The sequence below is a fragment of the Oncorhynchus mykiss genome, chromosome 26 (genome assembly GCF_057628025.1).
Source record: "Oncorhynchus mykiss isolate SJ-2025 chromosome 26, ASM5762802v1, whole genome shotgun sequence".
Lineage (NCBI taxonomy): Eukaryota > Metazoa > Chordata > Actinopteri > Salmoniformes > Salmonidae > Oncorhynchus > Oncorhynchus mykiss.
Window position 1 is genome coordinate 2,486,248 of NC_143047.1, and position 72,089 is coordinate 2,558,336.

Below are 72,089 nucleotides of genomic sequence, written 5' to 3' on the forward strand. Positions count from 1 at the left end.
ATAGAACACACTCTGAAGTTTCTAAAACTGTTTGAATCATGTCTGTAAGTATAACAGAATTTATTTAGCAGGCGGAACCCCGAGGACAAACCATTCAGATTTTTTTTTTTTAAGTCACTGTCTTTTCAATATTTTTTCATGGGGAATCCAGAATTCTAATTGACTTTCCTGCAGTTCCTACCGCTTCCACTGGATGTCACCAGTTGGTAAAAATTGGTTGAGATTTTTCCTTTGTGTAATGAAGAAGTACCATAGCTCAGAACGAACGTCACTTCATATGTACCTTTTGAAAGAGGCGTGTAACCAGAAAAGTAGCATCGGTTTGTTTTGCTCCTGTATTGAACACAGATGGTCCCGTCTTCATTTGATCGATTATATACGTTTAGAAATACCTAAAGTTGTATTACAAAAGTCGTTTGAAATGTTCTGTCAAAGTTTACAGGGCGTTTGATTAAGAAAAACACCGGTTCCAATTCACGCAACATGACTACAAAATATCAAATAAATTACCTGTAATCTTGGTCCAAAACTTTTCAAACAACTTTCCTAATACAACTTTAGGTATTTTTTAACCTGTCTACGATACTGGTTCCCAATTGGGGATCAACCCTCCCACGTTCAGCTGAAACGGTGGCGCATGGAACGCAAAAATATTCTTAAAAATATTTAACCTCCACACATTAACAAGTCCAATAGTTCAAATGAAAGATAAACACCTTGTTCATCTAGCCAGCGAGTCAGATTTCTAAAATGTTTTACGGCGAAAACATAGCACATATATATGTAAAACCACCACCAGACACAGCTCATTTCAATAGCCAAAACATGCAATCAACAAACGCAGGAAAATCGCTCACTAACCTTTTGAAAATCTTCATCAGATGACAGTAATATGACATATTACACAGTACATATTTTTTTTTTTCAATAATATGCCATTTATATCCATAAATGTCCATTTACAGTGAGTTCACCTTCAGAAATTACTCAAAAATGCCCGCAGGAAATCTATGTAGCGCGGCAAGATAACGTAAATAGACATCATAAACTTTGACTAAATATACATGTTCTACATATAGTTAGAAAGATACACTGCTTCTTTATGCAACCGCTGTGTTAGATTTATTTTTAACGTTACAGAAATCGCACACTATTCCATATGCTGAGACAGCGCTCAGTTCCAAGCTACATTTCCACGTAATGTTGGAGTCAACAGAAACACAGATTTAAGCATAAATATTCCCTTACCTTCGATGGTCTTCGTTCAGAATGTTCTGGAAGGCTTCATACTTACCCAATACATCGTTTGGTTTCAAGTCTTGCGTCTTTGTATTAGCTACTGCTAATAACATCAGCTGAAATGCACCCAAAACGTCCTCTGGTCCGGATAAGTTGCGCATCAAAACTTCAAAATTACACATTATATGTCGACTAAACAGGTCAAACTAAGTGCAGAAGCAAGCTTTATGATGTTTTAGACGTGCAAAACAAACTTCAATTCAATCGGCCATCGTCTGCCCTTCTCTTGAGTGCTGGAAACAAAGGAATGGCTGGGACCAATTCGCGCCCATACGCACAGCCTATTCTCTCGTGGCACGCACTAATTTCACTCCCATAGGGTCAATTCTCGCGGGATTTGAACGATTTGAAGCTCTAATGAAAGAGGACATCTAGCGGAAGAGAAAGAAAGTGTCCCCAGAATCATAGCTCGTTGGGAAGGGTGGGGGCCATGACGTCAAAGTTGCTCCAACTTTCATGGCCACAAAAACTAGTTTGGAAGAATGCCTGCCCTGTGAGTTCTGCTATACTTACAGACATAATTCCAACGGTTTTAGAATCTTTAGTGTTTTCTATCCAATAATAATTTTTGCATATATATATATTTGCATATATTAGCAATTTTTGACAGATTTTTTTTCCAGTTTACTAGGGGTACCCAATCTCTCCAAAGGGGGCGTATGTCTGCCATATCCTTAACAGGTTTTAACATAAATAATTGATAAAATTTAAGACGAGATAAACTGAGTTCAATAGCAGATAAAAACAAAGTGGAGTGAGCTTTCAGGTCGCGCGCCCCAAACACAACACTACACTTGGCTATCCACCCAGATAGGAAATGGTTACTTCTTCATTTTTCAAAGGAAAAACATCAACCAATTTCTAAAGACTGTTGACATACAGTGGAAGCGATAGGAACTGCAAGCAAGTGCCTTAGAAATCTAGATCTACATAGAAAACTCATTGAAAACACTGTAACCTAAAAAAAACAACTCCTGGATGGTTTGTCCTCGGGTTTTCGCCTGCCAAATAAGTTCTGTTATACTCACAGACATAATTTTAACGGGTTTAGAAACTTTAGAGTGTTTTGCATATACTAGCTTCTGGGCCTGAGTAGCAGGCAGTTTACTTTGGGCACGCTTTTCATCCGGACGTGAAAATACCGTCCCCTAGCCCGAAGAGGTTTAAACAAAACAACAACGTCACATACCAGTGAAGAAATGCTGGATAAGTTACTAAAACATACTATAAAAATTATTCATAGACAAGCTACTCACAACCAAATTATGCTTTAACAGTGTGTGAAATCAAACTTTATTTGTCACATGCGCCGAACAACTCAGATCTTTCCTGTCTTCTCTCTGCTGTCCTCTGTTAAATAAAAAAACAACTATGAATGGGACTGCCCAGCTCCTGTTTAAAAAAGACACACAAAAGCAGTAGATCTACATTTACATGTCCCCACATGCTTCAAGATATCCACCACTGTTCCCGTACACAAGAAAGCAAAGGTAACTGAAATAAATGACCATCGCCCAGTAGCACTCACTTCTGTCATCATGATGTGCTTTGAGAGACTAGTCAAGGATCACATCACACTGCCCTATCTTATCTGGACAAGAGGAACACCTACAGTATGTAAGAATGTTGTTCATTGACTATAGCTCAGCATTCAACACCATAGTACCCTCCAAGCTCATCATTAAGCTCGAGGCCCTGGGTCTTAACCCCACCCTGTTCAACTGGGTCCTGGACTTCCTGACGGGCCGCCTCAAGGGGGTGAAGGTAGGAAACAACACCTCCACTTTGCTGATCCTCAACACTTGGGCCCCACAAGGATGCCTGCTCAGCCCTCTCCTGTACTCCCTGTTCACCCATGACCGTGTGCCCATGCACGCCTCTAACTCAATCATCAAGTTTGCAGACGACACAATGGTAGTAGGCCTGATTACCAACAATGACGAGACAGCCTATAGGGAGGAGGTGAGGGCCCTGAGAGTGCGATGCCAGGAAAATAACCACTCACCCAACGTCAACAAAACAAAAGAGCTGATCGTGGACTTCGGGAAACAGCAGAGTGAGCACACCCCAATCTACATCGACAGGACTGCAGTGGGGCAGGTGAAAAGCTTCCCTCGGCGTACACATCGCTGAAGAAGTGAAATGGTCCACCAATACAGACAGTGTGTTGGAGAAGGTGCAACAGCACCTCTTCAACCTCAGGAGCCTGAAGAAATTTGACTTGGCACCTAAGACCCTCACAAACTTTTACAGATGCACAATTGAGAGCTTCCTGTCGTGCTGTATCAAAACCTGGTACGGCAACTGCACCGAGGGTGGGGCTGTCTGCCCAACGCATCACCGGGGACAAACTACCTGCCCTCCAGGACACCTACAGCACCCGATGTCACAGGAAGGACAAAAATAAGATCAAGGACAACAACCACCCGAGCCACTGCCTGTTCACCACACTATCTTCCAGAAGGCATGGTCAGTAGAGTTGCATCAAAGCTGGGACCGAGAGACTGAAAAACAGCTTCCATCTCAAGGCCATCAGACTGTTAAATAGCCATCACTAGCACATTAGAGGCTGCCCTGTATACATAGACTTGAATGCCGCTCACATGCCGCTCTGACATTACTTTACTTTAGATTTGTGTGTATTGTTGGATATTACTTGTTAGATATTACTTCACTGTTGGGTCTAGAAACAAAAGCATTTCACTACACCCGCAATAACATCTGCTAAACATGTGTATGTGACAAATAGAATGTGATTTTATTTGAACATAAAGTAGTCATAGTCAGGTATTAGCATTCTGGTGTTGGGGGTCTCAGATGTAGCATGAGTTAACTGTTTCCATGGGCAGGCATTGAGCCAAGGCTGATCTAAATTTACTAGCGTTTCTGTGGCCCGCTCCCCTGCCCCAGTGCAGGTAAAGCCACTTCTAATTGGGCTAATGATTGTAGCTACTCCAGGTGCCCAGGGAAGAGATGTAGCTGCCAGTGACCATCCCTAATGAGAAAAGGAGGTGGGGAGGGGGGAGAGAAGGGGTGCGTAGAGCGTGGGGAACAGAGATTGAAACCAGTCACCCCTTTAAGAAGCCACCCTCGCTGATGCCGAATGACCCCTGCACACAGGTGTCCCTATACTCATACACAAACACACACACTTGTTCTCCCTCATTCACAAGCAATCACATATACTGCTCACATAGCACTCAAGTACCAGCCATACTACAGTAAAGACTTTACTGGACACTATAAAAAGTAACCATCCTGTCAATCTAGAAGACAGACAAAACCCTGGGTGTGTTCATTGGGAGCCAAACAGAAGAAGCTGGGCGGAAACAGGGAACTACAGAGACTGTTCATTTTCGTCTTTCTGTTGAAAAATGTTTTCCGTTGCATGCCTTAATAAACATAACCCTGGACTCTTTAAAAACAAATATGTTCAGCACAGTTGCAGTATATGATGCTACGCTGACCTCCTCTCAGTGTGACTGGTGCTCCAACTGTTAATGCATCTGGTGTTTATTTGTGCCAGTGGAGAGACTGTGAGGAGTCTGTGAAAAAGAAATTATGAGAGTGAGAGTAAAAAGAATGAAAGGAAAAAGAAAATGTGAACAAACACATCAGCGACGCCATCCATTGGTGTTGCCCTGTTGACACTTCCCGCAAAATTATTGAGCCATATGTGTACCAATAGGACTTCTTTACTTCCACTGACTAAATGTAACAAGATAGAGACAATTAACACCACAGTGTAAAACAGCAAAGAGAATGCTGTAAGTGGTAGGGAGAGAAGTGCAGGGTAGGAGCGGCTAATGGCTTAATGGATAGATCTGTCTTTGTTCAGTTGTGTACCGAGAAACTTAATTCTCCAGAAGGGTTTATTCAGTCATGTATTTGTTTCTGTATCCTTTTGGCGGGGGTGTAACATGCTACTCTTACTAACATGTTACTTCACACATACAGTATACACACCAAACAGAACGAAGAACATGGCTGAAGTTTTACATTCTCCCAACCAATTGTGTTATTTTGTTGTTATTTTTTTGCATAACATATTTTTTACTTCTTGTGTTCATAATGTTGCTGCTACCGTCTCTTAAGACTGAAAATAACTTCTGGACATCAGAACAGCGATTACTCAACGCGGACTAGAATAAACTTTTTCCTTTAACAAGTCCGATGAGAAGGATATCATGCTTTCACTGGAACAGGCCCAGATCCACGCATGAAGAAAAGACGCAGGAAAAGAGGCTGCAGATCAGGCATCCTTCTGAGAATCTGTAGGTGAGCGAGTAAACTCCCACTGCCTTCCATCCTTCTTGCTAACATGTAATCATTGGAAAATAAAATTGAAGACCTACTACTAAGATTATCCTACCAACAGGACATTAAAAACTGTAACATATCTGCACTCTGACATCTTTATGCACATCTGCCAATAGCTATAGAAATAATAAAGAGTATTATAATTAACAATAAAATTATCAATCCAAACTCAAATAGACATGAATAAGTGAAGAAATGGAAAGTGTGGGAGAAAAAAAGATGGATGGGGAGGAAAGTCAGAGAGGCAGCCGGCTTGATGGAGGGAGGAAGGAAGCTGAGTGTGAAATTGATATATGACAAAACAGATTGTAGCTGCACCCAAATACATCTGAATTGGGTCCTGACAGAACCCATAGAGTGCAAGATGCGCTGCAGTTTAGCCACTGTTTAGTTTTGGACAGGTTACTTTTTGGCGCTTTGTGTGTGAGAGAGACGGTGTTGACGCAACGCACTTCCTCGTTGTCTCCATACTGATGAACTGTTTTTTATGTTGTTTTTTAATATACTGTTTGTTGCTACTTGGCTACCTGCTAAACTGTTTGCTTTTTCCTCTTAAAAACCATGTAATACAACAAGTTTACCAATGTCTTAGTTTTGTCCTCAAACAACTTTTTAATTCAACTTTTTCACCCGGACACTTAATCTGGACATAGATCTGCAGGACCTCCGGACAAAAAAAAAGCTAAGTAACATGCCTTCTCATTGCATACAAAATGACAATCTCCTCATGTTGAGGATAGCAGAGTTGCAAGCTCGACTTCAGAAGAAATCATTAGACAAGGGCAATTTATGTGTCATAAAGGATGATACAGCGTCTGTGCCACCAGTAAATACAGGTAGCACTGTTAATTCCCCAGCACAGTACCCGCAGCCGGACAATTTTCACATGGAATCTGGGAGGAAATGCCTTCAGCGAGCTCCACTGGTGTCGCACATTCAGCTGACAGAAACTTTCAACTGGTTTTCCCCACTAAGCAAGGAGTCAGTCAGAGCCCGAGCCTTCTCAGGTCTCATCAGACCAAAGGACAGATTTCCACTGGTCTAATGTCCATTGCTTGTGTTTCTTAGCCCAAATCAAATCAAATTTTATTTGTCACATACACATGGTTAGCAGATGTTAATGCGAGTGTAGCGAAATGCTTGTGCTTCTAGTTCCGACAATGCAGTAATAACCAACAAGTAATCTAGCTAACAATTCCAAAACTACTACCTTATACACACAAGTGTAAGGGGATAAAGAGTATGTACATAAAGATATATGAATGAGTGATGGTACAGAGCGGCATAGGCAAGATACAGTAGATGGTATTGAGTGCAGTATATACATATGAGATGAGTATGTAAACAAAGTGGCATAGTTAAAGTGACTAGTGATACATGTATTACATAAAGATGCAGTAGATGATATAGAGTACAGTATATACTTATACATATGAGATGAATAATGTAGGATATGTAAACATTATATTAGGTAGCATTGTTTAAAGTGGCTAGTGATATATTTTACATCATTTCCCATCAATTCCCATTATTAAAGTGGCTGGTGTTGAGTCAGTGTGTTGGCAGCAGCCACTCAATGTTAGTGGTGGCTGTTTAACAGTCTGATGGCCTTGAGATAGAAGCTGTTTTTCAGTCTCTCGGTCCCAGCTTTGATGCACCTGTACTGACCTCGCCTTCTGGATGATAGCGGGGTGAACAGGCAGTGGCTCGGGTGGTTGATGTCCTTGATGATCTTTATGGCCTTCCTGTGACATCGGGTGGTGTAGGTGTCCTGGAGGGCAGGTAGTTTGCCCCCGGTGATGCGTTGTGCAGACCTCACTACCCTCTGGAGAGCCTTACGGTTGTGGGCGGAGCAGTTGACGTACCAGGCGGTGATACAGCCCGACAGGATGCTCTCGATTGTGCATCTGTAGAAGTTTGTGAGTGCTTTTGGAGACAAGCCGAATTTCTTCAGCCTCCTGAGGTTGAAGAGGCGCTGCTGCGCCTTCTTCACGATGCTGTCTGTGTGGGTGGACCAATTCAGTTTGTCTGTGATGTGTACGCCGAGGAACTTAAAACTTACTACCCTCTCCACTACTTTTCCATCGATGTGGATAGGGTGTTCCCTCTGCTGTTTCCAAAAGTCCACAATCATCTCTTTGGTTTTGTTGACGTTGAGTGTGAGGTTATTTTCCTGACACCACACTCCGAGGGCCCTCACCTCCTCCCTGTAGGCCGTCTCATCGTTGTTGGTAATCAAGCCTACCACTGTTGTGTCGTCCGCAAACTTGATGATTGAGTTGGAGGCGTGCGTGGCCACGCAGTCGTGGGTGAACAGGGAGTACAGGAGAGGGCTCAGAACGCACTCTTGTGGGGCCCCAGTGTTGAGGATCAGCGGGGTGGAATTGTTGTTGCCTACCCTCACCACCTGGGGGCGGCCCGACAGGAAGTCCAGTACCCAGTTGCACAGGGCGGGGTCGAGACCCAGGGTCTCGAGCTTGATGACGAGCTTGGAGGGTACTATGGTGTTAAATGCCGAGCTGTAGTCGATGAACAGCATTCTCACATAGGTATTCCTCTTGTCCAGATGGGTTAGGGCAGTGTGCAGTGTGGTTGAGATTGCATCGTCTGTGGACCTATTTGGGCGGTAAGCAAATTGGAGTGGGTCTAGGGTGTCAGGTAGGGTGGAGGTGATATGGTCCTTGACTAGTCTCTCAAAGCACTTCATGATGACGGAAGTGAGTGCTACGGGGCGGTAGCCGTTTAGCTCAGTTACCTTAGCTTTCTTGGGAACAGGAACAATGGTGGCCCTCTTGAAGCATGTGGGAACAACAGACTGGGATAGGGATTGATTGAATATGTCCGTAAACACACCAGCCAGCTGGTCTGTGCATGCTCCGAGGGCGCGGCTGGGGTTGCCGTCTGGGCCTGAAGCCTTGCGAGGGTTGACACGTTTAAATGTTTTCCTCAAGTCGGCTGCAGTGAAGGAGAGTCCGCATGTTTTAGTTGTGGGCCGTGCCAATGGCACTGTATTGTCCTCAAAGCGGGCAAAAAAGTTATTTAGTCTGCCTGGGAGCAAGACATCCTGGTCCGTGACGGGGATGGTTTTCTTTTTGTAATCCGTGATTGACTGTAGACCCTGCCACATACCTCTTGTGTCTGTGCCGTTGAATTGAGATTCTACTTTGTATCTATACTGACGCTTAGCTTGTTTGATTGCCTTGCGGAGGGAATAGTTACACTGTTTGTATTCGGTCATGTTTCCGGTCACCTTGCCCTGATTAAAAGCAGTGGTTCGGGCTTTCAGTTTCACGCGAATGCTGCCATCAATCCACGGTTTCTGGTTTGGGAATGTTTTAATCGTTGCTATGGGAACGACATCTTCAACGCACGTTCTAATGAACTCGCTCACCGAATCAGCGCATTCGTCAATGTTGTTGTCTGAAGCAATACGAAACATATCCCAGTCCACGTGATGGAAGCAGTCTTGGAGTGTGGAATCAGATTGGTCGGACCAGCGTTGAACAGACCTCAGCGCGGTAGCTTCTTGTTTTAGTTTCTGTCTGTAGGCAGGGATCAACAAAATGGAGTCGTGGTCAGCTTTTCTGAATGGAGGGCGGGGCAGGGCCTTATATGCGTCGCAGAAGTTAGAATAGCAGTGATCCAAGGTTTTTCCAGCCCTGGTTGCGCAATCGATATGCTGATAAAATTTAGGGAGTCTTGTTTTCAGATTAGCCTTGTTAAAATCCCCAGCTACAATGAATGCAGCCTCCGGATAAATGGATCGATGTGTCTGCTTGGGGGGAATATATACGGCTGTGATTATAATTGAAGAGAATTCCCTTGGTAGATAATGCGGTCGACATTTGATTGTGAGGAATTCTAAATCAGGTGAACAGAAGGACTTGAGTTCCTGTATGTTGTTATGATCACACCACGTCACGTTAACCTTGAAGCATACGCCCCCGCCCCTCTTCTTACCAGAAAGATGTTTGTTTCTGTCTGCGCGATGCGTGGAGAAACCAGCTGGCTGCACTGACTCCGATAGCGTCTCTCCAGTGAGCCATGTTTCCGTGAAGCAAAGAACGTTACAGTCTCTGATGTCCCTCTGGGATGCTACCCTTGCTCGGATTTCATCAACCTTGTTGTCAAGAGACTGGACATTGGCGAGAAGAATGCTAGGGAGTGGTGCACGATGTGCCCGTCTCCGGAGTCTGACCAGAAGACCGCTCCGTTTCCCCCTTTTACGAAGTCGTTTTTTTGGGTCGCCGGCTGGGATCCATTCCGTTGTCCTGGGTGAAAGGCAGGACACCGGATCCGGTTCGCGAAAGTCATATTCTTGGTCGTAATGATGGACTGATGGACTCTTCTCGACTGTATGTAATGAAACCTAAGATGACCTGGGGTACCAATGTAAGAAATAACACTGCATAGTTTCCTAGGAACGTGAAGCGAGGCGGCCATCTCTGTTGGCGTCGGAAATCCAAGTCTCAAAGACTCCAGTCACCCAAGTCGTAGACTGTTTTCTCTGATACCACACGACAAGTGGTACCGGAGAGCCAAAATGCTTCTTAACCTCTTTCAGCTAGGTGGCACTATTTTTATGTTTGGAAAAATAACGTCAGTAACTGTCAAAATATTGCCTGTGAGTATAACAGAACTGATATTGCCTGCGGAACCTGAGGAAAATCACACCAGGGAGTGGCTTCTATTTTGAAAGCTTCATGTTCCATAGGCTGTCTTCGCTCCATTTAAAGGGATATCAACCAGATTCCTTTTCCTATCGCTTCCTCAAGGTGTCAACAGCCTTTAGACATAGTTTCAGGCTTTTATTTTGAAAAATTAGCGAGAAAGATAACATTGCGTCGGTGAATAGCTGAGTGTTCCCATGAGTTTTGCTTGCGTAACACAGTGGGGCAACCATTGACTCTTCCTCTCCTACTGAAAAAGCGACAGTGCCGGTTGATATATTATCGATTATATATATTTAAAACAACCTGAGGATTGATTATAAAAATGTTTGACATGTTTCTGTGGACATTACGGATACAATTTGGATTTTTGTCTGCGTTGTCGTGATCGCTCGAGCCTGTGGATTTCTTAACTTAACGCGCCAAACAAACTGAGATATTTTGGATATAAAAATAATCTCTATGGAACAAAAGGAACATTTATTGTGAAACTGGGAGTGAGTCTCGTGAGTGAAAACATCCGAAGATCATCAAAGGTAAGCGATTCATTTGATAGCTTTTCTGATTTTCATGACCAAGCTACTTTGATGCTAAGTGTTCATAATGTTTTGTCTAGTGATCGATAAACTTACACAAACGCTTGGATTGCTTTCGCTGTAAAGCATATTTTCAAAATCTGACACGACAGGTGAATTAACAAAATGCTAAGCTTTGTTTTGCTATATTGCACATATGATTTCATGAATATAAATATTTTTAGTAATATTATTTGAATGTGGCGCTCTGCAATTCAGCGGTTGTTGATGGCAATTATCCCGCTAAAGGGATGGGTAGCGTCAAGAAGTTTTAACAGCTTCTATCCCCAAGCCTTAATACTGCTGAACAATTAATCAAATGGCCACCCAGACTGTTTACATTGACACCCCCCCCCCCATTTGTTTTTACACTGACGCTACTCGCTGTTTATTATCTATGCATAGTCACTTTACCCCTATGTACATGGACAAATTACCTTGACTAACCTGTACCCCCACAATGTGACTCGGTTTTCTGCCCCTCTCAAAAGATCAATTATTTGTAGTTAACTGGCCCTCTTTCTGGGACTCCCCCACAAACAGGACCAAGCATGGCCTGCTGAGGAGTGACAGGGTGCTCTCATCTTATCTATCAACATAGACAGTTCTAATTGCTCTAGCTTCCCAAGGAGAAAGGGTGCAGGCTAGGAAGCCACCTACCAGTTTAGCACTAGCACAGTCAACTTAGTCAGCTCAGATTTCCCCATTGAGACCGTGTCTGGGTCGGTCAAAACTAAACATGGAGGCGTTCGCCTTACCAATCTCACTGGAATAAAAACCTCCTCCATTCGTGTCATTATTAAAAGAGATTGCGATAATAATTTATATAATATCTTCTAAAAATAGGACTATGTCAGGTCTTTAGTATCATATTGTGATGACATGCTATTTTATCAAAAAAAGATCTTGATTGAATTAAATCATGCAACAATTAACTCATTAATACAGTGCCTTGCGAAAGTATTCGGCCCCCTTGAACATAAAGCAAAATTTTTAATGGAATGGTTCAAAAATAAACATATCCAGGTGTTAGAATGGCTAAGTCAAAGTCCAGACCTGAATCCAATCGAGAATCTGTGGAAAGAACTGAAAACTGCTGTTCACAAATGCTCTCCATCCAACCTCACTGAGCTCGAGCTGTTTTGCAAGGAGGAATGGGAAAAAATGTCAGTCTCTCAATGTGCAAAACTGATAGAGACATACCCCAAGCAACTTACAGCTGTAATCGCAGCAAAAATTGGCGCTACAAAGTATTAACTTAAGGGGGCTGAATAATTTTGCACGCCCAATTTTTCAGTTTTTGATTTGTTAAAAAAGTTTTAAATATCCAATAAATGTCGTTCCACTTCATGATTGTGTCCCACTTGTTGTTGATTCTTCACAAAAAAAATACTGTTTTATATCTTTATGTTTGAAGCCTGAAATGTGGCAAAAGGTCGCAAAGTTCAAGGGGGCCGAATACTTTCGCAAGGCACTGTAAAATAAACATCCGAAGATCATCAAAGGTAAACGGTTAATTTGATTGCTTTTCTGATTTTACAAAAGGCTAAACTGTGTTTTGCAATATTGCACTTGTGATTTCATGAATATGAATATTTTTTAGTAATATTATTTGACTGTTGCGCTATGCTATTCAGCGGTTGCTGACGAAAATGAACCCGCGACAGGGATGGTTAGCGTCAAGAAGTTAAGACACTAACAGCTTACAGACGGTAGGCAATTAAGGTCACAGTTATGAAAACTTAGGACACTAAAGAGGCCTTTCTACTGACTCTGAAAAACACCAAAAGAAAGATGCCCATGGTCCCTGCTCATCTGCGTGAACGTGCCTTAGGCATGCTGCAAGGAGGCATGAGGACGGCAGATGTGGCCAAGGCAATGAATTGCTATGTGCGTACTGTGAGACACCCAAGACACGCTACAGGGAGACAGGACGGACAGCTGATCATCCTCGCAGTGGCAGACCACGTGTAACAACACCTGCACAGGATCGGTACATCCGAATATCACACCTGCGGGATAGTTACAGGAAGGCAACAACAACTGTCCGAGTTACACCAGGAACGCACAATCAGTGCTACCAAGGGAATTCTCTTCGATTATAATCACAGCCGTATATATTCCCCCCCAAGCAGACACATCGATGGCTCTGAATGAACTTTATTTGACTTTGCAAACTGGAATCCATATATCCGGAGGCTGCATTCATTGTAGCTGGGGATTTTAACAAGGCTAATCTGAAAACAAGACTCCCTAAATTGTATCAGCATATCGATTGCGCAACCAGGGCTGGAAAAACCTTGGATCATTGCTATTCTAACTTCCGCGACGCATATAAGGCCCTGCCCCGCTCTCCTTTCGGAAAAGCTGACCACAACTCCATTTTGTTGATCCCTGCCTACAGACAGAAACTAAAACAAGAAGCTCCCGCGCTGAGGTCTGTTCAACGCTGGTCCGACCAATCTGATTCCACACTCCAAGACTGCTTCCATTACGTGGACTGGGATATGTTTCGTATTGCGTCAGACAACAACATTGACGAATACGCTGATTCGGTGAGCGAGTTCATTAGAACGTGCGTTGAATATGTCGTTCCCATAGCAACAATTAAAACATTCCCAAACCAGAAACCGTGGATTGATGGCAGCATTCGCGTGAAACTGAAAGCGCGAACCACTGCTTTTAATCAGGGCAAGGTGACCGGAAACATGACCGAATACAAACAGTGTAACTATTCCCTCCGCAAGGCAATCAAACAAGCTAAGCGTCAGTATAGAGACAAAGTAGAATCTCAATTCAACGGCTCAGACACAAGAGGTATTTTGCAGGGTCTACAGTCAATCACGGATTACAAAAAGAAAACCAACCCCGTCACGGACCAGGATGCCTTGCTCCCAGGCAGAATAAATAACTTTTTTGCCCGCTTTGAGGACAATACAGTGCCACTGGCACGGCCCGCAACTAAAACATGCGGACTCTCCTTCACTGCAGCCGACGTGAAGAAAACATTTAAACGTGTCAACCCTCGCAAGGCTGCAGGCCCAGACGGCATCCCCAGCCACGCCCTCAGAGCATGCGCAGACCAGCTGGCTGGTGTGTTTACGGACATATTCAATCAATCCCTATCCCAGTCTGTTGTTCCCACATTCTTCAAGAGGGCCACCATTGTTCCTGTTCCCAAGAAAGCTAAGGTAACTGAGCTAAACGACTACTGCCCCGTAGCACTCACTTCCGTCATCATGAAGTGCTTTGAGAGACTAGTCAAGGACCATATCACCTCCACCCTACCTGACACCCTAGACCCACTCCAATTTGCTTACCGCCCAAATAGGTCCACAGACGATGTAATCTCAACCACACTGCACACTGCCCTAACCCATCTGGACAAGAGGAATACCTATGTGAGAATGCTGTTCATCGACTACCGCTCGGTATTTAACACCATAGTGCCCTCCAAGCTCGTCATCAAGCTCGAGACCCTGGGTCTCGACCCCGCCCTGTGCAACTGGGTACTGGACTTCCTGACGGGCCGCCCCCAGGTGGTGAGGGTAGGCAACAACATATCCATCCCGCTGATCCTCAACACTGGGGCCCCACAAGGGTGCGTTCTGAGCCCTCTCCTGTACTCCGTGTTTACACACGACTGCCTGGCCACGCACGCCTCCAACTCAATCATCAAGTTTGCGGACGACACAACAGTGGTAGGCGTGATTACCAACAACGACGAGACGGCCTACAGGGAGGAGGTGAGGGCCCTCGGAGTGTGGTGTCAGGAAAATAACCTCACACTCAACGTCAACAAAACAAAGGAGATGATTGTGGACTTCCGGAAACAGCAGAGGGAACACTCCCCTATCCACATCGATGGAACAGTAGTGGAGAGGGTAGTAAGTTTTAAGTTCCTCGGCGTACACATCACAGACAAACTGAATTGGTCCACCCACACAGACAGCATCGTGAAGAAGGCGCAGCAGCGCCTCTTCAACCTCAGGAGGCTGAAGAAATTCGGCTTGTCACCCAAAGCACTCACAAACTTCTACAGATTCACAATCGAGAGCATCCTGTCGGGCTGTATCACCGCCTGGTACGTCAACTGCTCCGCCCACAACCGTAAGGCTCTCCAGAGGGTAGTGAGGTCTGCACAACGCATCGCCGGGGGCAAACTACCTGCCCTCCAGGACACCTACACCACCCGATGTCACAGGAAGGCCATAAAGATCATCAAGGACAACAACCACCCGAGCCACTGCCTGTTCACCCCGCTATCATCCAGAAGGCGAGGTCAGTACAGGTGCATCAAAGCTGGGACCGAGAGACTGAAAAACAGCTTCTATCTCAAGGCCATCAGACTGTTAAACAGCCATCACTAACATTGAGTGGCTGCTGCCAACACACTGACTCAACACCAGCCACTTTAATAATGGGAATTGATGGGAAATGATGTAAAATATATCACTAGCCACTTTAAACAATGCTACCTAATATAATGTTTACATATCCTACATTATTCATCTCATATGTATAAGTATATACTGTACTCTATATCATATACTGCATCTTTATGTAATACATGTATCACTAGCCACTTTAACTATGCCACTTTGTTTACCAACTCATTTCATATGTATATACTGCACTCAATACCATCTACTGCATCTTGCCTATGCCGCTCTGTACCATCACTCATTCATATATCTTTATGTACATATTCTTTATCCCCTTACACTTGTGTCTATAAAGTAGTAGTTTTGGAATTGTTAGCTAAATTACTTGTTGGTTATTACTGCATTGTCAGAACTAGAAGCACAAGCATTTCGCTACACTCGCATTAACATCTGCTAACCATGTGTATGTGACAAATAACATTTGATTTGATTTGATTTGCTCAGACTGTCCGCTGAGAGAGGCTGAACTGAGGACTTGTAGGACTGTTGTAAGGCAGGTCCTCACCAGACATCACCGGCAACAATGTCGCCTATTGGCACAAACCCACCGTCGCTGGACCAGACAGGATGGCAAGAAGTGCACTTCACTGACGAGTCAAAGTTTTGTCTAACCAGGGGTGATGGTTGGATTCGTGTTTATCGTCAAAGGAATGAGCATTACACCGAGGCCTGTACTCTGGAGCGGGATCGATTTGGAGGTGAAGGGTCCATCATGGTCTGTGTCAGTGTGTCACAGCATCATCGGATTGAGCTTGTTGTCATTGCAGGCAATCTCAACGCTGTGCATTACAGGGAAGACATCCTCCTCATGTGGTACCCTTCCTGCAGTCTCATCCTGACCTGACCCTCCATCATGACAATGCCACCAGCCATACTGCTCGTTCTGTGTGTGAATTCCTGCAAGACAGAAATGCCAGTGTTCTGCCATGGCCAGCGAAGAGTCCTGATCTCAATCCCATTGAGTGTGTCTGCGACCTCTTGGATCGGAGGGTGAGGGCTAGGGCTATTCCCCCCAGAAATGTCTGGGAACTTGCAGGTGCCTTGGTGGAAGAGTGGGGTAGCATCTCACAGCAAGGACTGGCTAATTTGGTGCAGTCCATGAGGAGGAGATGCACTGCAGTACTTAATGCAGCTGGTCGCCACACCAGATACACACCAGACTGTTACTTTTGATTTTGACCCCCTCCCCCTTTGTTCAGGGACACAACTTTCCCTTTCTGTTAGGAACATGTCTGTAGAACTTGTTCAGTGTAGGTCTCTGTTGTTGAACCTTGTTGAACCTTATTATTATTAAGTTTGCTGAAAATAAACGCAGTTGACAGTGATATATTGTTTCATTTTTTGTTTATAGTTTATATACACTATCGTTCAAAAGTTTGGGGTCACTTAGAAATGTCCTTGTTTTTCAAAGAAAAGTACATTTTTTGTCCATTAAAATCACATCAAATTGAGCAGAAATACAGTGTAGACATTGTTAATGTTGTAAATTACTATTGTCGCTGGAAACGGCAGATTTTTTGTGGAATATCTACACAGGCGTACTGAGTCCCATTATCAGCAACCATCACTCCTGTGTTCCAATGGCACGTTGTGTTAGCTAACTCAAGTTTATCATTTTAAAATACTCATTGGTCATTAGAAAACCCTTTTGCAAATATGTTAGTAGTTCTGATTAAACCGCAATAAAAATTGCCTTCTTTAGAGTAGTTGAGTATCTGGAGCATCAGCATTTGTGGGTTCGATTACAGTCTCAAAATGGCCAGAAACAAAGAACTTTCTTCTGAAAGTCCTCAGTCTATATTTGTTCTGAGAAATTAAGGCTATTCCATGCGAGAAATTGCCAAGAAACTGAAGATCTCGTACAACAAGGTTTGACTGCGTGGCAGGCAATTCCAGGACCTGGTTGACTTGGTGGGTTATGGCCCGGAGGAGAGGTGCTGGGCCCCCGCTAGGGACATCCTGGATCCAGTTCTCATCGCTGAGTTACACCGCCGGCACCCCTGTCAACCAGGTATGCGCCCATGTAGGACGCCAGGTGGCACCCCTAGAGGGGGGGGTGGAGTACTGTCACACCCTGATCTGTTTCACCTGTCTTTGTGCTTGTCTCCACCCCCCAACAGGTGTCTCCCATCTCCCCTCATTATCCCATGTGGATTTATACCTGCGTTTTCTGTTTTTCTGTTGCCAGTTCGTCTTGTCCTACCAGTGTGCTCTAGTTTTGCTTTTCCTAGTCTTCTCAGTTGACCTTTCTACATGTCCAGACTCTGATCCTGCCAGCCATCCTGTACCTGCCTTACTCTGATTTTTGTCTGTCTTTGTCTGCCCTGACTTACCTTTTGCCTGCCCCTTGTACTATGATAAACACTGAAACTCGTACTATCCGCCTTCTGCGTCTGGGTCTTAGCCTTGATAAACATAAGGACAACTCAGAATATGCTATTCTGTTCTTATGAAATTTCTTCATATGATAATGTTTCTTTAGACCTGCCTAAAATAAATAATGGATTTATTGTGATGGTGTAGGCTATATTAAATTGATTTTATTAGAATTTTTAAAATGTAGATGCTTGTAGGCTGTGAGTGGAGATGCTAAATGTGTTTATGTTAATCAACAGGACCGGCAGTGATTTGAATGACAATCACCGGCTAACAAACAGCCTTAGCCAGGTGTATCGGTTTGTGTCAAGAACTGCAACGCTGCTTAGTTTTTCACGCTCAACAGTTTCCCATGGGTGTCAAGAATGGTCCACCACCCGAAGGAGACCCAGCGAACTTGACACAACTGTGGGAAGCATAGGAGTCAACATTGGCCAGCATCCCTGTGGAACGCTTTCTACACCATGTCCCGACGAATTGAGGCTGTTCTGAGGACAAAGGTAGTTTTTTCTAATGTTTGGTATACTCAGTGTACATAATGTATATATATGTAAGGGGTGCAAACGGGCAGCAGGACAGATATGTCAGACGCAGGAGAGAAATAACTGTGTTTCGAACAGCGCAGTTTATTAACAAAACCCACCGGAAAACAGAATAATAAAATAAATGGGTACATAACCCAGCGCACACCAGGACAGACGAGCACAACTTGTAATTGATGGAATTGAAACCAGGTGTGATGGAAGATGAGACAAAACTAAAGAAAAATGAAAGAGGATCAGCGTTGGCTAGAAGGTCGGTGACTTTGACCGCCAAACGCCGCCGAACAAGGAGAGGGACCAACTTCGGCAGAAGTCGTGACAATATGTACCATATATGACGCATACTGTGACATATGCAACGTTTACCGTGAATGCAGACTCTGCTAGCCTTTAAATTTAAATCACGCTGAATTTCTGCGATGCAGACTGAATAGAGCCCTAAGTCTTGCATCCAAAATTACACCCTATTTCCTATTTAGTGCAACAGTGTTCCTTTTTAGTGCAATACTTTTGATCAGGGCCCATAGGGCTCCGGTCCAAAGTCGTGCACCATACACTTTTAGAAAAAAGGGTTCCAAAACGGCTCTTTGCCTTTCTCCATAGGAAAAGCCTTTCTGGTTCCAGGTTGAACCATTTTGGGTTCCATGTAAAACCCTATGTCTAAAGGGTTCTACATGAAACCCAAAATGAAAACACCTATTTTTATAAGCGTGTATAGGGAATCGGATGACATTTGGGAGGCAGCCTAAGTTCCAGTGTATATGCCACGGACACTCTCTCCCATCTATACCACTTTTAACATTGGCTTCAATTGTGCACAACGGAGGCTGCACAATAGGGTTGACTACATTTACAGCCCATTGACAACCTGTTGACATTTCAAAGCCCACCACAAACACACAGACACAGACATAGACATAGAGACACACACACACACAGGGTCGACGAGGGACTGGTCCACACCACACTGCAGAAGTTTGTTTCATGCTCGACTGAGGAAAGTACAAAGAAAGGGTCCCGGCTGAATTGGTGGCTAGCTGATGTCGCCTTGACTTGAAGAGAGAGAGTACGTGTGTGTATGAGAGAGTGAGTGAAAGAAAGGAAAGTGGAGAAAAGAGCCTCCTCAGCCCTGAAGGGAAAGGTCGCAGACTGACAGGGCAGCCAAGGGAGTCGAGGGAAGCAAGAACGAGAGGGAACGGTCGGTTCACATCTGTCGTACAGAGTCACACACAGCACTACACACATACACACGCACAGATTCACACATGAAGACATGCTCACACACATACGCTGACACAGGCTCTCTTTTATTTTCTCTCACACTCAACACTACACACACAGACTGACACAAAGACATACTCACTCACACAAACACAGATTCCCACATGAAACCATGCTCACATACACACTGACAAACAGACAATGACTCTCACACACCATCCCCGCAGCACTGAAAGCTGAGTGGTAACCCAGCTATGTTGACATGAAAGATCGTAGTTCCAAAACAGCGAATGGTTAATGTGACAAAAGTATTAATTTTGATTGGTCGTTGCTTGCAACTGAATGTACAGTAACCAAGTTGCAGATAAATTGCTTATCAGTTGCTAGGGGTGTTATACGACGCAATCCAAATGTATCATAGTTGCAAGCAACTAAAGTCGCATCCAAGTAGCTTCATGGCTGGGGTTACACAACGCAACTTTCATGCAATTTTAGCATTTGCAGGTTGTAAGTGACATTATTTCAAGCTATTTGCTGATACAAGAAGCAACTCAAATGCAACAGAAAAGCATGCAGCATTCGATCAAATTGAAGCTGATGTTGTCATATCATTACATGTTGGTTGAGAATTCTATACTCCCTAATTTCATCTGTTCCATTACATCGGGGTTTCACAAATGATTTATCGAACAGTTTGACTACCTAGCTAACTACATAGTTAGCTAATTTATCAAACAGAAAAATAATTAGATTTCCCCCCACTGTAACACAGTAGTATGTTAGCCAGCAATACACAATATGTAAATGTAATATTTTGCCACAAAAATGTTTTTGCTTTGTCATTATGGAGTATTGTGTGTAGATTGAGGAAAACAACTATTTAATCAATTTTAGAATGAGGCACTGTATGTAGCTCACCCAATTTCTTGAGGTTTGACATTAAAAGAGTGCTAAGGGTACATGTCACCAAGGTTACTTTCTCAGTTTCATTGATTTCAATACAATATTGATGTGAGAGAAACATGTTGCACGCTATTGATTACAGTAGAAGAAGCTAATCAATTGCAGTCTTGAATGACCACTTGGAAAATATTGGTGTGTGTGCAGTTTATGAAGTAGAAATTTAGGAAAGTACAAGTAATCTGAACACAAGTGTGACACGTGTGGGTTGGGAGTAACTTTTATGTATTGGTCTTCAAAATATCACATTTTTTTTCAGCATATTGATTGTGTATTGACACTCACATTTTTCAAAAAGCCATGACAACAGGAAGCAGAAACATTATAATTTTCAATGTATGTTTTAGGAATATAAATGGCACTTTTACATATAAATTATACTTTTATCAAGTAAAAACTACTGAATGAGCCCAAAAACGTGCTATGATTGATTTATTGAAATTGTGTTTTCCCGGCTTTTAATAGTTGTTGGGGCTATTACACAAAGCAATCAAGCAGCAACTTTGTTGTAAGCAACCAGTGGTGTAAAATACTTTAAAGTACTACTTAAAATATTTCTTTAGGTATTTGTACTTTACTTTTTATATTTTTGATCACTTTTACATTCATAAAGAACATCTTGTACTTTTTACTCCATACATTTTCCCTAACACATCAAAGTAATTGGTACATTTCCAATGCTTATCAGGACAGGTAAGTGGTCAAATTCACATCCCTGGTCATTCCTATTGCCTCTGATCTGGAGGACTCACTAAACACAAATGCTTAGTTTGTAAACGATGTCTGCGTGTTGTAGTGTGTCCCTGGCTATCTGTAAATATAAAAAAATAAAATTGTGCCGTGTGATCTTCTTATTATAAGCAATTTGAAATTATTAATACTTTTGATACTTATGTATATTTGAGTAATTAACTTTTCTTTTGATACTTAAGTATATTTAAAACAAAATACTTTTAGTCTTTTACTCAAGTAGTATTTATCTGGGCGACTTTCACTTTTACTTGAGTCATTTTCTATGAAGGTATCTTTACATTTACTCAAGTATGACAATTGGGTACTTTTTCCACCACAGCAAGCTACCAAAGTTGCATTAAAGTTGATTTGTTTTACACCAGTTTCACCTGCAGCCTCACACTGACACACAGACACACACACTTACTAACCCTCTCCCGTGACTCCTGTTTGTATCCCTAGTTAATACCAGCCTCTCAGAGGTAAGCAGCCAAGAACTTTAATGACTCACTTGAGCCAATATGTGCATGGGCCTAAATGGACTCAGATTTGAGACCAATTACCGAATTGATTGTGCAGGGTTGGAGTGTACCAGAGACCAATAGCATAATGAAGTGCCCGAGGACACAGACTCTCTGTCTCATTCGTCCCAATTATCAAGGAAGCTACATTTTTTTCCATTGAGTTAAATCAACCGCAGACGGACAATGTGCGATATCTCGCTCATCACAGGGTTTTCGATTTCAGTCTACTTTCATGACTCCAAAGGTGTTTGATAGAAGGTGAGGGAATGAGATGTTCAGAAATTGGCCAGTTGCTAATGACACATCAATCGATCAAATGTATTTTTACATCAGCAGTTTAAACAAAGTGCTTTACAGTTTCCCTGCCTAAACCCCAAAGAGCAAGCAAAGCAGAAGCAAAAGTACAGTGGCCGAAAAGCAATAAAGGGGAAAAAAACTCCCTAGACGGAAGGAACATAGGAAGAACCATAGAGATGAACCAGGCTCCGAGAGGTGGCCCCTCCTCTTCTGGCTGTACCGGGTAGAAATGTAAGAGTACATATGGCAATTAAGGCCTGATCGTTCTATCCAAAAGTGTTGGGTAGAAGGTGAGGGAATGAGATGTTCAGTAACTGGCAAAAGATCAGATCTGATTAGCCAAAATACCATTTAGTGGCAAAATAATTGGGCAGCCTAAGACCACAATGGAGCAATAATGAACCACACCAGGGACAACACACCTCTTGGAAAAACCTCCCCACCAAAACAACAATTCAGGTGGAAAAAAAGAAAGAACAAGGGGAGAGAGAAAATGTACTGTGGCGATGGATGAAGCTGATGGTCCCACAGGACATAGAGCGAGAGGGAGAGAGGGAGAGTGATTAATCTACCCTAACTTCAGCACAGGTCCCTGCTTCCCAAAGTTTTAAACAGGCTGCTAAAATAAGATGGGTGCAGGAGGCGATGGAGGTACAGAGATATTTGCTTTATAATGAAGCTTAAAACATGTTTTCCTTGCTCTTATTGCATACAAAGTATAGGGACATTACTGTAGTTTGTATAATGGAAAATCAAACGGAGATCAGCGCAACACCTTAAAAGGGGGCTACAATGCCACACTTCTAAAAACAAATATTTATTTTATCCTCTTGTCATTGTTTTTCTGGAGTAGGAATACTGGTTCAGTTTGAATATTCTTTCATTATTTGTGGTTATGAGTGTTAGTGAGTATCTCAGTGCTAATCGTCTGCCTCGCTGTCCTGCAGTGTGACAATATCTCTGGAGATGCACAGTGCCATTTGGCACCGTTTAGTCCTGCCTCGACATCCTGGGTGAGCGTCTGCAAATGAGATACTGCGACAGCCAGGATTCCCACATCCAATTAAGGGAACAGAGGACAGTGAGGAGGGCAGATAGAGAGGGAGAGCATGGAAACTAGATGTTAAAATTAATGAGTCTGTTTTTCTTCAAGCAGGTGAATCCAGCATTATTTCAGATATTTTATAAAGAGCGTGACAGGTGCATGTGTTCCGGACACATAGAGCTAGTTTCCCAGGCACATTTTAAGCCTAGTCCTGGACTGAAAAACAGTCTTAAGAATCTCCATTGAAAATACTTTTTAGACCAGGACTAGGCTAAGGCTGGGATTCATTCAATCCCTCCATTGCAATGTTTACACAGTGGCAATATTCCTCCGGTGCCCACGCACTTATAATTATGAAAAATGAAAGCATACCTGTGAGAGGGGTCGTCTTGGTAGTAGTTGAAGTTTTTATACAGTATCCAAGACCAGTCTGTGGGTTAATTTGACCATTCGAAAAACAACTATTGCATAAATACTGCTGCTCTTGATTGAATGGAGCCCTTATTCTGTCAGCTAAACTAAAATCGTGGCCAGCAAACATTTCCATTCCCTTGGTGGCCATGGTTTCCCATAAAAGCAAGTGTACTCTCCAGTCTCATGATATGTACTCAAAAGACCCATTCTCCCTCAGAGAGTTGATCATAATTTAGGAAAATTACATCATATGTAATATTACATATTGTTTAGGCATGTTACTATTACATTTCCCTCAATGGCCTCATTTTGGAGAAATTGCATTTTAGGAAAACCTTTCATTTGTGGCCAGCAAATATCCTCCCAAAATGGAAGGTTCTATTTGAAAAGGATTGTCATCCTTCAATTCTTTTACCACAAATAACTGCAGTGACTGGTGGGGTTAGTTTGCCTCTAGTGTATTATTAGAACAGGTCCTGAACTCTGAGGGTTGATATCTGTCTTATGACTCATCTGTTCATCGGCTGCAGCACCATGTTAAACCACAACACAGAGAAGGAGACGTTGAAAGTTCTCTCTCTCTCTCTCTCTCTCTCGTGAAATGCTTACTTAAGAGCTCCTAACCGACAGTGCAGTTTAAAAAAATATGGATAAGAATAAGAGATGAAAGTAACAAGTAATTAAAGAGGAGCAGTAAAAAAATAACAATATATACAGAGGGGTGCCGGTACAGAGTCAATGTGCTGGGGCACTGGTTAGTTGAGGCAGTATGTACATGTAGGTAGAGTTAATTAAAGTGACTATGCAAAGATGACAACAGAGAGTGGCAGTGGTGTGGAGATGGGAGGAGGGAGGGATGTGAATAGTCTGGGAAGCGATTTAACTAGATGATCAGGAGTCTTATGGCTAGGGGGTAGAAGCTGTTTGAAAGCCTCTTGGACCTAGATTTTGCAATTCGGTACCGCTTGCCATGTGGTAGCAGAGATGACAAGGGTGGCCAGATTCTTTGACAATTTTTAGGGACTTCCTCTGACACTGCCTGGTATAGAGGTCCTGGATGGCAGGAAACTTGGCCCCAGTGATGTACTGGGCCGTTCACACAACCCTCTGTAGTGCCTTGCGGTCGGAGACCGAGCAGTTGCCATACCAGACAGTGATGCTCTCAATGAAACAGCTGTAGAACATTTTGAGGATCTGAGGACCCATAATAAATATTTTCAGTCTCCTGAGGGGGAATAGGTTTCGCTGTGCCCGCTTCACGACTGTCATGGTGTGCTTGGACCATGTTAGTTTGTTGGTGATGTGGACACCAAGGAACTTAAAGCTCTCAACCTGTTCCACTGCAGCCCCGTTGATGAGAATCGAGGTGTGCTCGGTCCTCTTTTTGCTGTAGTCCACAATCATCTCCTTTGTCTTGATCACGTTGAGGGTGAGGTTGTTGTCCTGGAATCACACGGCCAGGTCTCTGACCTCCTCCCTATAGGCTGTCTCGTTGTTGTCGGTGATCAGGCCTAACATGGTTGTGTCATCGGAAAATGTAATGATGGTGTTGGAGTCGTGCCTGGCCGTGCAGTCATGAGTGAACAGGGAGTAGAGGAGGGGGCTGAGTATGCACCCCTGAGGGGCCCCTGTGTTGAGGATCAGCGTGGTGGAAGTGTTGTTTCCTACCATTACCACCTGGTGGTGGCCCGTCAGGAAGTCCAGGATCAAGTTGCAGGAGGTGTTTGTCCCAGGGTCCTTAGATTAGTGATGAGCTTTGAGGGCTCTATGCTGTTGAACGCTGAGCTGTAGTCAATGAATAGCATTCTCACATACAGTTGAAGTCAGAAGTTTACATACACCTTCGCCAAATACATTTAAACTCAGTTTTTCACAATTCCTGACATTTAATCTTAGTAAAAATTCCCTGTCTCAAGTCAGCTAGGATCACCACATTATTTTAAGAATGTGACATATCAGAATAATAGTAGAGAGAATTATTTATTTCAGCTTTTATCTCTTTCGTCACATTCCCAGTGGGTCAGAAGTTTACATACACTCAAATAGTATTTGGTAGCATTGCCTTTAAATTGTTTAACTTAGGTCAAACATTTCGGGTAGCCTTCCACAAGCTTCCCACAATAAGTTGGTTGAATTTTGGCCCATTCCTCCTGACAGAGCTAGTGTAACTGAATGAGGTTTGTAGGCCTCCTTGCTCTCACAGGCTTTTTCAGTTCTGCCAACAAATTTTCTATAGGATTGAGGTTAGGGCTTTGTGATGGCCACTCCAATACTTTGACTTTGTTATCCTTAAGCCATTTTGCCACAACATTGGAAGTCTGCTTGGGATCAATGTCCATTTGGAAGACCCTTTTGTGACCAAGCTTCAACTTCCTGACTGATGTCTTGAGATGTTGCTTCAATATATCCACAACATTTTCCTCCCTCATGAAGCCATCTATTTTGTGAAGTGCACCAGTCCCTCCTGCAGCAAAGCACCCCCACAACATGATGCCACCCCCGTCCTTCACGGTTGTTCTTCGGCTTGCAAGCATTCCCCTTTTTCCTCCAAACATAATGGTCATTATGGCCAAACAGTTCTATTTTTGTTTCATCAGACCAGAAGACATTTCTCCAAAAAAGTACGATCTTTGTCCCCATGTGCAGTTTTAAACCGTAGTCTGGCTTTTTTATGGCAGTTTTGGAGCAGTGGCTTCTTCCTTGCTGAGCGGCCGTTCAGGTTATGTCAATAAAGGACTCATTTTCTTGTGGATAAAGATACTTTTGTACTTGTTTCCTCCAGCATCTTCACAAGGTTCTTTGCTGTTGTTCTGGGATTGATTTGCACTTTTCGTAACAAAGTACGTTCATCTCTAGGAGACAGAATGCGTCTACTGCCTGAGTGGTATGATGGCTGTGTGGTCCCATGGTGTTTATACTTGCGTACTATTATTTGTACAGATGAACGTGGTACCTTCAGGGGTTTGTAAATTGCTCCCAAGTATGAACAAGACTTGTGGAGGTCTACAATTTGTTTCTGAGGTCTTGGCTGATTTCTTTAGATTTTCCCAATATGTCAAGCAAAGAGGCACTGAGTTTGCAGGTAGGCATTGAAATACATCCACATGTACACCTCCAATTGACTCAAATGATGCCAATTGGCCTATCAGAAGCTTCTAAAGGCATGACATAATTTACAATATTTTTCCAAGCTGTTTAAAGGCAGAGTCAACAGAGTCAACAGTGTATGTAAACTTCTGACCCACTGGAATTGTGACACAGTAAATTATAAGTGAAATAATCTGTCTGTCAACAATTGTTGGAAGAAATACTTGTGTCATGCCTAAAGTAGATGTCTTGCTAAAACTATAGTTTGTTAACAAGAAATTTGAGGAGTGGTTGAAAAATTAGTTTTAGTGACTCCAACCTACAGTGGGGAGAACAAGTATTTGATATACTGTCGGTTTTCCTACTTACAAAGCATGTAGAGGTCTGCAATTTTTATCATAGGTACACTGTGAGAGACGGAATCTAAAAGGAAAATCACATTGTATGATTTTTAAGTAATTAATTTGCATTTTATTGCATGACATAAGTATTTGATACATCAGAAAAGCAGAACTTAATATTTGGTACAGAAACCTTTGTTTGTAATTACAGAGATCCTATGTTTCCTGTATTTCTTGACCAGGTTTGCACACACTGCAGCAGGGATTTTGGCCCACTCCTCCATTCAGACCTTCTCCAGAGCCTTCAGGTTTCGGAGCTGTTGCTGGGCAATACGGACTTTCAGCTCCCTCTAAAGATTTTCTATTGGGTTCAGGTCTGGTGACTGGCTAGGCCACTCTAGGACCTTGAGATGCTTCTTACGGAGCCATTCCTTAGTTGCCCTGGCTGTGTGTTTCGGGTCGTTGTCATGCTGGAAGACCTAGCCACGACCCATCTTCAATGCTCTTACTGAGGGAAGGAGGTTGTTGGCCAAGATCTAACGATACATGGCCCCATCCATCCTCCCCTCAATACGATGCAGTCGTCCTGTCCCCTTTGCAGAAAAGCATCCCCAAATAATGATGTTTCCACCTCCATGCTTCACGGTTGGGATGGTGTTCTTGGTGTTGTACTCATCCTTCTTCTTCCTCCAACCACGGCGAGTGGAGTTTAGACCAAAAAGCTCTATTTTTGTCTCATCAGACCACATGACCTTCTCCCATTCCTCCTCTGGATCATCCAGATGGTCATTGGCAAACTTCAGATGGGCCTGGACATGCGCTGGCTTGAGCAGGGGGACCTTGCGTGCGCTGCAGGATTTTAATCCATGACGGCGTAGTGTGTTGCTAATGGTTTTCTTTGAGACTGTGGTCCCAGCTCTCTTCAGGTCATTGACCAGGTCCTGCCGTGTAGTTCTGGGCTGATCCCTCACCTTCCTCATTGATGCCCCACGAGGTGAGATCTTGCATGGAGCCCCAGACCGAGGGTAATTGACCGTCATCTTGAACTTCTTCCATTTTCTAATAATTGCACCAACAGTTGTTGCCTTCTCACCAAGCTGCTTGACTATTGTCCTGTAGCCCATCCCAGCCTTGTGCAGGTCTACAATTTTAACCCTGATGTCCTTACACAGCTCTCTGGTCTTGGCCATTGTGGAGAGGTTGGAGTATGTTTGATTGAGTGTGTGGACAGGTGTCTTTTATACAGGTAACGAGTTCAAACAGGTGCAGTCAATACAGGTAATGAGTGGAGAACAGGAGGGCTTCTTAAAGAAAAACTAACAGGTCTGTGAGAGCCGGAATTCTTACTGGTTGGTAGGTGATCAAATACTTATGTCATGCAATAAAATACAAATGAATTACTTAAAAATCATACAATGTCATTTTCTGGATTTTTGTTTTAGATTCAGTCTCTCACAGTTGAAGTGTACCTATGATAAAACATTACAGACATCTACATGCTTTGTAAGTAGGAAAACCTGCAAAATCATTAGTGTATCAAATACTTGTTCTCCCCACTGTAAGTGTATGTAAACTTCTGACTTCAACTGTATTTGTATGTTTGTTCTTGTCTATAACTGTTCTGTACATTGTCATGTATTTGTTAATTTTATGTGGAACCCAGGAAGAGTAGCTGCTGCATGTGCAGTAGCTATTGGGGATCCCAATAAACTAAACTAAACCTAGAGACTTGAAACTTTGTAAGTTGGTTTCTTTCCTCATGCTGAACAAACTTTCCTCAAGCACCTATAATATCTATCAGGAAAGATTTAACACCAAATTCAGTATGTAGACCGATGGTATATATCTTGAGAGTCCCAAATGACATGTAGGCCCGTGGAATGCAGGCTCATGGTACATGTCTTAACTTAGTTTGAGAAAAGCTAAGGGATTGGTAAAAAAGATGGCTGAGTTATTGACAGATCTACGCTATACTTGCTTGTTTTCTCACATAAACTGAATTTAGGCACACTATTAGAATTTTAGCAGCCATGAAATGGCAGAGCAATTTCTGCATTGTGCATCTTTCACATCTCATTCTTTGCATATGTAACGCCTGTGCCAAAATCATCTGCCATCATGTTCTCATGAACCATACTTCAGATTCGCTCCAGATTTTCTGTTTGGTGTCATTACGTCAATGGTTTAATGGTTTTGAGAGAAAAAATTGTTGCTGCATTCAAATATTGCCTCACTGTACCTATAGAGGCACGTTAGCACATATGCTAATGCTAAAAATACTTTTAAATTATTTTTTCTCAGGGACAATAAGTCAGATTGACTGCATATTTGGTATACAGACTCAATGCAATAGCCTCTAATGAATTTGATAATTATTATTTGCTTCAGTCGGCCATGCTACACCACTAGATGGCACCACATCACACCAGGTCTATAAGAACTGAACCGATGAGCATGGGGCAATGAAATTTGGTATGAAAAAACATATGTATATTTCCTTAGAAGATGTGTTAACATAATCACTGCAACCTTAGATAGCTGCAGCAGACAAGTTGCTGGCACTATATTGTGATTAGTACAGTGTATCTGTATAATCACTTATTGTTGCCCTATTATGTGGTCTGAACATAGTGAAAAGTCAAAATTTTATTTCCGGAAAGTGAGAAACCGGAAGTCCTGCTGCTTGTGCAATCATATATATATATATTTATAAAAATTCATATTCATATTTAAACTCAATACAATGCATTCAAAGATAATCGACCTACAACACTAGGCTAAACTTAACTTGCATCATTCTTCAGGTATTGAGAGATAAACATGATAATGCTTTCACTGATTACACGTAAAGGACGATAGTTCCTATGTGATAGTGCTTGCTTTGTTATCCAACTGATCTCGTTTCCTTTCTCTTATGCTGTGAACACCGTTCATTGCTGCTCGAAGCTATATTTATTATTATATGTATTATTATCATCATCATCATCATCTCAACAGGAGTCTTTCAGTCACAGCCATGAACCCAGGGCAAGTTGTCTAACAACTGTTGCGAACACAAGAGCACTCAAACAGATAGCCATATTTCTGCAAATAGACTTTGCTATACCGCTACCGGTGCATTTCCTCATTTCGGATGTACTGTGCCTTCAGAAAGTATTCACAACTTGACTTTTTCCACATTTCCTTGTGTTACATTCTGAATTCAAAATGCATTCAACTGAGATTTTGTATCACTAGCCAACACACAATAACCCATAATAGCACAGTGGAATTGTTTTTAAAAATGAAAAGCTGAAATGTCTTGAGTCAATAAGTATTCAACCAATTTTTAATGACAAGCCTAGATTATTTTGGAATTAACAATTTGCTTAAACAAGACACATAATAAGTTGCATGGACTATGTGCAATAATAGTGTTTAACATGTTTTTGGAAATTACAACCTCATCTCTGTACCCCACACATACAATTATATGTAAGGCCCCTCAGTCCAGCAATGAATTTCAAACACAGATGTAACCACATAGACTAGGGAGGTTTTCTAAAGCTTCGCAAAGAAGGGCACCTATTGTTAGATTGGTAAAAAAGGAGATATCCCTTTGAGCATGGTGAACTAATGAATTACACAAGGAGTAGGGAGTTTTCTTTTCATAAAAAAAAATGGAAGCACTGCTTTCCAACAGCTATTGGGAAACAAATTTACCTTTCAGAATGAGAATAATCTAAAACACAAGGCCAAATATACACTGGAGTTGCTTACCAAGACGACATTGAATGTTCCTGAGTGGCCTAATTACAGTTTTAACTTTAATCAGCTCGAACATTTATAGAACGACTTGAAAATGGCTGTCTAACAATGGTCAACATCCAACTTGACAGAGCTTGAAGAATTATTTAAATAATAATGTGCAAATATTGTTCAATCCAGCTGTGAAAAGATGGTATGGACTTACCCAGAAAGACTCACAGCTGTAATCTCTGCCAAAGGTGATTCTAACATGTATTAACTCATGGATGCGAATTCTTATGTAAATTAGATTTTTCTGTCTTGATTGGATATTGTGTGTAGATGGGTGATAAACAAATATATTTTTAATCATTTTGAATTCAAGCAGTTACACAACAAAATGTGGAATAAGTCAAGGGGTATGAATATTTTATAAAGCATTGTAGGTGACCTATTAGATACAAATCGGAAATAAAATGTTGTAGTGCTGGCTCATAGATATCTGTCATGATTCCATTTGAGGTCGCCTCCTGTGTCAGTTATAATCCCCCTGTATATGCTGTTTACATGGAAACCACCCCCGTTTTCATTTTATTTTTCCCCTTTTCTTTTCTCTTTCTTTCCGAGGCTCTGACAACAACCTGTTACTGAACAGCCGAGTGGCCATTTATCTCTCCGAGAGCATGCTGGAAATAATCTCAGCCCAAAAGCCTTGTGTGGGGAGGCCATTAATAAACAAACGCCTCCATGCAGCACTACAATGCTGATGGGCTCGCATTAACAGAGCAGCGAGCTAATGTTGTGTGCAAGGAACTATCCCGCACGTGATGGAGCCCTGCGGGTGATGAGCTCTGAGTGAACAAAGGATCACTGCCCTAGGGGGAGGCTTTTTGTCTTCTTTACACTTGTTTCAGGAGGGAAATGACAAGAGAAGCAGCTGAGGCGACACCCAGGTGAAAAAACAGGAGCTTTTTCTGGCTCAGTGTGTGTGTTTGAACGAGCTTAGGGCTTTTCTTTGAATGTTGATGTGCATTCTAGAATCATTTTTCCTTCTCGGAATCCTCACTCAGGCTGCAGTGGCTCCGGCGGATAAACTCTGAGGTTGCTGAGGTGTAACATTTCCCTACAGTTTGTCCATTGTAACACACACACACACGCCTGTTCACACAGATATAAACCTGCATAATAACACACACAAATACACTATTCACAACAAATTAGTCTCCCTCTTTATAAATATCAAGTAATTTTGCTAACATTATTTTCCTGGCTAATTGGACTGAGGTAAATATAGATACTTTACATCATTCATTTCTGCACTTTGAGATAAAAACACCTATAAAGGACTACATCTACAAGGCCTGACTGCATGCATGTTGAGACTTATACAGTGCCTTGCGAAAGTATTCGGCCCCTTTGAACTTTGCGACCTTTTGCCACATTTTAGGCTTCAAACATAAAGATATAAAACTGTATTTTTTTGTGAAGACTCAACAACAAGTGGGACACAATCATGAAGTGGAACGACATTTATTGGATATTTCAAACTTTTTTAACAAATCAAAAACTGAAAAATTGGGCGTGCAAAATTATTCAGCCCCCTTAAGTTAATACTTTGTAGCGCCACCTTTTGCTGCGATTACAGCTGTAAGTCGCTTGGGTTTGTCTCTATCAGTTTTGCACATCGAGAGACTGAAATTTTTTCCCATTCCTCCTTGCAAAACAGCTCGAGCTCAGTGAGGTTGGATGGAGAGCATTTGTGAACAGCAGTTTTCAGTTCTTTCCACAGATTCTCGATTGGATTCAGGTCTGGACTTTGACTTGGCCATTCTAACACCTGGATATGTTTATTTTTGAACCATTCCATTGTAGATGTTGCTTTATGTTTTGGATCATTGTCTTGTTAGAAGACAAATCTCCGTCCCAGTCTCAGGTCTTTTGCAGACTCCATCAGGTTTTCTTCCAGAATGGTCCTGTATTTGGCTCCATCCATCTTCCCATCAATTTTAACCATCTTCCCTGTCCCTGCTGAAGAAAAGCAGGCCCAAACCATGATGCTGCCACCACAGTGGGGATGGTGTGTTCAGGGTGATGAGCTGTGTTGCTTTTACGCCAAACATAACGTTTTGCATTGTTGCCAAAAAGTTCAATTTTGGTTTCATCTGACCAGAGCACCTTCTTCCACATGTTTGGTGTGTCTCCCAGGTGGCTTGTGGCAAACTTTAAACAACACTTTTTATGGATATCTTTAAGAAATGGCTTTCTTCTTGCCACTCTTCCATAAAGGCCAGATTTGTGCAATATACAACTGATTGTTGTCCTATGGACAGAGTCTCCCACCTCAGCTGTAGATCTCTGCAGTTCATCCAGAGTGATCATGGGCCTCTTGGCTGCATCTCTGATCAGTCTTCTCCTTGTATGAGCTGAAAGTTTAGAGGGACGGCCAGGTCTTGGTAGATTTGCAGTGGTCTGATACTCCTTCCATTTCAATATTATCGCTTGCACAGTGCTCCTTGGGATGTTTAAAGCTTGGGAAATCTTTTTATATCCAAATCCGGCTTTAAACTTCTTCACAACAGTATCTCGGACCTGCCTGGTGTGTTCCTTGTTCTTCATGATGCTCTCTGCGCTTTTAACGGACCTCTGAGACTATCACAGTGCAGGTGCATTTATACGGAGACTTGATTACACACAGGTGGATTGTATTTATCATCATTAGTCATTTAGGTCAACATTGGATCATTCAGAGATCCTCACTGAACTTCTGGAGAGAGTTTGCTGCACTGAAAGTAAAGGGGCTGAATAATTTTGCACGCCCAATTTTTCAGTTTTTGATTTGTTAAAAAAGTTTGAAATATCCAATAAATGTCGTTCCACTTCATGATTGTGTCCCACTTGTTGTTGATTCTTCACAAAAAAATACAGTTTTATATCTTTATGTTTGAAGCCTGAAATGTGGCAAAGGTTCGCAAAGTTCAAGGGGGCCAAATACTTTCGCAAGGCACTGTATATTTGCTATGCTATCATATGACATGCTTAATTGAATGAAATCACATCAATAGCAAAGTAATTTTGATCATACCAACCATGTAATCAGTATGGGGTTTCCAAAACAACATCATGCTGTTTCATATCATTTCACACGAAAGGTTGTACCCTTATTTTTGTCAAAATGTAGTTATTGACATAGAACGGAACAAGGCTATGCTCTATATTTATATGTTACTCGAAATACCCTGATGCATGTTGTTAAGTTCAAAAGAATACCAAATAAAACTTTTTTGACACCATTCAAATCAATGAGGGTTCGAAACTTTAAAGCCAATTATTCAAAATCCTCTTTTTACAGAACCTTACAGTCCCAAGCTCTCAAACTGTTAAAGGTGGACTCGGTGATGCACAAAGTAAACAGCAATAGTGATTCAATATCACCCAACACGTGCACATGTACAGATACTGTGTGCCTGTTTGAGAGCAAAGTCTTGCATTATCACAATATCTGCAGTCCTGCTAGTGGCAACATCTTAACACTGAATTTACCTTCAAAAGTGAGACTAAAAGAAAGCCTAAACCAGGAAGTAAAAAGTGAAACTGAAACGTATAGTTTCCCCCTGAGTCCTAACCTTACAAATAGGGGGGCGAAAATATATCGGACCCTTAATCGGTGGTTAAATGCAGTTTCTATGCCAGCCTGGCTGTATCTATCTACCTTACGGTGTCCATATTAAGACAACATCAGCATAGACACTGGACTACCTTCACTTTTCAATGCCTCCTCCATTCTCAGTATTTTTCTTAGAGTTCCCACTAGGGGGCAGAATTGCACAACACACTGCAACATGCCACAGGTGAGTAGAACCCATAGCGTTGGGGACCAGCTTGCTTTCTTCTTTCGTGTTAAAACAGAGATTTGCTGTATTTGTAAATGCCACGTCTCTCTGTGTTTAGTTCCTGTGGGGGCCTATTGAAAAGGAGCCCAAGCACAACTAATAAACGGGTGGGCAGCTTAACACAATGTGACTGGCATTACGTGTGTGTGTGTGTGGAGTGTATGTGTGTGAAAATGTAGTATGTGAGTGTGTGTACAGAGTAATTGTGCGTGCATGTACAGTATGTGAGTGTGTGTGTGTGTGTGTGTGAATATGTATTGGCGCCTGTGTGTGTGTGTGTGTGTGTGTGTGTGTGTGTGAGTGTGTCCACCTGCAGCTCACAGACTTCTTTCGAGCACCCCAGCAGCCTTTAAACTGCAGTCCACTCCCTGATGAGTTCACTCCTCCGCAATGAGCTTTGACAGGAGAGAGGCGGTGAAGACGTAATTGAATGGACTGACTCTTTCTTTCCACTATGTCTATGTTAGCCAATGGAGAAAAAAAAGGCAATATGTAAGTTCCTTCAACCAATACCTTACATCTTTCTCCTTGCCTTTATAGTTTATACTTATACACAACTAATACTGTATGTGTGCGATCACAAAGCATAAATGTCTTCCCATATCCGACATTGTTTTTTGTCAACGTTGCTCGTAATCTGAAAAGGCACAGTAAGACATTTTATACACAATCATCGGTATTTTATAAGTTTTTTACTTGAAAAATGAAATGTATGTTTCTTCTGGATTGAATTTGGGATGAATAATTTGTTATCTTATCTATTTATAGTGAATAAACATTGTGTGAACATATTCATCACATATCATTCATACCTGATTTTGAGTAATGAGTGGGACTGTCCCACTCCTTAATTAAAAGAAAAGTGAGTTAACGGCCTTACATCCACCAGTGTGATCCAAAGAGTACTGCACTCTGGATCGTGATCTTTAGGAAAAAAAAACATTTCAAAACAGATTAAAAAGTAGTCCAATTAAATAGTCCATAGTCCAATAAGAACACAAGGTTTTGTATTCCGTTGCAAAATGTTCTGCTACATTGTGCCCTACTGAACACAACCCCATTGACTGATGCTCATCATAGAATTGAGATGGTGAAAGCTCTAACTAGTGAAGTTGAGTGAATTCTTGTACATTATAGTGGGGCATGACAGCCGATGACACATCTCCCTGTACACAAACCGCTGTACAAAGGGTGACAACCAATGGGAGTGGATTTACTGACAGCGGGCTTCACTTGTGACATGTTTCACAGTACAGCGCTATTGTAGAGTCTACATACGGTGTCAGGGGAATGGGAAAACATATGGTAACAGGGCTAGCATAATGAGTGTGTGGACAGCAACACACAGCATGATACGTCCTTGTGATTGTGTAGATTTGTGTGTGTGTGTGTGTGTTTGTTTGAGTATGTTGGCAGCACACATGGCTGGCTACACACAAGTGCAGCTGATGTGTGTGTGTTTGTGCATGTGTGTATCAGAGAGAGAGCAAAAGTGTATGTGCGTGCGTGTACGTGCGTCTGCTTGTTCCACAGCTGGCCATGTGTCAGTTTGAATATTTCCTGAACGTCCTCTCTGCCCACATTACATTGTAGGCACTACCATCCCATCTCTGAACCATGCCCCCAAGGACTTAATCACAGGTGGATGTAAAAACATGATATATATATAGATATATATCAGTTTTTACACACCTACTCATTCAAGGGTTTCTGTATTTTTACTATTTTCTACATCGTAGAATAATAAGGAAGACATCAAAACTATGAAATAACACATATGGAATCATGTAGTAACCAAAAGAGTGTTCAATTAATCAAAATATACTTTATATTTGAGATTCTTCAAAGTAGCCACCCTTTGCCTTGATGACAGCTTTGCGCAATCTTCACTATTATTCTACAATGTAGAACATAGTACAAGAAAAACCCTTGAATGAGTAGCTGTGTCCAAACTTTTGACTGGTACTGTATATATAGATTTTTGGGGGCCAAATAAAACCACCCATGGGCAAAATTATTAGTAATATATATATATATATATATATATATATATATATATATATATATATATATATATATATATATATATATATATATATACATAAATAAAATATCACAGGGCTCACCAGACACACAGATCCAATATCAGTTATTGCTTAGACCCAAAGTGTGATCCCCCTTTAAGAGGTACAGGTCTCCCAGTCACAGGGCTGAGTGAAGCTCAATTGTTACAGTTCCAGCAGATCCAAACATTACAAGCTCTACAAGATTCATCCCTTTCTACAGGCCATCGGGTGCGATTTGTCTCGTGATCATAAATGAAGTGGCGAAGATAGGAGTAAAGAATGTGTCACATCAGCAGTATGTAGGATTTGAACATACACCGACATTGGTAGATGTGTGCTGAAGACAGCAGCACTGACTGCTTAACCACCTAGGCCACAGCGAGGCATCCTACACATGAGCAAATTCATGGATGATTGTGTTTCAGTCTTGGCCTGTGTCTCCAGAATCTGCCCTTTCTCCTGAAGTGTGTACTTTTTCACTTGTCTCTTCCTAGTTCTGCCGTATCCTTTAAAGGTTTCCAGTGTCCATTAGATGTAGATATTTCTCTGAATTGTATTAATTGAAGTCAGTTCATGTCCAGGTTTAATGGACAATCTTGGATTTGGACATAAATTGATGGACTTTCAAATCCATGATATATAGCCATTGATTATTGAAAACTACAACTTTTAAATGTCATTATGATCTTGTCATATATCTTGTCATAGATGTCATAAATTATCTTAGATCAACTGTCTTTCTCCAGAAACCAAAATATAAGCTTGTTTTACTCAACTGTTTTGAATTGTAAACAAACACCGTACAGCTTACGAAAACATGGTTGACTATCATTCTTTGCATCCATAGGTCTACACGGGGTAGTGATGTTTTCAACGAAAGTCACGACAGTTTACTTGTCTTGTTTTTGAAGCATTTTGTTGGTTTCGTGTTGGTTAATTAGCGAACGTATTCCGGCACATTAAATTTGTGTTCAATGACATGTATCGATACTGTGCCTGCTAATTTAGATGACTGCTAATTTTTGCATACTACAAACCACTCACTGAAAATGACTTACTTATGTAACACTCAAACATACTGTAGTCAGTGTAAGGCATTGGCAGATCAAGTCAAAGTCTAGACTGGCCTAAATCATCAGCCATTTCAATGCAATCCAAATGCTGTAGAACTGGTCTAATAGTGAAATGATTTATTTAAAGGTTAAATAAATGTGAAAATAAATATTGCTAATAAGAAACCATTAGATTGCCTTCAAATTTATAACATGAACCTTTTCGCATTTTTGGAGAGTGTTTTTTCTGTAAAGACATTTTGAAGCTTGAAGGTAAAGGTGCCTTTACACTGCACAAAATACCCCCCACACATACTAATGGGAGCTAATTCTGTCACCAAATCAATGAAAGGCCCCTATAAATATACTTTTGTTTGTCTCATTTGCTGTAATTTACTAGGCTTACTTAACTAGCCAACAAGCTATCTGTTCTTCCACCAACGTTGGGTGGCTAGCTAATGTTAGCCAATTATGTTCGGTAGCTAGCTAGCTGTCTTTGCTTGCCAGCTAACATTAGCTTGTTTCAGTCAAAACAGCAATGCGCAATTTCTTAATGTTACTCCTGCAACTATGATGTAACATGATCATGTTAACTACAATGTTTGTTAACTAGCTAGTAATGTTAGACTATATTGCTTTAGTAATTGAGCTTAGCAATCTAGCTACCTCTGCTAACATTACAGCTTATACAGTGCTTACAGGCAGAGATAGCTATGCTAGCTAGCTAGATTACTCTGTTGACAAATAATAGGGCCCCTACTTACCTTGTGGCAGAGTCACATTCGGAAGGTTGTGGCTGTGGGGTATTACGGACTCTGAGTGCCGTTAACAATTTAAAGGCAATGCTACCAAATACTCTGTCTTAGGTCAGTTAGGATAACCACTTTATTTTAGGAATGGGAAATGTCAGAATAATAGTAGAGAGAATGATTTATTTCAGCTTGTATTTTTTTCTAATCACATTCCCAGTGGGTAAGAAGTTTACATACACTCAATTGGTATTTGGTAGCATTGCCTTTAAATTGTTTAACTTCTTATGGCTGGGGTGCAGTATTGAGTAGCTTGGATGAATAAGTTGCCCAAACTAAACGGCCTGCCCCTCAGTCTCAGCTGCTAATATATGCATATTATTATTAGTATTGGATAGAAAACACTCTAAAGTTTCCAAAACTGTCAAAATATTGTCTGTGAGTTTTACAGAACTGATATTGCAGGCGAAACCCTGAGAAAAATCAAACCAGGAAGTGGCTTCTATTTTGAAAACTCCATGTTCCATAGCCTGCCTCTGCTCCAGTTAAAGGGATATCAACCAGATTCCTTTTCCTATCGCTTCCTCAAGGTGTCAACAGTCTTTAGACATAGTTTCAGGCTTTTATTTTGATGAGCAAGAAAGATAACATTGCGTCATTGTATTTCCGGATGCCAGCAGCGTTTTGTATGCGTAACAGAGTTTGGGCAGCCATTGCCTCTCCCTCTCCGACTGAAAAAGACAGTTGCGGTTGAAATATTATCGATTATAGATTTTAAAAACAACATGAGGATTGATTATAAAAAACGTTTGACATGTTTCTGTGGACATTAAGGATAGTATTTGGAATTTGTCTGCGTTGTCGTGACCGCTCTTTCCTGTGGATTCCTGAACATAATGCGCCAAACAGACAGATGTATTTTGGATATAAAAATAATCTTTATGGAACAAAAGGAACATTTATTGTGTAACTGGGAGTCTTGTGAGTGAAAACATCAGAAGATCAAAGGTAAACGATTAATTTTATTGCTTTTCTGATTTGTGACCAAGCTACTTGATGCTAGGTGTACATAATGTTTTGTCGAGCGATCGATTAACTTACACAAACGCTTGGATTGCTTTCGCTGTAAAGCACATTTTCAAAATCTGACAAGACAGGTGGATTAACAAAAGGCTAAGCTATGTTTTACTATATTGTACTTGTGATTTCATGAATATATATATTTTTAGTAATATTATTTGAATGTGTGACGCTATGCAATTCAGCGGTTGTTGATGACAATTATCCCGTTAATGGGATGGCAGCAATAAGAAGTTAACTTTGGTCAAACGTTTCAGGTAGTCTTCCACAAGCTTCCCACAATACGTTGGGTTAATTTTGTCCCATTCCTCCAGACAGAGCTGGTGTAACTGAGTCAGGTTTGTAAGGCCTCCTTGCTCCAACACGCTTTTCCAGTTCTGCCCACAAATGTTCTATAGGAATGAGGTCAGGGTGTTGTGATGGCCACTCCAATACTTTGACTTTGTTGCCCTTAAGCCATTTTGTCACAACTTTGTAAGTATGCTTGGAGTCATTGTCCATTTGGAAGACCCATTTGCGACCAAGCTTTAACTTCCTGTCACGCCCTGACCTGTTTTCTTTATATTTTGGTTAGGTCAGGGCGTGACTAGGGTGGGTACGCTAGTTTTTGTATTGTCTAGGGTTTTTTGTATGGCTAGAATTTTGTAGGTCAAGGTGATTTGTATGTCTATGGTGGCCTGATATGGTTCCCAATCAGAGGCAGCTGTTTATCGTTGTCTCTGATTGGGGATCATATTTAGGTAGCCATTTCCCTTTGGTGTTTGTGGGATCTTGACTATGTGTAGTTGTCTGTCTACACTATATTGTATAGCTTCACGTTTCGTTTGTTATTTTGTTAGTTTCTTCGGTGTTCATTCTTTTAATAAAGAGAATTTACGCATACCACGCTGCGCCTTGATCCGATACTTATAACGAACGTGACACACTGATGTCTTGAGATGTTGCTTCAATATATCCACATAATTTCCCCCCCTCATGATGCCATCCATTTTATGAAGTGCACCAGTCCCTCCTGCAGCAAGCACCCCCACAATTGAATGCTGCCCCCCCCCCCCCCCCCGTGCTTCACGGTTGGGATGGTGTTCTTTGGATTGCAAGCCTCCCCCTACTTCCTTCTAAAATAAATATGGTCATTATGGCCAAACAGTTCGATTTTTGTTTCATCCGACCAGAGGACATTTCTACAAAAAGTACGATATTTGTCCCCATGTGCAGTTGCAAACCATAGTCCGGCTTGTTTATGGAGAATTTGGAGCAGTGGCTTCTTCCTTGCTGAGCAGCCATTCAGGTCAATATAGTACTCGCTTTACTGTGGATATACAGTGCCTTGCGAAAGTATTCGGCCCCCTTGAACTTTGCGAACTTTTGCCACATTTCAGGCTTCAAACATAAAGATATAAAACTCTATTTTTTTTCTGAAGAATCAACAGCAAGTGGGACACAATCATGAAGTGGAACGACATTTATTGGATATTTCAAACTTTTTTAACAAATCAAAAACTGAAAAATTGGGCGTGCAAAATTATTCAGCCCCCTTAAGTTAATACTTTGTAGCGCCACCTTTTGCTGCGATTACAGCTGTAAGTCGCTTGGGGTATGTCTCTATCAGTTTTGCACATCGAGAGACTGAAATTTTTTCCCATTCCTCCTTGCAAAACAGCTCGAGCTCAGTGAGGTTGGATGGAGAGCATTTGTGAACAGCAGTTTTCAGTTCTTTCCACAGATTCTCGATTGGATTCAGGTCTGGACTTTGACTTGGCCATTCTAACACCTGGATATGTTTATTTTTGAACCATTCCATTGTAGATTTTGCTTTATGTTTTGGATCATTGTCTTGTTGGAAGACAAATCTCCGTCCCAGTCTCAGGTCTTTTGCAGACTCCATCAGGTTTTCTTCCAGAATGGTCCTGTATTTGGCTCCATCCATCTTCCCATCAATTTCAACCATCTTCCCTGTCCCTGCTGAAGAAAAGCAGGCCCAAACCACGATGCTGCCACCACCATGTTTGACAGTGGGGATGGTGTGTTCAGCTGTGTTGCTTTTACGCCAAACATAACGTTTTGCATTGTTGCCAAAAAGTTCAATTTTGGTTTCATCTGACCAGAGCACCTTCTTCCACATGTTTGGTGTGTCTCCCAGGTGGCTTGTGGCAAACTTTAAACGACACTTTTTATGGATATCTTTAAGAAATGGCTTTCTTCTTGCCACTCTTCCATAAAGGCCAGATTTGTGCAATATACGACTGATTGTTGTCCTATGGACAGAGTCTCCCACCTCAGCTGTAGATCTCTGCAGTTCATCCAGAGTGATCATGGGCCTCTTGGCTGCATCTCTGATCAGTCTTCTCCTTGTATGAGCTGAAAGTTTAGAGGGACGGCCAGGTCTTGGTAGATTTGTAGTGGTCTGATACTCCTTCCATTTCAATATTATCGCTTGCACAGTGCTCCTTGGGATGTTTAAAGCTTGGGAAATCTTTTTGTATCCAAATCCGGCATTAAACTTCTTCACAACAGTATCTCGGACCTGCCTGGTGTGTTCCTTGTTCTTCATGATGCTCTCTGAGCTTTTAACGGACCTCTGAGACTATCACAGTGCAGGTGCATTTATACGGAGACTTGATTACACACAGGTGGATTGTATTTATCATCATTAGTCATTTAGGTCAACATTGGATCATTCAGAGATCCTCACTGAACTTCTGGAGAGAGTTTGCTGCACTGAAAGTAAAGGGGCTGAATAATTTTGCATGCCCAATTTTTCAGTTTTTGATTTGTTAAAAAAGTTTGAAATATCCAATAAATGTCGTTCCACTTCATGATTGTGTCCCACTTGTTGTTGATTCTTCACAAAAAAATACAGTTTTATATCTTTATGTTTGAAGCCTGAAATGTGGCAAAAGGTCGTAAAGTTCAAGGGGGCCGAATACTTTCGCAAGGCACTGTAGATACTTTGTATCCGTTTCCTCCAGCATCTTCACAGGTTGGCTGATTTCTTTTGATTTTCCCATGATGTCAAGCAAAGAGGCAGTGAGTTTGTAGGTAAGCCTTGAAATACATCCAAAGGTGCACCTCCAATTGACTCAAATGATGTCAATTAGCCTATCAGAAGCTTCTAAAGCCATGACATCATTTTGGGGAATTTTCCAAGCTGTCCCCCCTGGCCAAAAGCCAGAGAAAATGCAGAGCGCCAAATTTAAATAAATTACTATAAATATCAAACTTTCATGAAATCACACATGTAAGATACCACATTAAAGCTACACGTGTTGTGAATCCAGCCAACATGTCAGATTTCAAAAAGGTTTTCGGCAAAAGCAAATGATGCTATTATCTGAGGATAGCACCACAGTAAACATAGAGAGAAAACATATTTCAACCCTGCAGGCGCGACACAAAATGCAGAAATAAAAATATAAATCATGCCTTACCTTTGACGAGCTTCATCTGTTGGCTGTCCAATATGTCCCACAAACTTCACAAATGGTCCTTTTGTTCAATTAATTCCGTCGATATATATCCAAAATGTCCATTTATTTGGCGCGTTTGATCCAGAAAAATACCGGTTCCAACTTGCGCAACGTGACTACAAAATATCTCAAAAGTTACCTGTAAACTTTGCCAAAACATTTCAAACTACTTTTGTAATACAACTTTAGGTATTTTTTAAAGTAAATCATCGATAAAATTGAAGACTGGGTGATCTGTGTTCAATACAGGAAGAAAACAAATTGACGCTACCTTTGGTCATGCGCCTCTATCTAACAGTACACTTCAAGTGACCCTCGTTTTGAACAGGGCTACTTCTTCATTACACAAAGAAAAAACCTCAACCAATTTCTAAAGACTGGTGACATCCAGTGGAAGCGTTAGGAACTGAAAGAAGGTCGCTTAGAAATCTGGATTCCCAATGAAACCACATTGAAAAGAGAGTGACCTCGAAAAAAATTAATCTGAATGGTTTTTCCTCTGGGTTTCTCCTGCTAAATAAGTTCTGTTATACTCACAGACATGATTCAAACAGTTTTAGAAACTGAGTGTTTTCTATCAAAATCTAATTATAATATGCATATCTTATCTTCTGGGGATGAGTAACAGGCAGTTGAATTTGGGCATGCATTTCATCCGGACGTGAAAATACTGCCCCCTGTCACCAAGAAGTGTTAACAAGAAATTTGTGGATTGGTTGAAAAACGAGCTTAAATGACTCCAGCCTAAGTGTATTTAAACGTGCGACTTCAACTGTGTATTGTAACAGGCCTACAATGCGGCATAGCATTTGGAAGGTGTACGTTTTCAGGTTTAGAATAATTGACTGCTACATGCTAACTCCTGTTTGTATAAGGTAGTTAGCATAGCTGGCGTATAGAAATCGGTGGTGGTAGTCAAAGTATTTTTTTAACTGTAAAGCAGATGATTGGTAATGATGGCATGAACATGTATTAGGATCTTTCCCCCATGGCCTTATCCCCACAGGGCAAGGCAACCGGAAACATGACCGAATACAAAGAGTGTAGCTATTCCCTACTCAAGGCAATCAAACAAGCTAAGCGTCAGTATAGAGACAAAGTAGGGTCCCAATTCAACGGCTCAGACACGAGAGGTATGTGGCAGGGTCTACAGTCAATCACGGATTACAAAAAGAAAACCAGCCCCGTTGCGGAACACGATGTCTTGCTCCCAGACAAACTAAACTTCTTTGCTCGCTTTGAGGACAATACACTGCCACCGACACGGCCCAGCCAGTGTGAGTAAAACATTTAAAGGTGTTAACCCTCGCAAGGCTGCCGGCCCAGAATGCATCCCTAGCCGTGTCCTCAGAGCATGCGCAGACAAGCTAACTGGTGTGTTTACGGACATATTCAATAAATCCTTGTCCCACTCTGCTGTTCCCACATGCTTCAAGGGGGTCACCATTGTTCTTGTTCCCAAGAAAGCTAAGGTTACTTGAGCTAAATGAGCTCCGTAGCACTCACTTCCGTCATCATGAAGTGCTTTGAGAGACTAGTCAAGGACCATATCAACTCCACCCTAACTTACACCCTAGACCCACTCCAATTTGCTTATCGCCCCAATAGGTCCACAAACGACTTAATCGCAATCACACTGCCCTAACCCATCTGGACAAGAGGAACACCTATGTTAGAATGCTGTTCATCGACTGCAGCTCAGCATTTAATTAACACCATAGTACCCTCCAAAATCGTCATTAAGCTCGAGACTCTGGGTCTCGACACCGCCCTGTGCAACTGGGTCCTGGACATCCTGACGGGCCACCCCCAGGTGGTGAGGGTAGGAAACAACATCTCCACCCCGCTGATCCTCAACACTGGGGCCCCACAAGGGTGAGTGCTCAGCTCTCTCCTGTACTTCCTGTTCACCCATGACTGCGTGGCCACTTAATCATCAAGTTTGCAGACAACACTACAAGGATAGGCTTGATTACCAACAATGATGAGATGGCTTACAGGGAGAAGGTGAGGGCCCTTGGAGTGTGGTGTCATGAAAAAAACCTCACACTCAATGTCAACAAAACAAAGGAGATGATCGTGGACTTCAGGAAACAGCAGAGGGAGCAGACCCCTATCCACATCGACGGGACAGTAGTGGACAAGGTGGAAAGTTTTAAGTTCCTCGGAGTATTCATTACGGACAAACTGAAATGGTCCACCCACACAGACAGCGTGGTGAAGAAGGCGCAGCAGCACCTCTTCAACCTCAGGAGGCTGAAGAAATTTGGCTTGTCACCTAAAAACACTCGCAAACTTTTACAGATGCACAATCGAGAGCATCCTGTCGGGCTGTATCACCGCCTGGTACGGCAACTGCTCCTCCCACAACCGTAAGGCTCTCCAGAGGGTAGTGAGGTCTGCACAACGCATCACCAGGGGCAAACTACCTACCCTCTAGGACACCTACACCACCAGAAGTCACAGGAATATCATCAAGGACAACAACCACCCGAGCCACTGCCTGTTCACCCCGCTATCATCCAGAAGGCGAGGTCAGTACAGGTGCATCAAAGCTGGGACCGAGAGACTGAAAAACAGCTTCTGTCTCAAGGCCATCAAACTGTTAAAACCTGTTGATGCCAGGAGTTCCTCTAGAGGAACACCTCCTCCCCCGTTCAGCTCAAACCGTGGCGCATGGAACGCAAAAATATTCTTAGAAATATTTAACCTCCACACATTAACAAGTCCAATAGCTCAAATGAAAGATAAACACCTTGTTCATCTACCCAGCATGTCAGATTTTTTAAATGTTTTACGGCGAAAACACACCACATATTTATATTAGACCACCACCGAAACCAAGACAAGCGGCAGCCATTTTGTCCCAGAAAATATAAAATTATAAAAGCAGGATTAAAATAAATCGCTCACTAACCTTTTGAAAATCTTCATCAGATGACAGTAATAGGACATGTTACACAGTACATTTTTTTTTTTCAATAATATGCCATATATATCCATAAATGTCCATTTACAATGTGCTCATGTTCAGAAATTACTCAAAAATGCCCGCAGGAAATCTAGGTAGCTCGGCAAGATAACGTAAATAGACATCATAAACTTTGGCTAAATATACATGTTCTACATATAGTTAGAAAGATACACTGCTTCTTTATGCAACCGCTTTGGTACATTTATTTTTAACGTTACAGAAATCGCACACTATTCCATATGCTGAGACGGCGCTCAGATATAAGCTACATTTCTCCGTAATGTTGGAGTCAACAGAAACACAGATTTAAGCATAAATATTCCCTTACCTTCGATGGTCTTCGTTCAGAATGTTCTGGAAGGGTTCATACTTACCCAATACATCGTTTGGTTTCAAGTCTTGCGTCTTTGTATTAGCTACAGCTAATAACATCAGCTGAAATGCACCCATAATGTCCTCTGGTCCGGAAACGTTGCGCATCAAAACTTCAAAATTACATATTATATGTCGACTAAACAGGTCAAACTAAGTGCAGAAGCAAGCTTTATGATGTTTTTAATGCACAAAACAAATTTCAATTCAACCGGGCATCGTTTGCTCTTCCCAGGAGTGCTGGAACAAAGGAATGGCTGTGACCAATTCGCGCCCTAACGCACAGGTTTTTTTCTCGCGGCACTTACTCAAATCACTCCCATAGGGCCAATTCTCGCGCGATTTGAACGATTGAACGCTCTACAGAAAGAGGACATCTAGTGGAAGAGATGGAAAGTGTCCCCAGATCCATAAGTGGTCGGGAAGGGTGGGGGCGATGACGTCAAAGTTGCTCCAACTTTCATGACCACAAAAACTAGTTTGGAAGAATGCATGCCCTGTGAGTTCTACTATACTTACAGACATAATTCCAACGGTTTTAGAAGCTTTAGAGTGTTTTCTATCCAATAATAATTATTATATGCATATATTAGCAATTTTAGACAATTTTTTTTTCAGTTTACTAGGGGTACCCAATTTCTCCAAAGGGGGCGTAAATCTGCCATGCCCTCAAAGAGAACTGTTAAACAGCCGTCACTAATATTGAGTGGCTGCTGCCAACATACTGATTCATCTCTAGCCACTTTAAAAAATTGGATGTAATAAATGTATCACTGGTCACTTTAAACAATGCCACTTCATATAATGTTTACATACCCTACATTCCTCATCTCATATTCCTCATGTCATATGTACAGTGCCTTGCGAAAGTATTCGGCCCCCTTGAACTTTGCGACCTTTTGCCACATTTCAGGCTTCAAACATAAAGACATAAAACTGTATTTTTTTGTGAAGAATCAACAACAAGTGGGACACAATCATGAAGTGGAACGACATTTATTGGATATTTCAAACTCCTTGAACAAATCAAAAACTGAAAAATTATTCAGCCCCTTTAATTTCAGTGCAGCAAACTCTCTCCAGAAGTTCAGTGAGGATCTCTGAATGATCCAATGTTGACCTAAATGACTAATGATGATAAATACAATCCACCTGTGTGTAATCAAGTCTCCGTATAAATGCACCTGCACTGTGATAGTCTCAGAGGTCCGTTAAAAGCGCAGAGAGCATCATGAAGAACAAGGAACACACCAGGCAGGTCCGAGATACTGTTGTGAAGAAGTTTAAAGCCGGATTTGGATACAAAAAGATTTCCCAAGCTTTAAACATCCCAAGGAGCACTGTGCAAGCGATAATATTGAAATGGAAGGAGTATCAGACCACTGCAAATCTACCAAGACCTGGCCGTCCCTCTAAACTTTCAGCTCATACAAGGAGAAGACTGATCAGAGATGCAGCCAAGAGGCCCATGATCACTCTGGATGAACTGCAGAGATCTACAGCTAGGGTGGGAGACTATATCCATAAGACAACAATCAGTTGTATATTGCACAAATCTGGCCTTTATGGAAGAGTGGCAAGAAGAAAGCCATTTCTTAAAGATATCCATGAAAAAATGTTGTTTAAAGTTTGCCACAAGCCACCTGGGAGACACACCAAACATGTAGAAGAAGGTGCTCTGGTCAGATGAAACCAAAATTGAACTTTTTGGCAACAATGCAAAACGTTATGTTTGGTGTAAAAGCAACACAGCTCATCACCCTGAACACACCATCCCCACTGTCAAACATGGTGGTGGCAGCATCATGGTTTGGGCCTGCATTTCTCCAGCAGGTACAGAGAAGATGGTTAAAATTGATGGGAAGATGGATGGAGCCAAATACAGGATCATTCTGGAAGAAAACCTGATGGAGTCTGCAAAAGACCTGAGACTGGGACGGAGATTTGTCTTCCAACAAGACAATGATCCAAAACATAAAGCAAAATCTACAATGGAATGGTTCAAAAATAAACATATCCAGGTGTTAGAATGGCCAAGTCAAAGTCCAGACCTGAATCCAATCGAGAATCTGTGGAAAGAACTGAAAACTGCTGTTCACAAATGCTCTCCATCCAACCTCACTGAGCTCGAGCTGGGAAAAAATGGGAAAAAATGTCAGTCTCTAGATGTGCAAAACTGATAGAGACATACCCCAAGCGACTTACAGCTGTAATCGCAGCAAAAGGTGGCGCTACAAAGTATAATTTTGCACGCCCAATTTTTCAGTTTTTGATTTGTTAAAAAAGTTTGAAATATCCAATAAATGTCGTTCCACTTCATGATTGTGTCCCACTTGTTGTTGATTCTTCACAAAAAAATACAGTTTTATATCTTTATGTTTGAAGCCTGAAATGTTAGCAAAAGGTCGCACTGTATATACTGTACTCTATACCATCTACTGCATCTTGCCTATGCCGTTCGGCCATCGCACATCCATATATATTTAAGTACATATTCTTATTCATTCCTTTACACTTGTGTGTATAAGGTAGTTGTTGTGAAATTGTTAGATTACTTGTTAGACATTACTGCATGGTTGGGACTAGAAGCACAAGCATTTCACTACACTAGCATTAACATCTGCTAACCATGTGTATGTGACAAATAACATTTGATTTGATTTGATCGCGTTTGATTGACCTCTTTACCATATCTATTTCCATGTCAAGTAGAAAATCCTGAAGTTGATTACTCCATCATGCACTGGACAGACAAACATGTACTACACTACTTCCGGCGCCGACAGAGATGGCCGCCTCGCTTCGCGTTCCTAGGAAACTATGCAGTTTTTTGTTTTTTTACGTGTTATTTCTTACATTAGTACCCCAGGTCATCTTAGGTTTCATTACATACAGTCGAGAAGAACTACTGAATATAAGATCAGCATCAACTCACCATCAGTACTACCAAGAATATGTTTTTCGCGACGCGGATCCTGTGTTCTGCCTTACAAACAGGACAACGGAGTGGATTCCATGCAGCGACCCAAAAAAAAAAAACTGAAAAAGAAAAAGAGGGAAACGAGGCGGTCTTCTGGTCAGACTCCGGAGACGGGCACACCGTGAACCACTCCCTAGCATTCTTCTTGCCAATGTCCAGTCTCTTGACAACAAGGTTGATGAAATCCGAGCAAGGGTAGCATTCCAGAGGGACATCAGAGACTGTAATGTTCTTTGCTTCACGGAAACGTGGCTCACTGGAGAGACTCTATCCGAAGCGGTGCAGCCAACGGGTTTCTCCACGCATCGCGCAGACAGAAACAAACATCTTTCTGGTAAGAAGAGGGGCGGGGGCGTATGCCTTATGACTAACGCGACATGGTGTGATGAAAGAAACATACAGGAACTCAAATCCTTCTGTTCACCTGATTTAGAATTCCTCACAAATGTAGACCGCATTATCTACCAAGATAATTATCTTCGATTATAATCACAGCCGTATATATCCCCCCCCCAAGCAGACACATCGATGGCTCTGAACAAACTTTATTTAACTCTTTGCAAACTGGAAACCATTCATCCGGAGGCTGCATTCATTGTAGCTGGGGATTTTAACAAGGCTAATCTGAAAACAAGACTCCCTAAATTTTATCAGCATATCGATTGCGCAACCAGGGGTGGAAAGACCTTGGATCATTGTTACTCTAACTTCCGCGACGCATATAAGGCCCTGCCCCGCCCCCCTTTCGGAAAAGCTGACCACAACTCCATTTTGTTGATCCCTGCCTACAGACAGAAACTAAAACAAGAGGCTCCCACGCTGAGGTCTGTCCAACGCTGGTCCGACCAAGCTGACTCCACACTCCAAGACTGCTTCCACCACGTGGACTGGGACATGTTTCGTATTGCGTCAGACAACAACATTGACGAATACGCTGATTCGGTGTGTGAGTTCATTAGAACGTGCGTTGAAGATGTCGTTCCCATAGCAACGATTAAAACCTTCCCTAACCAGAAACCGTGGATTGATGGCAGCATTCGCGTGAAACTGAAAGCGCGAACCACTGCTTTTAATCAGGGCAAGGTGTCTGGTAACATGACCGAATACAAACAGTGCAGCTATTCCCTCCGCAAGGCTATCAACCAAGCTAAGCGTCAGTACAGAGACAAAGTAGAATCTCAATTCAACGGCTCAGACACAAGAGGCATGTGGCAGGGTCTACAGTCAATCACGGACTACAGGAAGAAATCCAGCCCAGTCACGGACCAGGATGTCCTGCTCCCAGGCAGACTAAATAACTTTTTTGCCCGCTTTGAGGACAATACAGTGCCACTGACACGGCCTGCAACGAAAACATGCGGTCTCTCCTTCACTGCAGCCGAGGTGAGTAAGACATTTAAACGTGTTAACCCTCGCAAGGCTGCAGGCCCAGACGGCATCCCCAGCCGCGCCCTCAGAGCATGCGCAGACCAGCTGGCCGGTGTGTTTACGGACATATTCAATCAATCCCTATACCAGTCTGCTGTTCCCACATGCTTCAAGAGGGCCACCATTGTTCCTGTTCCCAAGAAAGCTAAGGTAACTGAGCTAAACGACTACTGCCCCGTAGCACTCACTTCCGTCATCATGAAGTGCTTTGAGAGACTAGTCAAGGACCATATCACCTCCACCCTACCTGACACCCTAGACCCACTCCAATTTGCTTACCGCCCAAATAGGTCCACAGACGATGCAATCTCAACCACACTGCACACCGCCCTAACCCATCTGGACAAGAGAAATACCTATGTGAGAATGCTGTTCATTGACTACAGCTCGGCATTCAACACCATAGTACCCTCCAAGCTCGTCATCAAGCTCGAGACCCTGGGTCTCGACCCCGCCCTGTGCAACTGGGTACTGGACTTCCTGACGGGCCGCCCCCAGGTGGTGAGGGTAGGCAACAACATCTCCTCCCTGCTGATCCTCAACACTGGGGCCCCACAAGGGTGCGTTCTGAGCCCTCTCCTGTACTCCCTGTTCACCCACGACAGCGTGGCCACGCACGCCTCCAACTCAATCATCAAGTTTGCGGACGACACAACAGTGGTAGGCTTGATTACCAACAACGACGAGACGGCCTACAGGGAGGAGGTGAGGGCCCTCGGAGTGTGGTGTCAGGAAAATAACCTCACACTCAACGTCAACAAAACTAAGGAGATGATTGTGGACTTCAGGAAACAGCAGAGGGAACACCCCCCTATCCACATCGATGGAACAGTAGTGGAGAGGGTAGCAAGTTTTAAGTTCCTCGGCATACACATCACAGACAAACTGAATTGGTCCACTCACACAGACAGCATTGTGAAGAAGGCGCAGCAGCGCCTCTTCAACCTCAGGAGGCTGAAGAAATTCGGCTTGTCACCAAAAGCACTCACAAACTTCTACAGATGCACAATCGAGAGCATCCTGGCGGGCTGTATCACCGCCTGGTACGGCAACTGCTCCGCCCTCAACCGTAAGTCTCTCCAGAGGGTGGTGACGTCTGCACAACGCATCACCGGGGGCAAACTACCTGCCCTCCAGGACACCTACACCACCCGATGTCACAGGAAGGCCATAAAGATCATCAAGGACATCAACCACCCGAGCCACTGCCTGTTCACCCCGCTATCATCCAGAAGGCGAGGTCAGTACAGGTGCATCAAAGCTGGGACCGAGAGACTGAAAAACAGCTTCTAGCTCAAGGCCATCAGACTGTTAAACAGCCACCACTAACATTGAGTGGCTGCTGCCAACACACTGACACTGACTCAACTCCAGCCACTTTAATAATGGGAATTGATGGGAAATGATGTAAATATATCACTAGCCACTTTAAACAATGCTACCTTATATAATGTTACTTACCCTACATTATTCATCTCATATGCATACGTATATACTGTACTCTATATCATCGACTGTATCCTTATGTAATACATGTATCACTAGCCACTTTAACTATGCCACTTTGTTTACATACTCATCTCATATGTATATACTGTACTCGATACCATCTACTGTATCTTGCCTATGCTGCTCTGTACCATCACTCATTCATATATCCTTATGTACATATTCTTTATCCCCTTACACTGTGTACAAGACAGTAGTTTTGGAATTGTTAGTTAGATTACTTGTTGGTTATTACTGCATTGTCGGAACTAGAAGCACAAGCATTTCGCTACACTCGCATTAACATCTGCTAACCATGTGTATGTGACAAATAAAATTTGATTTGATTTGATTTGATACAAAGTCAGAATGAAGTTCACAAAATGAAAGTATGTGGACACAGGTGATGGCCAAGTCAGAGAATTTGCCATATTTAATGCCCATATACATGGCTGTAGTGGATGCTATGCATAGTCTTTTACTGGGAAAAGCAAAATATGTTGTTAACGTTTGGAAATATATTGGTGTGCTGGACGGTGGAAAACAAAGGAATATTCAATTTTGATGCACATACAGTAAGTTGATGCACTGAAGTTGGAGAGGTTCATTGCCACAGTTTTGTCACAGTTTTGTGAGAGCTTTGTCAGGTTGCATGGAATACAGTACTGCACACCAAATATGGACATCAATAACAACCTGAAAAAATGCATTTTGGACTAAGGTCCAATATATGGTTTCTGGTGCTTTCCATTTGAGCTAGCAAATGGTTTCATAAGTTAACAGAAGACACAGAATCACAGCGTCACAGTTCAGTTAATGAGAAAGATTTTAACTTCCCAAGAGTTTAAGAGCATGGTCTGGCCAACTGACTTCGATGTGAAAAAGGTCATGAGACAGTTTACGTACATGTACAGTGCGCTCAGACCCCGTTCCTTTTTCCACATTTTATGTTACAGCCTTATTCTAAGATTGATTAAATAATCTTTCCCCTCAATCTACACACAATACCCCATAATTACAAAGGGAAAACAGGTTTAGACATTTTTGACAATATATATCTATAAAAAACCCAGAAATACCTTATTTAAATAAGTATTTAGACCCTTTGCTATGAGACTCGAAATTGAGCTCAGTTGCATCCTGTTTCCATTGATCATCCTTGAGATGTTTCTACAACTTGATTGGAGTCCACCTGCGGTAAATTAAATGTATTGGACATGATTTGGAAAGGCACTCACCTGTCTATATAAGGTCCCATACTTGACAGTGCATGTCAGAAAAAAAACAAGCCATGAGGTTGAATGAATTGTCTGTAGAGCTCCGAGACAGGATTGTGTCAGAGCACAGATCTGGGGAAGGGTACCAACACATTTCTGCAGCATTGAAGGTCCCCAAGAACACAGTGGCCTCCATCATTCTTAAATGGAAGAAGTTTGGAACCACCAAGTCTCTTCCTAGAGCTGGCTAAACTGAGCAATCGTGGGAGAAGGGCCTTGGTCAGGGATGGTCACTCTGACAGAGCTCCAGAGTTACTCTGTGGAGATGGGGAAACCATCCAGAAGGACAACCACCTCTGCAGCAGTCCACCAACCGGGCCTTTACGGTAGAGTGGCCAGACGGAAGCTACTCCTCAGTAAAAGCCAAGACAGCCCGCTTGGAGTTTGCTAAAATGCACCTAAAGGACTCTCAAATTATGAGAAACAAAATTCTCTGGTTTGATGAAACCAAGATTGAACTCCTTGGCCTGAATGTCAAGCGTCACTTCTGGAGGAAACCTTGCACCATCCCTACAGTGAAGTGTGGTGGTGGTAGCATCATTCTTTGGGGATGTTTTCAGTGGCAGGGACTGGGAGACTTGTCAGGATCGAGGGAAAGACAAACCGAGCAAAGTACACAGAGATCCTTGATGAAAACCTGCTCCAGAGTGCTCAGAACCTCAGACTGTGGTCTCTGGAGAGACCTGAAAATGCTCCCCATCCAACCTGACACTGATTGAGATGATCAGCACTGAAGAATGGAGAAACTCCCTAAATAAAGGTGTGCCAAGCTTGGAGTGTCATACCCAAGAAGACCTGAGGCTGTAATCGGTCTTGCCTGAACCCTGTTTTGTCAATAAACATCTGTGATTCAAACTGTCTGCATCTGTGTCTTAACCTGAGTCGTAATAAAGGGTGCTTCAACAAAGTACTCAGTAAAGGGTCTGAATACTTATGTGACATTTCAGTATTACATTTTCTTTTAGAAAAATTGCTAAAAAACTGTTTTTGCTTTGTCATTATAGGGTATTGGGTGTAGATTGATGAGGGGGAAAAACTATTTAATACATTTTAGAATAAGTTTGTAATGTAACAAAATGTGGAAAAAGTCAAGAGGTCTGAATTCTTTTCGAATGCACTGTAGGTCCTGATGGTACCAACTACTTACATGCCATTGATCAGAATAAGAATAATGATTGACCAGTGTTGAATTAGCAGTGAGCTCAGACATGAGCCCCGAAACAGCTGTTTATTATAGCAAGTGAAGATAGGAATGATCTGTATATTAATTTCCAATGTATGTATCCAAACAAAGATCACACCATTGTACAGCTAACAGTACAAAAGTATAAGGTAGACATGCTGGGAGAGGCTATAAGCACTGATCAAAGTCAAAGTTTTCGCTCATCATGTGTTCTTGTGGTTTGCAACTGACAGAAAGACAGGCCTACCATGTATTCAAGCAATTGCGACCTAACACCAGGCATAGTAACACAGTTGTTCCCTTGTGATGTGCTTGTCGGTCCAGCACATGAAAACACCTGCATTTCTCATGTTATGGCTTATGTAAATTGGTTCCAGAAATATCAGAAATCAATATAATTTCAAGCCCCCCTGTTGAGGTTTGGGGCAAGGCATTGGAATCTGTATTAGAGGCACAGTTTATTCCAATTCAGAGAATTATACAGCACTGTGCATATTGACGGTATAAAGTGCAGTTTGCCAGGACTAAAGAGACAGTAACTGTCTCAGGATTGCTTTTCAGGAAAGGCTAATTGGAGGTGAAACTATGAGAAATCAAGTGGCCTAGCATTGGGAATTTGAGAGCAAAGCTACTGTTTATTTGTCATTGTTTGTGATTATTTCCTAAAGTATGATACTTTTTCTAAATGTTATCTGTTTTAATATGGGACTTTGCATTTCACTGTGAAATTGCTTGAGGTGTTAAAATCCCATTTGTCAACCAGCCATTTTTGCTTGCATTTAAACAATGACGACTTTGTGTTGTGTCCTTTGATCACATTTATTTCCGTGCTTGTTTTTTCATTTTAAGTGTGTTGCTATTTGATATGCACTTCAAATAAAATGTTAATTGAAGTTTGATTTGATATTGGATCTTTAATTGATGACTGTATGAAAATATACTCCATTACCTAATAGGCTGTCATTCTTATTAAGACATTTTTAAAATGTATGAACTAAGTTATAGGTCTACTAAATAAATGTTTGGAGTAGATTGCCTGCTGAGCTGAATTGGAGTGTATTGTGATGACAACAGACAAGCTGTTAGGGGCTGTGTAAAGATCCATGTCTATCCAGAGCAGACAAATCAAGACTGGTCATGCACTGTTTTAATTCTGAGCTTCTACTTCCTCTTATTAAAGATATTCTGACTTACATGTACCTAATTGGAAACAGGCCATTTTACGCAGTGTTAGAATCTGATAGAGTTTTGCAAGAGGAACATATTTTTCAAGTTGATTGCACATGCAGACTCCCTCTGTTTGTTGTATTACAGCCAACACCTCAGAATCCATTTTGAGAAAGCAGTTCACACACTTAACAAATTAGGGGAAGATGCATTAAATTGGGTGAATTGAGTCGGAATGGAGAACAACTTTTTCTATTGGTAGTAAATGGGTCGTTGAGAAACAATTTTTGAATTGCTTCTTTGACCATGAAGAGGACATTTTATTTCCAACTTTGTCATGGCGTTGCAAGCAGAGAGTGCCGAAACAATGTGCTTGGTATGAAAACAGTTGCTAATGGTCCTAGTAATAAGACATACCATTCTGTTCCACAATTAGCTAGCTTTATTTGCACAAGTATGTGTTGCTAAATAAAAGCTGCTATGGCAACAGTTTGAAATATGCAGACAGTTCACAGCATAAGCTCTCCCGAATGAACCTTACATTTATTTTTTTATTTTTTACCTTTATTTATTAATTAATTAGACATCCAGTGTTCTGTCTTAATTGAATGAATTATAGAATGCTGGGGCTGCAAGTAGAGTATCTTGACACTTACATATAGTCAAATAAAATCACATTTTATTTCTCACATACACATGGTTGGAGATATTAATGCGAGTGTAGCGAAATGCTTGTGCTTCTAGTTCCGACCATGCAGTAATATCTAACAAGTAATCTAACAATTTCACAGAGTGCAGTATATACATATGAGATGAGTAATGTAGGGTATGTAAACATTGTATAAAGTGGCATTGTTTAAAGTGGCTAGTGATACATTTATTACATCCAATTCTTAATTATTAAAGTGGCTAGAGATTTGAGTCAGTATGTTGGCAGCAGCCACTCAATGTTAGTGATGGCAGTTTAACAGTTTGATGGCCTTGAGATAGAAGCTGTTTTTCAGACTCAGGTCCCAGCTTTGATGCACCTGTACTGACCTCGCTTTCTGGATGATAGCGGGATGAACACGCAGTGGCTCGGGTGGTTGTTGTCCTTGATCTTTTTGGCCTTCCTGTGACATCAGGTGGTGTAGGTGTCCTGGAGGGCAGGTAGTTTGCCCCCGGTGATGCGTTGTGCAGACCTCACTACCCTCTGGAGAGCCTTAAGGTTGTGGGCGGTGCAGTTGCCGTACCAGGCGGTGATACAGCCCGACAGATGCTCTCGATTGTGCATGTGTAAAAGTTTGTGAGTGTTTTTAGGTGACAAGCCGAATTTCTTCAGCCTCCTGAGTTTGAAGAGGCGCTGCTGCGCCTTCTTTACCACGCTGTCTGTGTGGGTGGACCATTTCAGTTTGTCTGTGATGTGCACGCCGAGGAACTTAAAACTTTTCACCTTGTCCACTACTGTCCCATCGATGTGGATAGGGGGCTGCTCCCTCTGCTGTTTCCTGAAGTCCACAATCATCTCTTTTGTTTTGTTGACACTGAGTGTGAGGTTATTTTCCTGACACCACACACTGAGGGCCCTCACCTACTCCCTGCAGGCCGTCTCGTCATTGTTGGTAATCAAGCCTACCACTTTAGTGTCGTCTGCAAACTTGATGATTGAGTTGGAGGCGTGCATGGCCACGCAGTCATGGGTGAACAGGGAGTACAGGAGAGTGTTGATAACGCACCCTTGTGGGGCCCCAGTGTTGAGGATCAGCGGGGTCGAGATGTTGTTTCCTACCCCGCTGATCCTCAAAACCCCACAAGGGTACGTTATCAGCCCTCTAGTATAACATTCTAAATGTAATCACGTGTTAAGTAATAGAAATAGTCATGAGAGAAAAGTTACGTGACAGATATTGGGCTATCACATTTCAAAACTGTACTAGATTTGAAACAGTGTTGAAACTCATGATCTAACCTGTCACTGCCTTGTTTTCTATCGATCAAATTACTCACCTCGCAAATGAATGATTGGCATTGAAGGAGTAAACATAATCAACTTCCTTTGCGTCGGTGGAACCCGGTAAGACATATCGTAACCAAGACTCACAATCTTTTTATCTGTCTTGGTATTTTTTAACCTTCCTTTGCAGGCGTTCAGATGAAGGCCCAGAGGAAGGTCTTAAAATTGCCAAAGACTCCAGCCACCCTATCTATAGACTGTTCTCTCTGCTACCGCACAGCAATCGGCACCAGAGCGCCAAGTCTAGGTCCCAAAGGCCTCTTAATTTCTTATGGTATAGGGGATGCTTGCGTCCCACTTGGCCAAAAGCCAGGGAAAATGTAGCACGGCAAATTCAAATAAAATTATATAAAAATCAAACTTTCATTAAATCACACATGTAGATACTAAATGAAAGCTACACTCGTTGTGAATCCAGCTAACATTATAAAAAGGCTTTTCGGCGAAAGCATAAGAAGCTATTATCTGATGATAGCACAACAGTAAACAAAGAGAGCAGCATATTTCAACCCTGCAGGCGCTACACAAAACGCAGAAATAAAATATATAACATGCCTTACCTTTGACGAGATTCTTTTACTGGCACTCCAATATGTCCCATAAACATCACAATTGGTCCTTTTAAATGTCCATTTATTTGGCGTGTTTGATCCAGAAAAAAACTGCTTCCAAATTGCGCAACGTCACTGCAAAATATCTCAAAAGTTGCCTGTAAACTTTGCCAAAACATTTCAAACTACTTTTGTAATACAACTTTAGGTATTTTTAAACGTTAATAATCGATCAAATTCAAGACGGGTCTATCTTTTTTCAATAGAGGACGAGAGGAAACTAATGCTACTTTTCAAGTCTTGCGCAACTCTCAACAACAGTGTTACACATTCCCTAGATGGCCGTACTTCTTCATTGCACAAAAAGGAATAACCTCAACCAAATTCCAAAGACTGGTGACATCCACTGGAAGCGGTAGGAACTGAAAACAAGTTCCTAAGAAATATCATTTGCCAATGTGAAGTCAGTGAACAGACAGAGACCTCAACAACAACAAAAAATTCTGAACGGTTAGTCCTTGGGGTTTTGCCTGCTACATAAGTTCTGTTATACTCACAGACATGATTCAAACAGTTTTAGAAACTTCAGAGTGTTTTCCATCCAAATATACTAATACCATGCATATCTTATATTCTTGGCATGAGTAGCAGGAAGTTGAAAGTGGGCACGCTATTTATCCAAAAGTGAAAATGCTGCCCCCTACACCTTAAGAAGTTAAGAGCTTCTACCCCCAAGCCATACGACTCCCGAATAGCTAATAAAATGGATACCTGGACTATTTGCATTGTCCTCCTCACCCTCATTTTTACGGTGCTGCTACTCTGTTTATTACCTATGCATAGTCACTTTACCTCTACCTACATGTACATATTACCTCAATTACCTCAACAATGTTTTATTAATTTATTTTTTACTTCAATTTATTTTAGTAAATACTTTCTTAACACTTGTTTTTTTTAACTGCAATGTTGGTTAAGTAAGTAAGCATTTCACTGTCGTATTCGGCTTATGTGACAAATTTATGTTTTAAAGCCCTCTATTTAAAACCCTATCCCAACCATATGATAAGAGAGTAAAAAAAAAATGTAATTTTGATTTGATAATTTTTTTCTTCACTTACTCTTATGGTTGGGAAAGGGCCTTGTGGCATGTCAAATAAAGCACTTTATAACAATGGCCTGCGAAACGGTTCAAATCATTCAAAATTCAGGAGTTTTATTAGCATGAATCCAGACAGACAGGTAATATCACGCACCTCATACTGTGACAACGTTATTACAGTCAGGAACGGGAACAGGCGGCGAGATAGAATTATGTCAAATGTAAATGACATTGGGGAAAATCCTAATGTAATTTCGATATTTTTGGGCCTCTGCGGATGACATTGACATTCATTATTCCAAAATGCCAATTTTATTGCACTGGGGTAATAAAAAAAGGTGACGTATCATTGTCACTAGAGTATTTTCATTCTAATGAGATGGCCTATATGAGCATATGCTGCATGGAATCCATATTAGGACGTCAGTTGTGAGACTAAAACACCTCAGTTGTCAGACTCTGTATGTGCTGGTTACACAGTGGTCGTAGTGACAGAACAAGCTTGTACTGCAGCCTGTTGAGTGGATTATGGGTTGTTAGGCATATATTGATAGGGTCAGGCTCTCCCCAGATTAACATGTGTACACAAGGTCCACTTCAGTTTACGACTCACTCAAGAACCAGCGAGAGGGGAGACATGACAGTTGGCTCATTACAGATGCAACAAGCTCTTGTTACAGTTTCTTTAATAGTTTTGGTAAAATGTTTACAAGTATGTGGTACATTTTCACAGATCATCAAAACGCCAGGCATTTCAAATCTCTAAGCACATTTTCAATTCACTAAGTACAACACACAAAATCATACAGTAACTTTTTTATCACACTTAATCAGTGTTTCATTTAGAAATACATGTTCATATAAATTAATTGCCTTTCACAAATCAATGCTTACATTTCCTTTAATATGATTATCTTCTTTTTTGTTATTAAAATACATTTTACTATCACTTTATCTGCCCTCTCTTTAATTGATAATCCCTTAAACATTTTGTAAACCTCTAGATTTTACATGGAAACTGTTTTGTCTACTGCAGATTAATACAAACGTATGTCTGTAAAGTAAAAACATGAAAAGTTTGTTATACTCAAATGTATTCCTATGATGATGGCTATTATGATTTTACTTCACAGTAAGTTTTTACTGGGTGGAGTGTCACGCCTTGACCTTTGGTTTGGTCATGGTGTGATTTGGGTGGGCATTCTATGTTTTTTTCTACGTTTTGGTTGGGTATGGTTCTCAATCAGGGACAGCTGTCTATCGTTGTCTCTGATTGGGAACCATACTTAGGTAGCTTTTTCCCACATATGTTTTGTGGGTAGATGTTTTCTGTTTAGTGTTTTGCACCTGACAGGACTGTTTTGGTTTCGGTTATTCACTTTGTTATTTTTGTTTAGTGTTCAGTTTAAATAAAAAGTTGAACACTTACCAACCCGCGCTTTGGTCCGATTCCTCTTCATCCGACGACGACACCCGTTACAGAACTACCCACCACCAACGGACCAAGCAGCGTGGTATGGAGGAGCAGAGGGTTCAGGACTCCTGGACATGGGAGGAGATATTGGATGGAAAGGGACCCTGGAGACAGGCTGGGGAATATCGCCACCCGCAGCAGCAGGCACGAGAGGCAGCCCACAATTATTTTTTCGGGAGTGGGCATCCAGCCAGGGTGGATTGTGGCAGCTCAGCACGCTTAGTCTCAGGTGCGCCGTTTCAGCCCATAGGACGAACTGGTCAGTTCGTCCTATGCCTGCGGTCCGCCCTTGCCGGGCTAAAGTGGGCATTGAGCCAAATGGAGAGGTGCGAGTGGTAAGCACCAGATCTCCATTGCTCCCCCCCACCCGGTTCGACCTGTGCCTGTGTAGCCGATGTGAAATGGCTAGCTAGTTAGCGGTGGTGCGCGCTAGTGGTGTTTCAATCTGTGACCACTTGCTCTGAGACCTTGAAGTAGTGGTTCCCCTTGCTCTGCAAGGACCGCAGCTTTTGTGGAGCGATGGGTAACGATGTTTAGAGGGTGACTGTTGACTTGTGCAGAGTGTCCCTGGTTCGCGCCCAGGTCGGGGCGAGGGGATGGACGTAAAGTTTATAGTGTTACACTTGCACTTCCGGCGCCAACAGAGATGGCCGCCTCGCTTCGCGTTCCTAGGAAACTATGCAGTTTTTTGTGTTATTTCTTACATTACCAAGAATATGACTTTCGCGAAGCGGATCCTGTGTTCTGCCTTTCACCAAGGACAACGGGATGGATCCCAGCCGGCGACCAAAAAAAACGACTTCGTAAAAGAAGGAAACGGAGCGGTCTTCTGGTCAGACTCCAGAGACGGGCACATCGTGCACCACTCCCTAGCATTCTTCTCGCCAATGTCCAGTCTCTTGACAACAAGGTTGATGAAATCCGAGCAAGGGTAGCATTCCAGAGGGACATCAGAGACTGTAACGTTCTTTGCTTCACGGAAACATGGCTCACTGGAGAGACGCTATCGGAGTCGGTGCAGCCAGCTGGTTTCTCCACGCATCGCGCAGACAGAAACAAACATCTTTCTGGTAAGAAGAGGGGCGGGGGCGTATGCTTCATGGTTAACGTGACGTGGTGAGATCATAACAACATACTGGAACTCAAGTCCTTCTGTTCACCTGATTTAGAATTCCTCACAATCAAATGTCGACCGCATTATCTACCAAGGGAATTCTCTTCGATTATAATCACAGCTGTATATATTCCCCCCAAGCAGACACATCGATGGCTCTGAACGAACTTTATTTGACTCTTTGCAAACTGGAATCGATTTATCCGGAGGCTGCATTCATTGTAGCTGGGGATTTTAACAAGGCTAATCTGAAAACAAGACTCCCTAAATTTTATCAGCATATCGATTGCGCAACCAGGGCTGGAAAAACCTTGGATCATTGCTTTTCTAACTTCCGCGACGCATATAAGGCCCTGCCCCGCTCTCCTTTTGGAAAAGCTGACTACGACTCCATTTTGTTGATCCCTGCCCACAGACAGAAACTATAACAAGAGGCTCCCGTGCTGAGGTCTGTCCAACGCTGGTCCGACCAATCTGATTCCACACTCCAAGACTGCTTCCATCACATAGACTGGGATATGTTTCGTATTGCGTCAGACAACAACATTGACGAATACGCTGATTCGGTGAGCGAGTTCATTAGAACGTGCGTTGAAGATGTCGTTTCCATAGCAACGATTAAAACATTCCCAAACCAGAAACCGTGGATTGATGGCAGCATTCGCGTGAAACTGAAAGCGCGAACCACTGCTTTTAATCAGGGCAAGGTGACCGGAAACATGACCGAATACAAACAGTGTAACTATTCCCTCCGCAAGGCAATCAAACAAGCTAAGCGTCAGTATAGAGACAAAGTAGAATCTCAATTCAACGGCTCAGACACAAGAGGTATGTGCCAGGGTCTACAGTCAATCACGGATTACAAAAAGAAAACCAGCCCCGTCACGGACCAGGATGCCTTGCTCCCAGGCAGACTAAATCACTTTTTTGCCCGCTTTGAGGACAATACAGTGCCACTGACACGGCCCGCAACTAAAACATGCAGACTCTCCTTCACTGCAGCCGACGTGAGGAAAACATTTAAACGTGTCAACCCTCGCAAGGCTACAGGCCCAGAAGGCATCCCCAGCCGCGCCCTCAGAGCATGCGCAGACCAGCTGGCTGGTGTGTTTACGGACATATTTAATCAATCCCTATCCCAGTCTGTTGTTCCCACATGCTTCAAGAGGGCCACCATTGTTCCTGTTGCCAAGAAAGCTAAGGTAACTGAGCTAAACGACTACCGCCCCGTAGCACTCACTTCCGTCATCATGAAGTGCTTTGAGAGACTAGTCAAGGACCATATCACCTCCACCCTACCTGACACCCTAGACCCACTCCAATTTGCTTACCGCCCAAATAGGTCCACAGACGATGCAATCTCAACCACACTGCACACTGCCCTAACCCATCTGGACAAGAGGAATACCTATGTGAGAATGCTGTTCATCGACTACAGCTCGGCATTTAACATCATAGTACCCTCCAAGCTCGTCATCAAGCTCGAGACCCTGGGTCTCGACCCCGCCCTGTGCAACTGGTTACTGGACTTCCTGACGGGCCGCCCCCAGGTGGTGAGGGTAGGCAACAACATCTCCACCCCGCTGATCCTCACAAGGGTGCGTTCTGAGCCCTCTCCTGTACTCCCTGTTCACCCACGACTGCGTGGCCACGCACGCCTCCAACTCAATAATCAAGTTTGCGGACGACACAACAGTGGTAGGCTTGATTACCAACAACGACGAGACGGCCTACAGGGAGGAGGTGAGGGCCCTCGGAGTGTGGTGACAGGAAAATAACCTCACACTCAACGTCAACAAAACTACGGAGATGATTGTGGACTTCAGGAAACAGCAGAGGGAACACCCCCCTATCCACATCGATGGAACAGTAGTGGAGAGGGTAGTAAGTTTTAAGTTCCTTGGCGTACACATCACAGACAAACTGAATTGGTCCACCCACACAGACAGCATCGTGAAGAAGGCGCAGCCGGAGGCTGAAGAAATTTGGCTTGTCACCAAAAGCATTCACAAACTTCTACAGATGCACAATCGAGAGCATCCTGTCGGGCTGTATCACCGCCTGGTACGGCAACTGCTCCGCCCACAACCGTAAGGCTCTCCAGAGGGTAGTGAGGTCTGCACAACGCATCACCGGGGGCAAACTACCTGCCCTCCAGGACACCTATACCACCCGATGTCACAGGAAGGCCATAAAGATCATCAAGGACAACAACCACCCGAGCCACTTTCTGTTCACCCCGCTATCATCCAGAAGGCGAGGTCAGTACAGGTGCATCAAAGCTGGGACCGAGAGACTGAAAAACAGCTTCTATCTCAAGGCCATCAGACTGTTTTGCACCTGACAGGACTGTTTCGGTTTCGGTTATTCACTTTGTTATTTTTGTTTCGTGTTCAGTTTAAATGAAAAGTCATGTACACTTACCACGCTGCGCTTTGGTCCGATTCCTTTTCATCCGACGACGACACCCGTTACGGGGAGCTTCACATTGCTTTACTAAAGTTGTATTGGCCAATACAGTACTATAATACCATAATATATGTAATTTATGTAGCAGATACTTTCATCCTTAGTGACAAAAGTCCACACATTTTGGTATGTGACCCCAGTGGGATTTGAACCACAACAATACACAATTACAATACAGGTGGAAGGTTTATGATTGCCATCCCCATGATGGTACCACCCTCTTTCAGTCCATGGATGAGGCGTGCAATGATTTCAGTCCAGACCCAGATGTCAGTCTTGGATTCACCACACTAAACGTTTTTTCCCCAAGTTTCATGAACAATGAGGATATTTACTGCAAATTCGATGGGAACCTATGGCCAAATGTTCAAGACAGGCTTGATGCAAACTAGTGCCTACTAAACATTGTGTATTTAATTTGATTACATAGTGAAAAATGTATTTAATACTCACACCTTTTAGCACACATGGGATAGATGTTCAGTCAATTTTAATTGGCAGTGCAAGTGTAACGTGTAACTGAACAGCTGCAAAGGAAGGAAAAAAAGACCAAGAGAGATACAAAGATAGTGAGCCTTGGTTACGAGAGTTCGGGAACCCAGGATATGTCTTACCAGGATCCACAGACGCAACGGAAGTTGAATATGTTTACTCCTTCAATGCCAATCACTCTAATGTGAGGTGAGTCATTTAATCTAGAAAAAACACAAGGAAGTGGCAGGTTTGATCATGAGTTTCAACACTATTTCAAATTTAGTGCAGTTTTGAAATGTGATCTCAATTTCTGTTACACAACCTTTCTCTCATTTCTATTACTTAATGCCGTGATTGCATTTTCAATGTTAGAATATATGAAGGTGTCAAGATACTCTACTTGCAGCCCTAACATTCTATTATTCATTCAATTAAGACGGAACACTGGATGTCTAATAAATAAATATTGAGCTATTAAAAGGCAGCTATCCCAAGTAAGGTTAATTTGGGAGATCTTATGCTGTGAACTGTCTGCATATTTCAAACGGTTGCCATAGCAGCTTTGTGAAACATAATTTATTCAGCAACGTACTTGTGTGGATGGTGTTAGGTTAATAAAGCTAGCTAATTTTGGAACAGAATGGTATGTCTTATTACTAGGAGAATCAGCAACTGTTTTCATACAAAACTTATTGTTTCGGCACTCTCTCCTTGCAACGCCATGACAAAGTTTGAAATTAATTTACATTACTGTACATTCAAAGGGCAATTTTGTAATTTTGTAAAAATAATTTGGGCTATTAACTGGTTGAACTAAATTGAAAAGATAAGGGCACAAGGTGAGACCCAAACGCAGACACAGGAGGCAGATGGTTGAGCTCCGATATTTATAATAGCAAAAGGGGTAGGCAACAGGTAGGTCAGGGACAGGCGAGAGTTCATAAACCAGGTTAGAGCCCAAACTGCACCTGGCGATAGGCAGGCTCAAGGTCAGGACAGCCAGGGGGTTCAGTGATCAGGTCCGAGTCCAAACAATACAAGGGGATAGGCAAGCTCGAGGTCAGAACAGGCAGAGTGGTTAGGCAGGCGGGTTCGGCGTCAGGACAGGCACGGGTCAAAACCAGGAGGGCTAGGAATTAACAGAGACTGGGAAAAGTAGGAGCTAGGAAAAATGCTGATTGAATTGTTAAAACAAGATGAACTGGCACAGAGAGACAGGAAACACAGGGATAAATACACCGGGAATAATAAGCGACACCTGGAGGGGGGTGGAGACAAGCACAAGGACAGGTGAAACAGATCAGGGCGTGACAATATCATTATCTTGTATTTTGGTGATTAAGTCAAAACTGTAACTCGGCCACTCAGGAACATTCACAGTCTTCTTGATAAGCAATCCCAGTGCAGATTTGGCTTTGTGTTTTAGGAGCTCAGATGCAATAATTTAACAACCTAATATCCAACGTCATCAGGGTATAATGACAAACACTGCGGGTCACTAGTTTATACAGGTGTCCGTAATCATGGCCGGTGTGGCTTGATATCATTGGTTAATTTACAGATATAAATAGAACATATGAAAAACATAAATGGATAGCATGCGATCACAGATACAATGTGGCTACACAGGCCTAAAAACATTTACAATGAAAAGCAAAATCACAATCATCACAAGAATGGCTTCAGATCAAAGTCTAAGTTGATACCGAAGGAAGCAACAGTCTTTAAATTAAAGATCCAGGCAGCCTCTTGTTTTAACAATAAATTGTCATAGTCAAACCCTCTCCTAGGGAGGGTGACGTGTTTGATGCCGTAGGGACGAAATAGATACGTTGAGTTTTTGACCTAATGGTCTATGATGCTCTGATATTTGAACTTTTAATTCACGCTTCGTTTTACCCACATCATTTTCAGCACACGGACAAGTGATAACACTTTTGATTGGTGTCTGTTTCCCTGTTTGGGGGTGTTTGAAGGATCTACATTTTTAAGTGCCATTGCATTGAGCAAGGGAGGGTCTGAAAACACATTTGGGACCAAATGTGTTTTCAGACCCTCCCTTGGTCGTATTCTCACGGGGCAGAAATCTCAGAGTTGAAATGGTCCACTGATTTACCACCCCAAAACACCCTTGTATTACATCTATTTGCGCCTCTACCGGATGTAAAGGGTCTGAAAACACACACAAGCAGACTGAACCAGGTTTCCCTCTAGGATTTTGCCTGTGCTTAGCTCCATATTGTTTATTTTATATTTCCTGAAAAACTCCCCAGTCCTTAATGACAATAACATGATGCAGCCACTACTATGCTTGAAAATATGGATAGTGGTACTCTGTAATGTGTTGTCTTGGATTTGGCCCAAACATAACACTTTGTATTCAGGAGCAAAAGTGAATTGCTTTGACACATTTTTTTTGCAGTATAACTTTAGTGCCTTGTTACTTATTAACAGGATGCATGTTTTGGAATATTTGTTATTCTGTACAGGCTTCCTTCTTTTCACTCTGTCAATTAAGTTAGTATTGTGGGGTAACCCCAATGTTGTTGTAGCACAGACTTTAAACTCTAACTGTTTTAAAGTCACCATTGGCCTCATGGTGAAATCCCTGAGGTTTCCTTCCTCTCAGGCAACTGACTAAGGACGGACGCCAGTATCATTGTAGTGACTGGGTGTATTGATACACAATCCAAAGTATAATTAATAACTTCAATACATTTTTACCCATCTACCTATAGGTGCCCTTCTTTGCGAGGAATTGGAAAACCTCCCTAGTCTTTGTGGTTGAATCTGTTTGAAATTCACTGCTCGACTGAGGGACCTTACAGATAATTGTATGTATGGGGTACAGAGGTGAAGTAGCCTAGTGGTTAGGTGCAATGGGCCAGAAACTGAATGGTTGCTAGTTCAAATCCCCAAGTTGACTAGGTGAAAAATATGTTGATGTTCTCTTGAGCAAGGCACTAAACCGTAGTTGCTCTGGATAAGAGTGTCTAAAATATTAACTGCTATTCTTGCACACAGAGTATGTGCATGCAGCTTGTTATGCAGAATCTTTAAAAAGGGTTGAATACTTATTTACTGAAGACATTTAAACTTTTCATATTTATTTACTTTGTAAAAATGTTAAAAAACATTGCATTGACATTATGGGGTATTGTGTGACACAAAATCACATTTTAATAAATGTTTCATTCGGGCTGTAACGCAACAAAATGTGAAAAAAGTAAAGGGGTGTGAATTCTTTCTGAAGGCACTGTATGTCTCTCTTTTTATTTGTGGGAATACTTGTGAACAGATTTCCAGATTTCCTTAATTACTCCATTAGTACAGTAATCTAAAAATATACATTTTCAGCAGTCCACTTATCATTCAAAACAAACTCTACCAATGGAATCATTGTGTATAGTAGACTTGTCTTGAAATACATTACGTCAGGGGTTTTCAAACTTGGGTTCGCAGCCCCCTAGGTGTCCGGAGGCAGCCTACTGCAGGGGGTCCGTGAATGTAAAATAAATGACAAAATAAAAAAATGGAAAAATAATTATTTTATGAATATTGTTAGCTGTAACAGAATACCATCGTTTATACCATTTTTATATTACATTTAGTCATTTAGCAGACACTCTTATCCACAACAACAACAGATTTTTCACCTAGTTAGTTCAGGGATTAAAATAGTAACCTTTTGGTTACTAGCCTTAACACTCTTAAAACAATGTATTTATTATATTTCAGAGTAAACTTGGTAATGTAGTGAAAGATGTCTACAAACCAAATCAACACAATTATAGGTTTTGAATGTAGTTTTGTTTTAAGAGTTTAGAAAACCCTCCACATACTTGTGAAAATAATAACAAAGCGATAAAACAAAATGTAAGCGATTGTTGCACATTCTGTGTGTGTGCACGTATATTTGTGTGAGAGAGAGACAGTGAGGGAAAGTGAGTACTGTATGTATGTAATTGTGCGTGTACTGTATGTGTGTTTTCGCCCTGTGTGTCTGTGTGCGAGAGGAGGAGAGTGTGTGTGTGTGTGTGTGTGTGTGTGTGTGTGTGTGTGTGTGTGTGTGTGTGTGTGTGTGTGTGTGTGTGTGTGTGTGTGTGTGTGTGAGAAAGAGCGCAGGGAGAAGTTGTTAAGCCATAATTGCTTACTTGGAATCCTTTATGATCTTTTCAGTCGAGCAATTAACTAGAATTAAATGGCCTTTGATAATTGGATAGAGGTCCCGCTTGTTGTTTCAGCGTGACTAGGTAATGACAGCGTGTAACTCAAGTCTTGAGTCGAACACAAAGGGGCATAAAGGAAAAAGGTTGAGAATATACTTTAATGCAATGAGAGTGATAGCGAGAGAGAGAAAGAAGGGCGAAAAAGGAAATATGCAATGAGTGACAGATACAGAGAGAGAGGAGGGAAGAGAGAGAAAGGGGGGAAGAGAGAAATCAGCCAACTTACACTGTGTAATGAAGTGGGGTCAGAAGGCAGAGCATGCGTTTTCTTCCCACCTAATTCCCCTCCTTTCTTTAATGGAGCTGATGTGCTGACCCTGACACACCAGAGAAGCCTCCATTACTGGGTGGTGGAGGCCAAGTTAATGATGGCGCAGGAGCGCGTGTGTGCATGTGTTTACCAGCTGAAGAGGGAAGTTTCTTCCATTCCCTATCCCTGGCTTGGGCTCAGCATACAAAAGTAATTGCACCCCACTGGCTATTCCATGCACACAGAGTTCTGAGTAATTACTGCCCAGCTTGCTCAGAAGCCAGTTTTCACAATGGCTTGATATTGAGTGTGTGTACCTGAAGTTATCCCACACATACTGTTAGTGGAAGACGCAGGAGAACCAGCCTCTTCCAATTGCTGTTTATGGTTTCTGCCACTGACTTCTATTTAATTATTAGTCTGAATAAATTATCTACAAAGCACAGCAGTGTCAGAGCGTGCCAGCAGAGGGCAAGAGCTGGCAGCTTCAAAGGGGCCTTTGCCAGTCCTATGGGCTTCATTCCACTTAACAGAAGTCACATAGTATATAATGTATGTTCCGTCCTCAGCTCTTTATATGGCAAAAGGTCCCCAAGGGGTATCCCTGTTCCTCTCGTGACATGAAGAAGTGACAGACATGTTAATTGGCCTGCTTAGCAACAGGGATCAATTTCGGGGCAGATTAAAATTTTAATTTGAGTGATAGCCTATAGATAACTCAAGACAGATAGCATGGGACAATATGTTAAATGCAAAGTAGGTAGATTCTACTGGTATTCCCTAACATGTACAGTCCAATTCAGTTTGGCTAAGATTTAGTGAAGCTGTGCACTGTTTGCTTCACAGTTTATAAAAACACATCCTTGCCACTCTTGCACCCCTTTTGTTACTAATGTTTCTAAGATTGAATGTTATATCGTTTTTTGGGCATCTCTCAGCGATGTTTTATCGATTCCCGGGGTCAGTTTATGTTCATGTTTTCATGTACATCATGAGCTTTTGCCGTTCACGTAGGCAGAAATACAACCGGTATGAGGTAGCATTGTAATAAAGCCGCTTTCACCACTCTGGAAGTTAATAGGAAGATTACTTTTAGATTGAGAAACCATCTATTACATATAGCCAATTTTATTACTAGCCAATACTGTAAAAATGTCCCTGTAAATTTCTAGCGTTATACAGACACCAGTATTAGTAGGAAGCTAAGTATTTGTTTCTTGGGCTTCAGGAATGTGACTGAAAAGTACCTCAGGCCTTGAAAAAATACAAAATAAAAGCTGACTGAAAGTATAAAGGGATATCTGTCGGTGAATACCGTGGTCAAGGCTACGACTGCAATGAGTGGAGCTTACGCAGATGTTCAAAAGCACATATCAGACCGAGACCTAATGCTTCTTAGGTAGTTCTTCATGAGTTTTAGTTTAGAAAACGATCTCTCTACAGGATTGGGAAAAACAGCATGAGTACAGCAGTAGCAACATTAGGGAACATGGACAGAAGGGAGCGTTGCTTCAAATACAGCAGTTCTGCAACATCTTTAACTGAGCCTCTTAATTGCCGGCCTCAACACGTTACGGAAAGAGATTAACTGTATAGGAGGCTCTGGGGACAGGTCGTCTGGGTACTTGAAAGCCAATAAATGAGAAAATGCTAACCGATTATCATCCTTAGCGGACCACAGTGGGCTTGAACAAAAAAAGCAGTTATTGAGTTGTGTGATTGCAATGTCAACAGTCCCTTATCTCCACACCAAACTGAAAGTCTTCCGGCTAGCTTGGAAAGACAGTACCATGCAGTATCGAAGAGCCCTCACTGCCGCTCGATCATCCTATTTTTACAACTTAATTGAAAAAAATATGAACAATCCAAAATTTAATTTTGATACTGTCGCAAAGCTAACTAGCATAATTTCAAAATCTGACACAACCGGTGGATTAACAAAAGCCTAAGCTGTGTTTTCCTATATTGCACTTATGATTTCATGAATATAAATATGTATAGTAATATTTATTGTATGTAGCGCTATGCTATTCAGCGATTGATGATGACACTTATCCCGATATAGGGATTGCAGCCATAACAGGTTAACACTCCTTGGCCAGACTACACTCAATCATATGACCCACTGAAGAGATGAGTCTTCAGTAAAGACTTAAAGGTTGAGACCGAGTTTGCGTCTCTCACATGGGTAGGCAGACCATTCCATAAAAATGGAGCACTATAAAGCCCTGCCTCCAGCTGTTTGATTAGAAATTCTAGAGACAGTTAGGAGGCCTGCGTCTTGTGACCTTAGAGTACATGTAGATATGTACAGCAGGACCAAATCGGAAAAGATAGGTAGGAGCAAGACCATGTAATGCTTTGTTGGTTGGCAGTAAAACCTTGAAATCAGCCCTTGCCTTAACAGGAAGCCAGTGTAGGGAGGCTAGCACTGGAGTAATATGATCAAATGTTTTGGTTCTAGTCAGGATTCTAGCAGCCATATTTAGCACTAACTGAAGTTCATTTAGTGCTTTATCCGGGTAGCCAAAAAGTAGAGCATTGTAGTGGTCTAACCTAGAAGTAACAAAAGCATGGTTTAATCTTTCTGCATTATTTCTGAACAAAGTTTTTGATTTTTGCAATGTTACGTAGATGGAAAAAAGCTGTCCTTGAAACAGTCTTGATATGTTCGTCAAAAGAGAGA